Source organism: Coloeus monedula (assembly GCF_965178545.1).
Source record: "Coloeus monedula genome assembly, chromosome: 3".
Classification (NCBI taxonomy): domain Eukaryota; kingdom Metazoa; phylum Chordata; class Aves; order Passeriformes; family Corvidae; genus Coloeus; species Coloeus monedula.
This window is the reverse complement of record NC_138783.1, coordinates 28,951,188-29,022,354: the sequence shown is the minus strand read 5'-3', so window position 1 is coordinate 29,022,354 and position 71,167 is coordinate 28,951,188. Positions and strand designations below refer to the sequence as shown.

Below are 71,167 nucleotides of genomic sequence, written 5' to 3'. Positions count from 1 at the left end.
GGAGTATACTAATGACAGGTAGAGACCTGGGGTCCTCTGGAGGCGCAAGGCTGAAGTAGTGGGTCCAGCCCGACTCAGAGAGGCAACCACTCCAGGCTTCAGCTCCTAAGCATAGGATCTAAAAGCATAGGATCCATGAAGGTTGGAAGGTGCCTCTCAAGTGCAAACTTCCTTTTCAAAGCAGAGTCAGCTACGAGGTTAGATCAGATTACTCAGTGCTTTATCCAGCTTGGTCTTGAAAACCTCAATGAATGGATACTGAAAAACCCCTCTGGGAAACCCCTTACAGTGCTTGACACTTTTCACAGTCAAAAAGTTTTTTCCTGACACCCAGTGTGAGCAACTCTAGCTTCTTTTCTCCCACACTCCGAAACTACTATTAGTTTTTAATGTCTTGGAATATTTTCCCACCATCTTACGTCACATTCACAAAACATGCTTGCTGCAGCCTTCTGTGTGAAGATGTGAGAGAAATCAGAGAAATCACTGGAAAAAAAGAGAGAGCAATCTTGAGCTTAACAGGCTTCAGCTTTCTATTAATTTAAATCCATTCAAGGAATTAAGAGAAACCTTGCCACACTAATCAGAACAGCCAGTGTTAGGAGATGTCCCAGCTGCAGTCAAAGGTACACTTGTAATGAATTCAGATACCTATGCAGAGCTGAAACCCTAAACTTTGCTAACTCATTTACTGACCACAATCAAGCTGATCTTTGGCATTGAGTTGGTTGGTACTTAAATATCTACAAGTTCCTAGCTGGATTTTACAGCCTTAGCTGTCCAGCAACCTCAGTGAAAATTCTCCTGTACATTCCCTGAAACTGAGATGTGAGTCACTAGGCAGCTCTCTAGGAACAATGACAGAGTATTGCCAATATACAGACCTGACCTTGTAGCCATTACCAGAGGAAGAAGCCCCCCGTTCTCATTGTGTAATTGCTACCGTGCCATGTTACACAAAGCACATGTATGACATTGAGATGTGCCTGGGTTCAGCTGTGGAGAAGATGATTGTATATCAAGTTAGCCTTTTAAGATCACTTTTCAGCTTTTTTCATACCTTAGGAAATCATAATATGATCACTGCCATTCTGGTGTCCTCTATAAGATTTAAAGATGCTCTATGACTATTTCAAATTATCACATATGGAGCTGCTCTGTTACGACCCTCTCAATTACTTCTCCCCAGGGAGAAATAACCAGAAAACTCATATTTAGGAAAGAAAATGTAAAGTTGCACATCACTAAACATGTGCAAGCTATGACATCTAACTAGATCATAGTAAAACATCCCTGCGGGAGATGAAGAAATCATGTGGCTTGCTTAAAATTGGAATGGAAAAAGGCCCGGAGCAAGCTCAGGGCACAATCCTGCACTGGCCCTTGTGTGGTGAATAAACTAAATGTGACTGATTATGAGCTTTCTATCACTAATTAAAACCTCTCGAATTCTGAGTTCAAAATCTGCTCCATGCAAATTCCAAGGTAAAACCAATACAAGCATAGCACTCCTTTCTCTAGGACCTACCTGGTCTTGGAAAGGCAATGCAGAGCTTGTATGCTGAACTAATTCCGCAAAAATCTAACCAGATACACTTGGGAGAGAGAACATGAAGCTCTGCTCATGCTAGGGTGTTAGTTTCCAACCACATCCTAGAGCTCAGACCTAGTACTTCAAAGCACTGATTTCCCAGAATATGTCTGAAGAATCCTCTCAATAACTTCAGGAAGGCTGGAGCCAAAAATCTAGGGTGCCAGGTAAGAATTGTTCTGAACAAAATTCCTTAGGTGGAGGAGTCCAAATAAAACTCAAGGATCCCACCTTCACTAAATCCAGCCTCTAGGACTGAGAACAGAATAAGCCCCTTCTAAAGCAAAGCAGTGTAAAAGTTTCACACGAAGCAGGCATCAGGCACTACTACTACATTCATATCTGACTCCCACAGAGAGCAGAATCATAGTTGTGCAATCCCCCTGAGCACACGCCTTCAAAACATGAGGACAAGAAAAATTCCTCAGTTAACTGTACAAATAGGTCCCTAAAGTCCACCATGCTATCACCATCAAGAATGAACATATATCACGCCAACTAAAAATCACTATCATATGAGAAGTCAAATATCCCTACCATTAAGGTCTGTATTGAAGGACTGCAATTTGCAGACAAAGTGAATTTTCAGCTATCATCATCCCATCGACATTTTAATGCATAAATGCTATTTTATGTTTTCATCTATGCCCACGTAACTGTATGACATTTATAAATATATATATAAACATAAATATAATCTCTTATGAGAACGACACTTGCAACAGCTCGGTTATACAAGAGATTTTTTTGTAACACAGATTCCAAGTCACAAATCATAAAAACGCTGCCATGCCCAGGAACAAACACCTGTAGTTTGTATGACAGCTTAACCACATTTTGGAGTGGAGAGTGGATGTTACTAAATGCATATTTGTTCTTTATTTCAACTGCGTTGTGGGAAGACAGACCAAGAATTAACGCTGCCAGCTCAGACACACATCGATAAAAGGCATATTGATAATTACCCAGCTAACAGGATAATAATGTCCTCAGCAGTGTGAGTGTGTGGAGGGTAGGGGCAAGGCAGGAGATGAAGGCAATCCATGTCCTGATATGCTACAGAGACAGTGATCCAGGTGAGCTTGAAGAATCTCAGGGGAAATATTGCAGTGATCTTTGTCATGTGGACATTACAGAAGATGTAAGAGATTTCTCTAGGTCATGAGGACATTTGAGACTGCTAAGAGACATAGGCTAGATACAGGAATTAATTCCCAAAGTAGAAACTGGATTCTGTAGTTTAAAGTTTGCTGCTGCAGGAGTAGATGGTTCCCTGCAAGTGCTCACAAAGGGCTTTCCCACTGAGACTAGAAGTGTCACAACACCAGGCTTTGACAAAGTCCCTCAGATTTACTCTGGGGTGACACAGTCCCTCTGTCTGAGGCGGTGGTGCAATTCTGATGTCCTCAGAGGTCTCCTTTTTCCACAGATGCCTGTGTACTCTTGGGAGAGACAGAGTGGACCAGCCTGGGAGAGAGACGTTCCACTAAGCAAACTGTTTTGCTCTCAGAGATTCATTTGGCATATTGAATGACATACCCCATGTAACTGATAGCTGTACCTGTGGTTTGCACAGAAAAGAAAATTTCCTGAAGGGAAGAAAGTGTGCCCAGAATGCTGTGTTTACCTGTAGATACCTGTGCTTAAAGATCAAGGGACCTCTTGGTATCTGCATGTGTGTAGGAGGGGAGAGCTGGGTCACATAGCCTGAAGGCTTGGGATCCTCTGGTTAAAAATGTTCATGGCGTGGCCCAGTGGAAGGATGCGATCCCTCCCCCTGTGTCCCCTCGCAATGGCTCTGCGAGAGGGAAGGGATTCAGTTTCGTTTGCTCTTCTCCATTGAAGTCTACGCAGGGGGAAGGGGCAGAGAAGAAGACGTGCAGATCATGCAACGTTATGTATCCTCGGAAAACAATAAACCCTTACCGAGCAAAGGAGGCAGCCGCCGGCCGCCTGATCCCGCTTCGGGAGGCACGGCACGGCCCGCACCCACCCCCTTCTCCGGAGGCGCCGCACTGACCCACATGTTCCGCGACCTTTCGTCACGGGTGACACGGGCAGACGACCCCCGGCCCCGGGCACGTCCCGCCGCCCCGCTGCCAGCACCTAGGCCAGCGGCTCCGCGAAGCCCCGCACGCCGCGGGAGACCGAGGTGGGGAAGGGTCGCACGCAGCTAATGGCGCTGCATGGGCAGCGGGGAGGGGGGCTGCGAGGGGCGACCCGCCACCCGCCGTGCCGGGGGCTGCCGTGCCGGTACCGGGGCGGGGGCCGCGGCTGCCCGAGCATCCTCTGACGCCGTCCCCGCCAACGCCTTACCCACGGTGCGGGATCCGATGCAGCCCATCACTCCGGCGGGGCTCCGGGGAGAGGCGGCAGCCTCAGCAGCGAGTAGGCGGAGAAGGGAGGGAGCGGCGGAGGTCGGAAAGGAGCCGGTCCCTTCAGCGGGAAACGCCGGGGTGGCCCAGCGGGGACCGGCGCGGGGTCATGGTCAGGTAGGAGCGCGGGGTGCCCCCGCCGGGGCGAGGCGGGCGAGCGGGCGGGGAGCCTGCGGGCCAGGCTGTCATCTGCCCCCGCCGCGGTCCACGCTTTGTTCCGCGCCCCGCGCGGCTCCCCGTCCGCGGCCGCGTCCCCGCCGGTGCCGCCGCCGAGCCCCCGCGGCCCGCCCGCCCCCCGCTCCCGGCTCCCCGACGGGGGGCGGGCTGAGATTGGGTAAACAGCTCGGCCCGGCAGCGCCGCGCCGATTGGCTGCCGCCCTCCGCGGCCCGGGGAGGGGAGGCAGCGCCGGCCGGGCCGGGCCGCCCCTCTGCCCGCGGGGAGCGCGGGACGGGCCGGCGGCGGGGCGGAGGCGAGGGTCCCCCGGCGGGCGGGCGGGCGGGCAGGCGGAACGGGACAGGTGTGGGCGGCACGGGATGCGCATGGAGCGGGGGGGCGGTGCGGGGCCCCTCCCGCCCGCCGGGGGAGCGGGGCGGGGCGGGCACAGGTGAGCGGCGGGCGGTGCCGCAGGCCGGGAACGGAGGGGGGAGGCGGGTGGGCAGCGGACACGTCCCCGTAAGAGTAAAGCAAGTGGGGACGGGGAAAGGTGGGTGGGCAGCGGGCGCGTCTTCGTAAGAAGCAGTAGCAGCGAGAGGCGCTGGGGATGGATGGATGGATGGATGGATGGATGGATGGATGGATGGATGGATGGATGGATGGATGGATGGAGGGAGGGAGGGAGGGAGGGATGGAGGGAGGCGGGGCGGGCGCGGTTTCCCGGTAACTACACTTGCGGACCGACTCGGTTACCGGCAGCCCCCCAGCGGCCGCGTCGCGCCTCTCCCGGGGCGCGCCCGGCGCGCTCCCGCGCGGCTGAGCCGGCCCGGCGCGGTGCCGGTGCGGTCCCGCCGCAGCCCTGCCCGCAGGCACTGCGGAAGCTGCCGAGGGGCAGGCGGCCCGCGGAGCGGCCCCAGCAGCGATGCGGCGGGAGGACGGTGGTTCAGCCCCGTCCGATCCGCCCCCGGGGCGGTCTGCGGGGCTCCGGGCCGCGGGACTCGGGCGTGCGGCGCCGCCCGGCCTCTGCCCCTGGCCCCGCATAGCCGTGAAGGAAGCAAGCCCAGCCCTGACGATGATCGCTGAGGCCTTTCCCACGTCCTCCCCGCTAACATGGCAGTGAGGAGGGATCTCTGCAGATGGAGGTGTGGTTAGGTCAGCTCCCTTCACAGCCCAAATTCTTCTCACCTGATGGCACCAGCAACAGGCACTGTCCTCCTGGCCCGCTTCCCCAGTACCACGGAGTCTCCCCAGTCTGTTCCTTCCACCTCCACTCTCTGAAATGCTCAATTTCTTCCTGGTCCTTTGTGCTTCCTTCACCCAAAAACCCTCTTTGATCTAGCCAGCATCCTTCCACCCATCTCTAGTAATGGCAAATTGAATTTTGCTGACCCCATGTGAGCCATTTTGATCTCATCCTCGTGCCTGGAAAATTCAGTTCTTGTCAGCATTGCTGAGAAGTTGCTCAAGACAGCTGATCAGTCTTCATTAACAGCAGTACCATGGAATAGGTAAGTTCATTCATTTTTCCATTCACAATTTACAGTCAGCCTAAGGAAGGGAAAAAAAATAAAGAAAAAAAGGACTTCAGGCAACATATTTTGCCTGACCCTCTGGAACAATAAGCAGGAAGTCTACTCAGAGAAAGTCAATTTACAGAATAAAATCTCTGTAGGAAAGACAAAGGCAGAAAAAAACCCCAAAACACTGTCTGAATATATGCAGCTATTTTATCTTTTTCCTTCTTCATGATATTGAAGATATTACTATGTATGGTGAACATGACACTGCTGAAGTGTAAGAAATCATAGTCTCCTCCTCTCTGGTGCCTGAGGCCAGTCTGCTCTGGTGCTACAATGCTTATCACTGGGTACAATGCATCAGATCTCTGCTGAGGATGAAGTTTTTCCACAGTTAGAATTCTTTCTCTATTTCACTCATTCTACCTCCCCCATATATCTCCAAACCTATCAGTTTTCATCTCGTTTTTCTGAATGGCTTACTAAAGATACTTTTCCCGACATGTCTACACTCTTCTAATCTAGGTTATAAATATACTGGAAAACAATAGGCAGTATGTTAACCAGAGGTGTTCCACCATCTCTAAAAAGCAGATCTCCAGGGCTAAAAATGCAAGGAAAAGAGAAACAAAAGCAGACTGCAATGGCAAGAGTGGCATATTAAGACACGAGTCCTGTTTGGGGTAAATGTTTCGTAAGTTAGTGGCTGCCCAGCTGTTGCCATCCACAGTCTCCGGTGGACTGATGGATCAGGACAGCTGTCCTCAGCAGTTTCACCAAACCCCACCAAACAGCATTTGCATCTCACCCTGGCCTGAGAAGATGTATTCCTGACACAGCTGTGGGCAATTTCTTTTCCTCTGTTCAGAGAGTCTGATTTCATTTTAATCCCCTTCTCCCTCTCACCCACCCACCCAATCTAAATCTGTTCCTCTGTGAACCTTCTTTCTGCACTGAGTGAACTCTGCTGTGGTTTCCTTTTCAGTGAAGATTTCAGACAAGTCAAACTGACTCTTCTTACTTTATTCCCCCTGAGCTTGTCTATCACTTTATCTCAAGCTCAAAGTCATATCCCAAGTCCTAGCAAATGCACATTTGGCTTTCCTTTCATTAAGCTACAATATCATCTACATCAGCCTGCCCTGACTTCTGCCTCAGGATGTGATTCCACAGGCAAGTAAGCAAGTCCTAGCACTTACCCTGCCTGAAAAGCTGCTTTCCAGTTCTTCATGGGTTTTTCTTCTGCTGCTTTAGTGAGGTGGTAGTTTACATAGGACCTGGCAAGCACCCATGCTGCTGCCAGACATGCACAGCAGAAAAAAATAACTGGACAGAAGGATTATACCCAAGTGTCGATTCATTCATTCCACAGAACTATTGGTCTGTCTTGTGGCTTTTTCACATGTCCTGATGCCACCAGCTCCCTCATTTTTTTAATTTGAAATCAATATCACTTAGCTGCTAGAAGCAATACCTGTCTAGGCACCTACAGCCGTGCTTCATCTGTCATTTTTAATGTAGTCAGTTTAATGAAAGGATAGACTTCACCACCTTTTGGTTCTTAATCACACCTTTATTTATTATGTTTACATAATATTATGTGTTATTTATATTTACATAAATCTCCATATTTAAAGTAAATTTCATTCTCATTAGAAGTTGAGAGGACTTTGTTAAGACTCAGCTTTCACCCTGTTGCTCAGCTCTTCTGTACAGTAGGTTCTATGCAATAGGGAATTAATAATCAGTGAACAGTTTATAGTTTTTATCAAGTCAATAACAAACTTTCTAAAATCAGTTAAAATATGTTTATCATATAGTACCATAAGAAAAGTAAGTATTTTACATTTTGAAGAAATACATGGTTTAATGAGAATATGATTTCATGAGAATTATCTTGTAGGAGGGAAGTGACAAGACTAAATCTCTGAACAAGGGACTGAAACAGAGCATAAATCTAACTGTCCCCCACACTTTCTGTCCTTGCTCTTCCTGAGCAACTGCTCACTTCCCACTGCTGCTTTAAGGAACTGGAGGTAAATGACAGAACATAAATGGTTTTGTTTTCTTTGAAATACACTTTTTGACAGGCTCTGGAAATTTTCTCTGAGCATCGTGGGTACTTTCTTAAACAATGAGGCACAATTTCATGTAGGAAATTGTGTACAAAATTTGCTTGATAAGTGCTGATTTAAATGCTGGTCTGAAAGATCTTTGTAAATTTAAGTTTTCATACAGGTTTGGGAGAGGGAGGTACTTAAATATCTAGAGAGAAACATGGATAGATCTTTTACATAGCTGGGTATTTCGGAAGGAAGGAGCAGTAGGAAACAGCCCCTTGCAACCTCCTAATTTATTTGTATGATGGGTGAAATTATGTGCCCCTCTGTTTATTGCGGAGCTGAAAACCTCCCCTTCCCCAGCCCCTGTTGTGAGGGGCATGCTGGCAAAAGGGAAGGAATGTTTGACTTGTTGTGTTCTGTAGGTCACTGCTATTAGCAACCTCTGTTTGCAAAACAGAGCTTCAGTGCTGCCCAAACTAGGTCAAGGATGCTGCTGGAGGAAGTGCAACATAAAGATCCTCTGACTTTCTTCTTCCTCCATTCCTGCAGTTTTGCCGTGAATGCAACAGAGAAATTGAGATGCCGTAATCAAAAAGCATGTGGCGAGGACCCCCTCTTTCTGAGGTTTTATGCCAAGGTGAATTTGGAACAGACAAGGATCCATGCCTCCAATGGTCTCTTCCCCCCATGCCCTGCACACAGACAGAGTGGTCATTGTAAGTCTGGGCAGGGATGGGTGGGGAGGAAAACATAACTCCAGCAAAGCTAAAGATAGTCACCTTGTGACTGATAGAGTCACTAGCCTAATAGAGGGGCTGATAACAGCACATAGCAGAGCAGTTTTAGAACTAGTCTAGTTTTTAACAGCTTGTTCTAAACCCACCCTGAGGCTTCCATCATACCCCTGAAGACCAGCTTATGCTGTAAATTAACTGTTTGTGTTTTGACAGCTGTTCAACAGTGTTCATGTTTTCCATAAGTCATTGATGAATCTATTAAAGCTGTTTTACCAGATGTTCCCTATATCTCTATATAGATATAAAGATCTTATAAATTATAAATACTGGAACAGCATCTTCCAAAGAAACAGTGCTTATAAAATACAAAGCTATTGTCACTGTCTTACCTGCTGAGTAAATTTATTCTTTTCATCAATTAATTATCATGGATGCAGATGATATCACAGTAGGTAATGTGCCCCTGTCATCTGCCTTAGCTACCACTAAAACCAGCTAAAATGAAAAAAAACGCAGTATAAATCTTGCCAACTAACGTCCCACTTTCAAGTAAACATCACCAAGCACCAAATAATGCAAACTGTCTTCCTTTTGTCTATTCCTGTCCTCAGAGGTGTCACTGGCAACCATGTCTATCCTCCCACGAAAAGACTCTGGAAAATGAATGTCCACCGTCTCCTTCTCCAGTTCTTTTTAAAATCCTTACGCAATGTCTTGTGACCAGCTACTATCACAGAAAGACATGGAGAAACTTCCTACATGTTTCTTGCAAGATGTGTCTTCAGCTGTGGAAAATATGCAGAGGCCTATGAAGTTCATGAATAGGAGATGTTTACAAAAATAGTATCTGTATCAGATCTATAGAGGCAGGAATCGTCCTCCAGGGACTGTTGCTCCAATATGCTTCACTGCTGGCCTCCTGCCACTGGCAGTTTGGATTCCCCAGTAAAAGCTACTTCTGGCAGAGATCTCAGTAATTGCTTCATAGAAGTAATGTAGTAGATGCCATAAGAGTTAATTCTACATCAAGCTGTATTAGCTACTGATAGGATTTTCATGTGGACCGAAAAGGAAATGAGATAGCAAAATGACTCATGCAGTTCTTCTTTCTTCAGAGCTCCTTTGCTGCAGAAGACAAACAGAAGGGTTTTTTTATGAGGTTTTAAAGAATGAAAAAAAGCAGTGCCAATATAGTTCAGATCCTGAAAGTGGTGCAACTTATCTCACGTAAGGGAATGGCTGGGTCCTTTTAAGCTGGGAAAATATTTGAGGTTGTGTGAATCAACTGAAGGGACAACAGGTGGAGATAGGTAGGATATATTTACATTACGTATTGTGATATAAGCTCATGCTTACCTACACTCACACCCTAGCAAACTTGATCTTGTTCTGCCTTCACCCAGAGACCATAAAAAACTTCAGGGGAGCACATTAGTTCAGTGCTGAGATAGAACTAATCAATCCACAACCTGAATAGTGTGTTTATCAAAAAATCCTCCTGGGTATGTTGTACCATATTGCTGAAGAGACATCCTGGTGAGCGCCAAAATATTTTCTCCTCTTCTCCACATGGTGAATTCTCAGATTGGCCCGTGCTGCCATAGTAGAGACATGCTTGGGATATCCTGGCATCATCTATTGGAAACTGAGCATTTGATAGTGTCCCAAATAAAGGACAATCTTACTCAGAGGAATTAAATACTTTGATGTTAGCCAGATACCTTAAAAACATACTTATTTCAACAAAAGGTGAAATTTTAAAAAATATTTCTGAAACAAATTTGAATTTCTACAGTGGGGAAGTATGTGTTCCCAACACATGTAGCCCAGGCAAGCAGTGGGCCAGCTGTAATCTAACAACAAACAGGACTCCCATGCATGCTTTGCTGCAAGAGCCCTGTTATGTGACCTCACTTAACTGGGCAGTATTTTATTAAAATGCCATCAGATTTGTGTGTAACACCTGGGTTTGAAGTACTGGTACACAAATAAATGTTCAATACTCAGTGTTCACCATTCTTTTCTCACCTTACCTTGATATTTGCCTCCCATTCGTTTTTCTTAAGAATTTGTAGCTTCATGGTTTTTCAGAGCAACAGTAATGGGTTGCAGGTTTTTAGCAAGTGTAGTATTCTCTCGGCATCTTCATCCATGTTTGGTTTTTATCCAGAGTCATGCAGAAGTGTCATGCTGAGTTCTAGATATATTAGGATCTCATTTTTGTACAGTTCCCATTTCAAGACTTTACAGAAGACACAGGAAAGGAATTTACCATCTGGAACTGTGGTGGTGCAGCTTGCTCTGGTAGCATCTCCCCCACGCCTTTGTAGCACACTGACCTACTGCATGTGACCATGCATCACCTGCCACTCGAGCAGGAGACCCAGCACTCTCTGGAACTGCAGCTCAGCACCAAAGAATTAGCAAGTCTAGGCTGCCTCATCTGTCACAAACTTCACCCACTCAGCAACACCATTCTGGCAAGTATCTTTCATAAATCCATTCTGCATCCTTGTATGTCCTTACCTTGTGTCTGAGCCAGCTAAATGCCTGCTCACACAGAGTGAGACTGGAGGTAGGCTAGGCCGTGCTCTGAAATTCCAGTTTCTTCTGCCATGGCCTGGGGCTTTTCCAGCAGCAAGTGAAATGGGAAGATCAGTGAGTTCAGATAAGGCACTCTTTCCCACTCCCTCCCTGTCAGGAAGAGCTCAGCAGATGCCAACAAATGAGGAGGAAAAAATAAAGAAACTTCAAGGAGTGTAAAAAAGGAATTTGTTGAACCTCTGGCAGTCACACTGAGAATGCGAAGGTTCCTCATCATCAGGTAGGTAGTGACAAGAGGGGAGGTCTGAGGAGGTTGCTTTGGAAAATCAAAAAGGCTACTTGATATGCATTCAAAAAGGACACACCACCAATGACATAAATGTGAGATGTATATTAGGGTGCAAATATCTTTGGTGCAGTGTGAGTCTTATTTTGCCTTTTTTAAAACACTTACTTCATCCTCTACTGAATGTCTTGTTTCCCAGCAGTGAAGCATACAGCAGCTCCTTCTCCTAAATGTCAGTTGAATCTATACTAGTGGTGTTGCTCAAACTGCATTTTTAAAAATAATCTGCAAGCAGTTAATGTGCTTTTTAAATTCCCAGTGTTATGTAAAAAGGCACAATATTTTTAGCCTTACAAAATATCAGTTGTCATCTCCTCACTCTCTCCCTTTCATATATTGGAGATGGGGGCCTAGAAGCTCAGAGACACTGTGGATACTAACTGTTTTAAAAATAAGGTGGGGAGTTTTTTTCTGCAACGTGGTTCTGGAGTTTTACAGATCTTAATAAAAACATACAAAAATACCCCAAACCTTAAAAGCAAGTCTGAACGAAGAAAAGTACTTCTTATTTTAAAAGCTACTGGTTCTGTCCTCGCTGCCAAATTTTAATGTCTGGAATAATGACAGTATAATGTATCCTGAAGCAAAATATCAACTTAAACTGTTCACTCGTGCACTGACATAATGGCCCTCATATTTTTAAAAATCTCCAGAAATTACTCTCTAGCATAGAGCACACAGCTGTTGTGAGTAGGCTCTGGCAAATCAACATTGACTCAAACTATTTTTGGAATCAAGTCAGGCCCACTGCTGTTTCTGGAAGATGTGAATACATCTACCTGCTCTGCTGTGCTGCAGTCCATAAGGAATATGGTGGGATCCAGAATGCTTCCCTCTGTGCTTATTTGGAGATGACCTTTCCATTCCCATCTGTTTACAAGTCTTCTGAGGTCTGATGTTTTTACCTGCTGGCAACCACCTTGATAAGCACATTTGGGCCTTGCTGCTTTCTGTGCTCTCTACTGAAATTTGAGGAACAGGGTCTCAGAAGAGGCTGCCTCACTGCTTTTTCTTCTTGCTGTCATGCAACACTTGACATCCTGATGGCACTTCTGGCTGGGAGGCATCACCTATCAGAAGCAGCTCAGGAAAGAAGAGCCTCAGACTTGTTGGGATCATAGCTGATTCTTGAAAGAAATCCACCAATGCAATTCAAGAGATGGCTATTAGAAGATCTTGGAATAATTATGTTTATTGTTGCAGCACACGGTCTGGGCAGGTACTATATATCAATACTGGGCTAAGGCAAAGGCTCTTAGCTTTCATCTGCTCTCACAGAAGGCTGCTCTTCCTTTCTATCTCCCCAAAATTTGTTTTAATCCACAGTAGGTAAGATAACATCATATTTTCCTATTTACCACTTCTTCCTCAGTTTACTGTCAGCTGGGAGAAAGAGTTGAAATTATTGTAGATGAGGAGAGTTCTGTTCTCAAGGTCCCTGGAGTCACATAAATAATTGCTATGTTTAGGAGAGTGGAATTCTTCAGGCACCAACTATGTAACTTGAAATTCCATTCCTTGCTTGGAGGTGCAGGGATTTGGAGAACAACAATTTCTGAGTCAAAAGCAAACACAAGTGGAGACTTGGACTCTGGTATAATCTGCTAAGACAGCAAAGCAGGATGCAGCATACTGTAGGCTTCTCATCAGTGTAGACTGAAAGACAAAATGAATTCTGAGGCTAATGAGGGAGTCATTCCAGCCTCAAAACCAAGCCAGGGGCCTGAGAATATGCAACATTAAAGAGTAAAAAAGTCTACAATTTAGTGTCCCTCTAATCTTGACCGGAAGCTAAGGTCATTAAGTTGAATTTAGGCTTTTGGCACCAAAGGGCTGATATCTGTCTGCAGTGATATTATCTAAGAAGTTAGAGGCAATGTACAGTATCAACCAGACCTTCATCCATATTCTTCACAGATGAACTGTACCCTCTACCTTTCCCAGTCTCCTCCTTCAGGAAGACTCACTTGGCAGTGTGTAGTCTAGCCCCTGTGGAAAGCCTCCTTCTGAAACTTCAGAGGGAGTGGATACAGACAGTATCCCATATGTGTATTTAAATTTGGACCTCTTGGCAGATTTCCTCTTTCTTGGATCAGGAGAAAATAGGAGCTGTTTTTTACTGCATTGGAGAAATGCTGTCCAGTGTGTCCATAGCAAGTGACGAGTGGAACTAAGGCAGCTCATTCCCTTTTCAGGGTGTTACATCTGAGGTTGCACTGCTTGTCTGTACTTTGGATGTAATATGTGTCTTTTGCACAGTTTCAAATTTGACACACCCTTACACAGATCCACAATATTTTCTGGTTTAGTTCAAAACCAAATATAGCCCTCCTTTTTTACCAGACCTCTTTTTTTTTTAATGTATTCTTAAGATAGAGGCTTGATGACCACCTTGGGAGGAGAGAGTTTTGGAAAGTGTGGCCACAAAAGCTAAATAAACAGGAAGCAAAAGGATAAGTGCTGGTAGGACACAGTAATCCTTCTCATGGCATTGAACACTATGTACCAAGGTGTTGGGAAGAAGGCTGTTGGTGGGAAGCCCAGGAAAAGCAACACTGAAATAGCTTTCTAAACATCCCGTTCATTTCCTTTGGCAGCAGCAAGTCTAACACTCTCTGAAACCATCAGTCACTCTGTAGAAAATGGTTTAATAAGGCTTTCCTCATAACCTGAGCCTATTTTCATTAGCAACTTGATGAGATTCTGCTGGCTTAGTTTCCAGGCATCTTTCACTACCTGCTGCTCCCAACTTCTAGCCAGCACTGTCACAGACATTACCTGGGACTCAAGAATCCCAGGGAAGAAGTACATTTGCATATTAAGCCTAAACACAGATGACCTTCACGTAGATTGCAGCTGGCCAAATGCATATCTAAAGTGGTTTACATGGAAACTGAAGTATTTTGGGTAAGGTTAAAGGCTCCAAATGACTTTTTTCATGAGCCATGAAAGCAAAGGGTCAGGAGGTTTGCCAAGTACTGTGGTCATCATGTTGACCTTAATCAAGGCAACTGAAGAATGCCTTGGTTGAAGGGAATACATGTCCAGAAATGTGCAGATAGTCATTGACATACTAATACAAGATGGAACACTTTTTGAGGACCTCTCCTGTGTTTTGAGCGATAGCTGTGGCTACTGATCTCTCAATATCACTTGGACTAGCTACAAAGCACTGGCAGTGGTGGCCTGTAACCACTACTACCCTGTTCTCCAGTCAGTGGCTTTCATACAGTGCTCAATAACTTTGCTGGATACAAAAGGAACTTAGCACAGATCTTTAGTAAGGCCTGTTACACCTTATATTTTCAACCTACTGGAAATCATACTCTGCTTGAAAACCAGCTCTCTCCCATAAGCTGTCACTTGTCACGGACTCCTAGCTGTCACTGGAAGGACAGTATCTCCACTGCAAGGCCCTGCTAATTTTCCTGAAAACCCCATGAAACAGTCAAAGATTTTTGTCTGGCCATTCTTTTATCAATACCATCAGTAAATTAACTAGCAAAGGTACTAGTAGCCACATGTACTAAACCTGGGAACTGCAGGATACTTCATATAGCCCCATACCTTTTGCTTTTGGATAACTGGAAAGCAAGGGCTTGGGGGGCTGCACCTCTTAAAGCTGTACTCAAATGGTGTTTTACTGTGCAGCTTGTGGATAACATTTGGCCTTTTTTGGGGGGGGGAGGAAGCAGAGTGTTGGACCATATGCCTGTATTGTCTGGTTGGTTGGTTTGTTGCTTTGCTCCAGGGCCTTGCTTCCACGATCATCTACACTGTGTACATACTAGGTTTTGCCAGGACTCCAGTCTGGAGTTAAATAATTACTTGGTTTTATGAGAGGCTGGTTTGCTGCAGGATCCACACCCTGTAGATAATGCAGGCATGGACTACACCAGGCTTCACTCTTCCTGACCAGAGCGATGTGCTTGCGTATTCCTAATGTGCTCACAAGTCCAGCATGCCCTGGCATATGCACAGCACACCTTTGTAGGCACACTACAAAACATGGAGTTAGCAGTTTACAAAGCCTGTCCCTGCTTATTTGGCTACCTCAGTTTTTCTGCAAGAAAATAGTAGCACTGGGGCAGACAGGTGCCATGTAGAGACTGGAGTGACCAGGATCCTGTCCCAGGTTAATGCTACTGAGACTGTAGCTTGGCATCTCTCTCCCTCCAGTTCCAAGCAGCTGCACCAGGTACTTCCCTGGGAAGCCACAACAGAACTTCTACTGTACGACATGGGAGGAGGCTCAGTATGAGATCAAGGGATTTGAGAACCTGCTTTTGTCTCTCAGCTTTGTTACAGGGAGGATGGGGGGGAAGAACCCTTTTCCCAGGAAACAACACCCTGCCCCCAACACATACACACACTGGAATTATTCCTGGGACTTTTTGTCTTAATTGCCGTGGATGGAGCACCCAGAAGTACCTATGTCTGATTACACTCGTTTGTAGGAAGGAGCATGGCTTGTTTGTGCCATGCTTACAACTCTACGTAAGTGAAGAAAGGAGACTTCTACCATGGGAGCGTGGTACTTGGGTGGAAAGAAGCTTGCAGCACACACAGGAACTCTTTAATTAGCAGCCTGACAGATGTGTTTCTTTGACAGTTCTGACAAGCAGTAGTATTTGCCACAGAACAGCCAAATAGGTCACCACTTGTCTTGCTGGTGGCAAGGGGTGGGGCATACAGTTGGGGAAGTGGTAAGGATGCCTTGGAATGTGGAAATGGCAGCTTTCCGAGCAGAATGGGCTCTGGCGGCCATCCATACTCAGCCACACACATGGGCATGCCCCAGGAGCCATCTCAGTTTTCCAGAGTTGCAGAACAGGTCATACAGCACCTGAGGGAAGAGATATCCACTGGGACAACCTGCTTGCATCCCTTGTTCTTTGGGCACAGAGCCCAGCAGCAGAGAGCAGGAGGTGTGGGAGGGCTGTGTGAGGGGAAAGAAGCCTGCCAGTGAGCCAGCCCCAGGAGCCATGGAATTGCAGGCCACTGCCTGCTGAGAAGCAGCAGGAAATTTTGGTGGAAGGAGATAAGGAAACAGCAGTGGTAACTCATCTGGGAGCTGCACCTCCTGCCCCAGAGCCCCTGTCATGGCTCTATCTAGGAGAGACCTGCCAGCATTGCTGGAAATGGAGCTTTTCCCTGGACAGACACCACCCCAGTGCCCTGTTCTCCTGGCTGCTCTGGTGGCCAGTCATATCCTGGCATGACCAAGGTCATACCCCAGAGATACTTTGCTCCCTCTTATTTGTATATGACTGATTTGCCCCACTAAAAAAAGTGTTTCATGACACAGCAAGGTTTTGGGATTTTTTTGGGGATGTTTAAGCCTTTGGCCTATTCCAGTGTTTTAGTCAGGACAATCTGACTGTACGTGTGTGGGTGGAACGCCTTTTGAAGTATGTACATACATGTGTGTGTACCATGCAGTACCTCCACAGTGGGATTTGAGCACCCACAGTGGCCCTTTGCAGAGATCACAGCTCTCCATAGCTGCTGAACAGCTCCCCTTCTTGGGGAGGGACACTTCTGATGTGTGCTTTGCACAGCAGACTCAGTTCTCTTCAAAACACTCTAGCTGTATGTCCTGGGTAGCCCTGGTCATTCAGGGACGTCTCCAGAACTCATGACCTTTGCAAATAGCGTTCCTGACTGCGTGCCAGTTGCACAGAGGCAGGGAGATGATGAGGCTTGTAAGGACTGCTGTCTCATGAGGCTCTGCTGTCCCCAGCACAGCTCTGTGTGTGGCACCCAGCTGTCAACACGCGTCCCACAATGGCGCTAAGGCACTCCAACTTGAAACTGCTGTTTGGTCAGGAAAAAAGACAGCTCTGCACACGTCATGGCCTCCACAAGGGGTGTGAGCAGCAGCCTGGCAGAGGACAATCTGTTCCAGATGTTGTCTTTCACATGGAGAACACCCTGCCCAAGGGAGGGAGCGAGGAGCACACCAGGAGAGGCTGTGCTGTGGGAGCACAACAGATCCTAGGAGACCTCTTACCAGGGTGAATTACATAGACTCATAGAATTGTTCAGCTTGGAGAAGAACTCTAAGATCATTGAGTCCAACTGTAACATCTGTTGGCCCATGTGGATGCAGGCGATTTGCTGCAGGTGGCCCTGCCCTGGACAGGAGAGGAGACCAAAGCAGATCCATTATATATTCCCAACCCTTCCAGTCGGCCCAGACGTAGCTTTTAATGCAGCATGGGGAAAGCTGATTAAGTAGCAATTTAACATTAATCAATAAAACGTGGTTAGACTGAACAGAAGTTATGTGACTAAAGAAGCATCAGAGATTCAACACAGATACGAGTCAGAACTTTTCATTGCTTAGGAAAAACATGGGATCCTGCATGGTGTCACTAATTGTTAACTAACTCACGCTGAGATAAAATGGCACTAATTGATCTGTTGATATGGATGGAAATTATACAGATGCAGACATTTTGCATTATTAACGCAAGTAAAGCACCCTGTCCAGATTCCAGATTGCTTTCCTCTGACCTTAAACACGTATTTAACACAAAGATTCCCATCTGCAGCTACCTAAATCATACTTGGCTATCAAAAAAGATTTTCTGCCCGACAAGTTTAATTCCCTGACAGTGTTCTTACAAATAATTCTTCCTTTTGTATTCAAGGACTTGTTTTTTCTTCTTACATCTATTTTTATTTTCATTTTATAGGCACCTAACCAGTGCTAGCACACACCTCATCCCAGTGCAGTACATGAATTTGCCACACCACTTCCGCGTGGTCTTATTCTTTATTTACTCATTGTATTACGCAACTGAATTGCCAGCAAAGATTCTCTGTAACTGTCTCCATTAAAACTTAGATTAAACTCCATTAAAACATCTTTCTGAGATGGCTGCCTTGAATTCTAAGCATTTCTAAGCTTTGATTTGATGGCCAGTAGCAGGCCTTGCTTCCGGTCACTTGCCTCAAAAGAAGCACCCAGCTAGAACTGCATATTCTAAATCCCTGCAGCACCTGCTTTGTAGTGGGCTGTCACTTCACCCATGGTGACAGTAGCATTCTCACCACACTATACTCCAAAATACCAGGTCACTTTTATTCATGGCACGGAACAGCCGAAGTGATTTATGCAGAGGACTGCTGCTAATTCCAGAAATAACAATGTCTGGCACAAGCTAAGTATACCTGCTGATCCATCCCCGTACCCAGATAGATAAATGCCTCTTCAGGACTAATATTTTGCTTCAGCTAATGAGTGTGACTACAACTGTGTGCATCTCAAGGCTCTAATTTTCATGTGCAGCAGAAAAATGCCTACTCTTTCAAGCCAATAATTGCATGAAGGACGATTGTTAGCATAAGGAGATTGTTATTTTCTTTCTGGAGGAATCAGAACTAACAGGGAAGTTAGTTAATCTCCATTTCCAATTACAAAAGCACAAACTTTAAATTCACTACGTGGCAAGCACAAAATCAGATTAGTTTGCTCCTGTGTATTCTGATGTATTCTGATTTGAGAATTTTAGCTTTCACACGTGCAACCTGCAAAACATTTGTTTTGTATTTGTTTCCTCATAGTGAGGAGTTAATACAAAATGTCTAAGAGGGCTGCTTTTCTTTTTCTTATTCCCGCTTTCCTTGATCTGCTTTCATGAGCTTTTAACATCAACACACTGGTGAGAAAATCAAACCTGCAAGCATCTGGATTTATGGGGATGTGACCAGAAAATATGAAAGCGTAGATTTTTTTTCATATTCACTCAGCACTTTTTTGATCTTGGTCTGAGGCATTCTTTGTTTTCTCTGAAGTCAGAGCTAGCACAGGGAACAGTGGCAGAGTTCTCTGACGTCAGGCTCATTGTGTAAGGTGCGTTGTGATGTTCCAGAATTTGGTTCGCAATTATGCACTGAATTCTTTTTAGCTCTGTACTGACATCTTTACCTGAACAAGAGGGAAGATGATTTTCTGCACTAGAAAAGTGACAGTGTAAGAAGACCCATCACAGAGACACATTCTTTATCCTATATAATTACTTCGTGTGTTAATTATGGGAGGTGACAGAGCTGATGCCATGCCTACAAAAGCAACAGTAAACAGGATTATTTAGCACCCACAGAAGAGCTATATATCTCAAAGAAATTCAGAGCTATAGTAGTGGTTGCAGCTGTGTAAGGAGTGAGATGCTCAGTGCTGTGCATTGCTATGGGTGGCATTTTCATATGGCATGTACAGTGAAAAACCTCAGACATTTTTCCAGCCGTATCATCTGGTTAAATAAAAGATACAATCCCTTTGTACAAACTTTACGTGTCAAATTAAAGATTTGTTTACACTGGATTTAAACCTTGGATGAATCTCTTTGCATAGCTCTCTAATGTGAGCGTTTTGCAGTAGTGCAGACTGGGAGTGTCACTGGTGTGGTTCGTGGCTTACCCACCCACAAGTAAATTATCAGTACTGAAAGGTACCTGTGTTGATAGGTCAGTCTTTGTAGCAGACAAGCCCCAAGTCCCCTGGGGATTACCAAATACAGTAATTCTCCAGGGAACTTGCAACAGTAGGGGTATTAACCCCAATATTAAGGCCAGATTCCAAAGTCAAATACAACGATTGCACAAAGCACAGGAAGTGTGTTTATTGGTGCTCCTCCTCCCTGAGAGCCTCTGAAGCAAGGAGAAGCAGCAAAAGCTGGGGTTGAAAATTACGTTCACTTGGGCTGGGTCAGGCTGCCCCTGTTCTACAGCGGGCCGAGCCCCCAGCGAGCACTGGGATAAAAATAAAACCGATGTGCAGCACTCAGAATCCAACAAAGCAATTCATGTGGATAGCGTTTGATATAAACCAGCTAATAGTGCTCGCCTTGCAGCCAGTACAAGGAGAACAAGTCGCTTTTCTGCACGGTGGAGTCATCTGATGTTTGCTTTAATTTCTGGCAGATCGGGGCAGCGTGAGTCAGATGCTCTCACAGCTGGCTCGGGCGGGGAGGAGGCCAGCAGGGACCCTGACTCACCCGAGCCGCCGCATTCCTTCCGAAAACCCAGCTCAGCGACTGGAAGTGAAATCACGGGCTGGGGGCAGCTCCAGGGTTAGGGAAGGCGGGAGGAGCAGGGCTCTCCGTGCGGGTGGCAGGCAGCGAGCCCGGCCCAGGGTGGGCGCCGAGGGGGCCGGGAAAACCCCGACAGACGCGTCTCGTTGGCGACCGCCGGCGGGCAGAGCGCTCGCCCCCTCCCCGGCCGGCAAGGCCCGGGGCTGCTGCCCCGGCAAGCCCCGGCCCCCGTTACCTCATTGCCACATTCCCCAGCGAGTGAGCTCAGCTGTGCCGCGGCCTCGCGCCTTTTATGGTCAAACAACTTTGCCTGGGCGAGGCTTTTTTCGCGAGTTGGGAGGAAGCGCCGGGGCTTGGTGCTCCTCCGCCTCTCGCTGCTGTTGCTGCTCCCGGCGGGCGGGCCGGGGCAGCCGAGGAGTCCGGCCCCGACAGCCCCAGCGCCGGGGGTGGCATTTCCCACTCTCCCAGAGGTGAGTCTCCTCGCTCGGCTTGGCGACACAGCCTTTGTCCTTCGCCCCGGGGATGGCGCGGGGCGCGGAGGAGTGCGGGTTTCCTGCCGCTCCCTCCGGCACGGCTCTTCGCCTCGGACACAGCCCTTCGCTCTCGGCGAGGCTGACTACGGTCGTGGCTAGTGGGGGTGCTTGACCGTCCACAAAAGAAAAAAAAAAGAAAAAAAAAAAGAAAAAAAAGAAAAAGGCAGGTTCGCGTGTCCGTGTGGTGAGTTTTGTTCCCTCCCGGCGGAATGGAGGCGACTCGGCGCTCCCGCACAGCCCCAGCGGCGGGAGGGAGGGAGGGGGTGCTGCCGGGCTCTGCTCGGGACAAGCTCTCTTTTGTGTGCGCATGGATGAGCGAGACACCTCGGGAGCCTTTTTCCAGATGTGCTTGAGAGAGGAATCTGGGGCCCTTTGTGCATGAAATTTGCCTAATGTATGAGTTTCTGTCTCCCTGGGAGTGCCCTGAGAAAGTGCTTGCAAAGTCGTAAAATTTTCTGACGTTTTAAATATGTTTGCATAGCTTTTTGGAGTTTTCTTCGGGTTTTTTTCCCCTTTCTTGCATAGAGAGGAGGCAAGCCCAGCATCTGCGAGAGAACTTTGTAGCTCCGAATAACCCCCTCCCCCCAGCCCGGTTGCTTTAAGGCTTTTCGTTGCAGCTTGCATAGCTGATAGACTTTGCTGTCTTTGAAGCTTTGTAGCTTTGAGGCAGGCTGGAAGAACTTTCTGGATGGAAAGCAGCATAACTCCTGAATCCATTTAATCTGTTCTTAATATTCTTGTTTGTTTGTTTGTGGGTTTTTTTTTTTTTTGTTTTGGTGGGTTTGTTTTTTGGTTGTTGGTTTTTTTGTTTTTTTTTTTTTTTTTTTTGTTCTCCTCTGACTCCGTTCAGTTGGGAGGAAGTTGGCCGATGGGGGAAGTACAGATATGATGTGTGGAGCTACAGTGTTGGGCTGGCTTTTACATGGGCTCCCAGTGTGACTGCTGCCAAACTGCTTTACCAACAGAAGTGAAAAATGTCACTCGGCTCTCTGCTTCTTCAGGTTCCTCCTGCTTTTATTACCCCGGGAAAGAAGCAGAGCTGGTCAAAGTGGTGTCATGGGATCAAAGAAGTGAAAGCTGTCTGGATGCATAACAGGTGGCAGACGCACCATGGGACCTTCTGGGAGGTGACCCTCTTGCTGAAGGAGGTGTCCCTTGGTTCTGTCCTCCTACTTCTTGCTCTCAGAAGGAAACAGTGTATGAGGCAACTAGGTATCCCGACTGTGTCCTTTGGGGACATCTTTCTTCATAGCTCCACTTGAGTCATAAATGCTGTTACAGAAGGTAGAAAAATCTCTCCCCTCGGGGAAAATGTGAGGATGAGAAAGATTTGAGATTAGTTCTGTTGGCGTGACACTCCCTCTCCCACAGCTCTCACAAACTGCGCCACAGGAGCCGTGTGAGCTGCCAGTTTCTGGTAAGGCTTAGATGGCATTGGCAAGGCCCCAGGGCTGGGGGGGTGACTCTCTGCGAGGCCAAGCTTTCTCAGCCGGTTTGGTCTGTGTGTGGGTGGACTGATAACCAGAAGTGAGGATGGGCAGGGGCAGCTGCTGGATGGAGACAGTCCTGAGCAGAAAGTGCCCTAAGTGCGGTGCAGCATACCGGGAAATGGGCTGCTTTGGGTTAAGGGAGATAGCAGCTGCTGGTTGCAAAGACAATGGTTTTTTCTGCAAAGCAGCCGATGTCCCCAGACTGTGTGTTGACTAACCCCTGATTAGAAGTGACATTGTCACTGTAGTGTTCTGCTCATAATGCTGTCAAATCTGGTAGAACTACTGCCAAGTGGTTCATTACACCCTAGTGAAATAGTGGAGCATGAGGCAAAAGTCTGTAAAGAAAGGCTGGAGGCCTTCTTAACAGCTTCTGAAGGTTGGTAGGAACTGCAGAATGGAGGGAGTTCGTCAGTCCCTTCTGACTTGCAAGTCTGTTGACCCCTAAAAGTTTGGGGGAGTGAGGACAGACCTTGCTAATTACTCTTCTGCCTTGGCCCTTTCCCATTCTGAATCCAGGGGAAATGCTCAGCACAGCTCTTTGGCTCCTGCTTATTGTTGTGGCCTCATTCTCCTTTTGAAAATCCCAGAAGGGTTTGTCCAAGTGTATGCATCTTATCAGCACTGCACAAAGGGAAGGAAAAGTTCAGCAGCATGGACTTTGTTTGTTTGTGTTGCCACACGCTTGTGACCTGGGGAAGCTGTGACAGGTTTCTGCTCTCTATCGCACGCTGCACTGACTCATGGGACTCAGTAGAATGGGGCATGCAGGTCTTATCAGCAGCCAGGGGTTAATCATGGGTGGGCGGATGTTTGTGGCACCAGGGCTGTCTGTGGCAGCAGCTGTTATTGTCCGTGTGAGAGGCCGGCAGTGTGGAGGGGCACTGATTGGGACGTGCCAACGTGAAATGCTGGCACGGAGCCCCTGTGCTGACGGCAGCCCTATTGTGCTGGGGTGTTAGGAGGGCTATGGGCATGCCAGGCTTTACAACAAAGCGTCTGGCTCCGTGGAGGCTTCTAGCACGGGTGAGATTGCTGGCCTGGATCGCAGGAGCGGGGGAACCCTAGGGATGCGCCTCTCCTCGGGAGCCCTGCCGTTCCCCGGACAGCCGGCCCGGCGGGGTATCCTGCGGCTGCCGGAGCCGAGCGAGCGGGGCCGGTGCGGGGGTCAGGCCGGCGGCCGGGGCTGCCCGCGGGGGGCGGCGGTGGGGCGGCATCCGGGGAGCGCTTCCTGGCGGGGGCGGAGCGGAGCGGGCGGCGGAGCCCGGCCAGGGCACGAAGGAGACACCGGCTGGCATCGCCCAGCACCGGGAGACCCTCTGCCGCCCTGCCGTGCGGGCTCCGGCAGCATGGAGGGGCCTGGAGGTAAAGGGTGGGGGTGCCGGGGGAGAGGGGGCATTGCTGGCGCTGTCACAAGCTGAGCTCGAGAGGAACCGGCTGGCGTTATCGGGTAGAGGGGGAGAGGAAATGCTCACTCCATTTCCAGGGGCTTCCTTTGGGGTGCGGGGGATCACCCTCCTTCTGGTCACCACAGGTGCAGGGCTCCAGTGCAGTGGAAATCTGGGTTTTCTCCATGGCGAGAACCCATTTGTGGTTATTGCCATCCTTAGTTGAAATGGTGAAGTGTGATGGCTCATTTGAGCTGTCTGCAGTTTCTGTTCCTCCTTTTTCCTGTGCTGGTCTTGTAAGTGCGCTGCTTAGGCACCTCAGCTTCTGGCCTGACTTAAATTCCTGTATCCCTTTGTTTCACATATTCTTCTCCATTAATTTCCACTCTGGCTCAAGGATGACTTCATACAGGTTTCCTCCCTCTTCTCTCCTGGTAGGTGCTGAGAAGATGGCCTCCCCAGGTCCTCCAGGGACCCGCATGACGTCCACAGTCAGCATCAACATTTCTACCCCTTCCTTCTACAACCCACAGAAGAAGTTTGCACCCGTGGTTGCCCCTAAACCCAAGGTGAACCCCTTCAAGGCTGGGGGTGCGTCAGAGTCATCGCTGCCCCCACCTCCTGGACCTGGTGCCCAGCGTGCTCAGATAGGGAAGGTGGGGGAGATTCCAGTACCACCCATGTCCCTGCTGGCAGAAGGTAGGTGAAGGCTGCTATGGCAGATGTGAATATGCATTTCTGTATTCTTAGGGTGGGAGGTTTGTGACTGGGCTGAATATGAGAACCAGGGTCATAACTGCTGTAAGTGATGGATATTCTTGCTGTAGAGACTGGCAGGTTCCATAACAAGATAAATGGATTGGAAAGGGATCTCAGTCTAGGTAGTATCTCCATTAGGAAAGGAGGGGAGAGGCCGTCCTGCACTGCACTGAGGCTGGAGGAACGCAGTGGATTTTTCACAGTATTCCCTGGGTGCACAGTTGTGTAATTGCAGTCTGTTTCTGGCCAGCGTGTCTGAGAGCAAGTATGTTGCAGAAAAGTTGACCCTGATAGTGATGAATCACGCTGTTGTCCTTCGTGTTGACTGGTCCCAGCTTAAGTTGGTGATCTCTGACTGTCCTTCTTGCGGACTCTGCAACTGCCATCGTTGGTGCTGGAAAAGAGAAGGGAGAAATAATTGGGTGAAAAAATAGTGGCAGCGGTGATAAACAGGAAGTGAGACTTAGAGTTTAGTTTGTATGGCTTGTACAGTTTTGTACTTTTTCCTAGTGGGTTGGGTTGGGTTTTCCTGTGTAGAGTGACTTCTTGTTTCACTGTGGTTTTCTTATTTCTTTCTTTCTTTTTTTGTGTGGCCTTTTTTTCATTTCCTGCAGTGCTGGAGTGGTTTTTTTGTTCCATGTTTTCTTGCTTGGTTGGTTTTGTGTCCTTCAAGATGCAGGTTACTGGTTGTATGACTCTGTAGTTTGAACTCATGATCAGCATGGGGCCACCAGAAATTTTGGTAGGGACCCTTTGCTAATGGTTGATGCTGCCTATTTCCCCAAGGCTCTGTCAAGGAAAGAGTGTGCCTCAGTCAGGACACACGTGTTTGGAGAATGCCAACTGTTGGTTTAAATGCCTTTTCTTTCACTGTTTAGCACAGACTGCAACACTGATGTTTTCTAGGTTAGCAGGCTAAGTTGCTGGGCAGATGACCTGATGGTAGGAGGAGTGGTCCTGGGCTTAGAGGAGAGAAATGATTAAGCCGTTTTTCCCATTTCTCAAGTCACAAGGACATGCTGGTGCTTCTGCCTCCTGAAATTATACCAGCTAACTCTGGTGACCTATTTCTTGTATGTTGTTGGCTGGAATTTTATATCTGTGGAAACTATGGTCCCATCTTAGGATTTATCATTTTCTGCTATAGTTGTCTGGATTAGGGATGTGTCTGTCAGAAGGCCTCAGACTGACACAGATATTACCTGAAGTAGACAGGTGGATGTTAAAAATTATTTTTCGATGTACAGTGTGTGTGTTGGGTGTTGCTTGCTCTGCTTCCCCTATCCTTAAAGTGGGTATTATGGAGTAACTAGACAGAAAAACTAGCAAAAGAACCATTTGTCATAAGCTGCTGTGTCATCGTTGGGTAAGGGCTGCCAGCAAGACAGCTGAGGTACAGATGAGCCACCAAAACTCAGTCATGAGAGAAATGCATCTGATTTGATCCTTCTCTGGTGCATATCTTCAGTCCTTCTGTGCCTTCCTTATACACTCCCCAAACAAAACTTATGATACAAAGCTATAGCAGTTGGTCTCTTTGTCTTAAATGACAGGATGGCTAAGTTAGTACTCCTGTAGGAATGTTACATGTAGTATTGATCATTCTGTAAATCTGGTATAACAAGTTTGTGAGGAACTTTCTTGTCCTGTGAATAATTCATAAAACAGGCTTTTAGTGCATCTGAAACAAGGTGACAACAGATGAGGATTTTGTTTCTTATGGTTTCAATAAACCAAAAGGCAAGCATGTACAAGCTTGATCCCAAACTGTAATTTCAAAGAAAAAAAAATACATAGTATTACTCCCTCCCCCCAGCAGAATTTCTGCAGCACAAGAAGGCTTGGAAGAGGTGTTGCATACCAGGGCAGTTTACGCATTCCACAGGCTAATAAGATTTTGGCTTTAATCTTCTAAAGGGGCAGTATTGTCTCCCTTAGGTTACAGATGAGAAGTCCTTATAAAGCCTGTTGACCACAGCTGGATATGAAGATGAGACAATTCAATTACTCCTGTTAAAAGTTGCACTTGGAATAGCTGGAGTGAAAAGCTTGGTGTTATACCCTACTGCTCATTGGGGCTAGCTGGGAAGAGGGGTGGGTGTCTAGAAGAAGGCACGTGGAAGTTACACCTCCTCATCTTTGATGTTCTTTGCTGTGTGGTTGATAGGAGGACAGTTCCTCCCCTACATGGTGAAGGGAGAAGGATTCACATTTGTTTGTCTGTGTTGTAGTAGAAAATGGTTGGTTTTGCTTGTTCTGCATCTTGGGCAGATACAAATAGGTGGAAGCAATGGGGTTTTCTAGAAAACTCTGAGGCACTGTGGTGCTTTCCAGCCTGCTTAAAAGGGTTTTGGAAAATTTCTTGTGTCCTAATGTATATTGGTGTGAAGACACATTAGCCTCTAAAATCAGAGCTGGTTTTATGCCCCAGAAAAACAAAGCCATTTCAAAGATTCTTCATACACTTAAGGGGTAATTGGTCCAGCTTGCTTTTTTTCCCCCCCACTTGTTTCTTGTAGTGCTTACTATCCTGCTGTGAGATACCAGCTTATTTTTGTGTAAAAATACAGGCTCTCCAAGGTCCTGGGTTGTCCACTGGTGTTCCATCTATGCTACCCTGTGTTCAATAATCTGAGCCAGTTACTGGCAAGAGAAGGGTATGCTGGGGACCAAAGAATGGGACAAGGAGCGGGAAAGAGCATAGCAAGACCTGTTCCCCAATTATACAAGAGCTCTGCTCAGGGACTAACAGCAGCAGCTACTGAGGAAAGATGACGTGATTATGAAAAGCTTTGGACAAAGTGAAAAACAGCCTGTGGAGTTCAGTCATCCTTGTTGGGTGCAGAGGTCCTGTGGATACAGGGGAACCAGTGTGCCCTCACTGCCCAGAAAGTCGATGGCATCCTGGGCTGCATCGGAAGGGGTGTGACCAGCAGATGGGGATGGGATTCTGCCTCTCTGCTCCACTCTTGTGAGACCCCACCTGGAATGCTGCATCTGGCTCCGGGGTCCTCAGCACAAGAAAGATGTGGACCTGTTGCAGTGAATCCAGAGGAGACCATGAAGATGATCTGAGGGTGGGAGCACCTCTCCTAGGAAAACAGGCTGAGAGACATGGGGTTGTTCAGCCTGGGGAAGGGAGGGCTCTGGGGAGAGCTCATTGTGGCTGCCTTCTACCTTAAGGGGTTATAAAAAAGAGGGAGATGGAGATTTTGTGTGCAGATAGTATAAGGACTACTGAAAGAGGGCAGGTTTAGATTAGATTAGAATTTCAGGAGGAAATTCTCTACTCAGAGTGGTGAGGCACTGGAACAGGTTGCCCAGAGAGGTGGATGCCCCATTTCTGGAAGTGTTCAAGGTCTCACTGGATGGGGCCCTGAGCAACCTGATCTAGTGAGTGGCATCCCTGCCCATGGCAGTGAGGATCGAACTAGATATTCTTGAAGGTCTCTTCCCTCCCAAAACACTCTGTGATTCCGTGATCCTGCTTCCTGCAATATCTTCAAGAACCCTTCTGGTTAGGAGTAAGAAATGATCCAAAGTTGCTTTTATTCTCGTTCTTCCCCATAGACCTGCCTCTGCCACCTCCTCCTCCACCTGGGGAGGATGCAAGCTTCTCCTCGAATTGTGCATTTCCACCACCCCCACCGCCCTTTGAAGAACCTTTCCCACCAGCCCCAGATGAAGCTTTTCCTTCACCTCCTTCTCCACCTCCTCCTCCTCCACCAGTGTTCGATGAAGGACCTGTGAACAAGGTTCCTGCCCCACAGGTAAGTGAGGTCCAAGGAAGTGTGGTTTCTGTGATGCTCTGTGAGTTGGGACAGCTTCTCGCTATTGTCCGAGCTCAGCAGCGGGAAGTCCTGAGATCCGGGAAAGCAGGGAATGCTACCAGCCCGTGGCCCAGCACGGGTTAGGGTCAGCTGGCTGGGCTGCAGCTCTGCGGGGCAGGACCTGGGGTTCCCGGTGGACAGTGAGGTGCATGCGAGCCAGCAATGCGCCCTTGCGGCAATAAAGGCCAACCACACGCTGGGCTGCGCTTGTGAGAAGGACAAGGACGGTGATTACTCCTCCCTTCTGTGCTAGCGAGGCTGCATCTTGGAGGGCTATATCCAGTCAGGCTTTCCATTGGAATAATCCCTGTGGAATACTGAACGAGATGCAATCCAGTGAAAGGCCATAGCAGCCTTTGGGGGTTGGAACAGAAGAGGCTGCCAAGGCAGGGTTCTGACTGAGTCTGCAATGCCTAAAGGAGGGCTGGAGAGAAGACAGATTCTTCTTACTCGGGTGCACCAAGAGACAATGGACAGAAGTTGTGGCAAGGGAAATTCCTCTTGGACAGAAGAAAACCCTGTTCCACTCCAAGGGTGGCTCACTGCTGGCATGGGTGCCTAGAAAGACTGGGGAATCTGCATCATTGGGAATGTTGTGAAATCACCTGGATGGGGCCCTGAGCAACCTGGTGTTGCTTGGGAATTAGCTCTGCTGTGAGCAGTGTTGGACTACAGACGTCCAGATGTCTTTTCCCACCTAAATCTGTGTGAGCTTCCTTGGGCTGTCGATTTTCCCACTGTTTGTAGACCTTTGAGACTGTATCCTGTTCATCCTCACCAACTTGTTATCCATTCAAAGCAAGGAGCAGATCTGTACCACAGTGCAAAGTACCAAAGGCTGCTATTGTAAGGGAATGATACACCCATTTCTCTGGCTGTTCCTGTAACATGCTCTGCTCCCTTTCTCCTCATGGATGGCGATGTAGGTACGTGGCAAGATGAGCAGCGTTGATCTTGAGATTGACTCACTGTCTGTAATGTTGGATGACATGGAGAAGAATGACCCCTTCAAATCCCGGGTGAGCTGTCCAGACTGTTGCAGGTGGAAGAAGAGATGACTGGTTTGCTGAACAGAGGTAGTGAGAAGGGTGCTACTGAAGATTAAAATGTCTGGATAAACCATAGCATGGAAGTGTTGGTGAAGGACCGGAAAGCATGGATCTTGCAACCTGTCTGTACCGCTAAATATGTCACAGTGTGGAAACTCTTAGGATGCTGGGTCTGGGGTAGCTGCTGACTGACTCACTGCTATAGATGGCATATTTTCTCTTCCACCTTTCTGCTAACTGCCTGTGTTCTCTCTGCTGTTTCTCTTTACAGATCACTGCAGGATCCACAGGTTCTCTGGAGAAACCACTGGCCGCAAAATCCCCTGTGGAAATACCATCTGCACCCAAAGATACTCCTCATTCCTTTCCTTCCAAGTTCACACCAAAGCCAAGTGGAAGCTCATCTTTCAAGCCCCCTGGGGTGGATTTGAACCCCACCCCAACCCCATGGGCAGCCCCACAGCAACGCAAGGAGCCCCAGGCACCAGTCCCTCCACCCCCCTCTCTCCCTTCTGCTCAGCCTACCCCTAAATTCACCCCATCTCCTGTTGCTGGCTCTCCTAAGTCTGTGTCCAAATCAGGTGACAGTGTTCCAGTGGCTCCCTCAAATTCTACAAGACACCCTACTTCCCTTCAGACTCAGTTCACAGCCCCTTCACCTTCAGGCCCCTCCTCTCGACCACAGCCCCCTAATTTCACCTATGCCCAGCAGAGGGAGAGACCCCAAGTGCAGGAGAAGCCACGTCCAACAGAAAAACCTGCTGCTGCAAAAGACACGGTAAGGGAAAGAGCCATGGGACTGGTGTCTTTGGACAGGCACATGGGGAGTAAAGTTGGGAGGATGAGGGGGGCATCTGCCCCAGGCTATGGGAGGCTGTTACCCATGTGAAAGAGAGATGTAACTATAGAGATAGTGGTGGAGAGGGGTAGGACTTCATGTGGAGGTGAAAAGGATCAAGCACAGTGCATGGAAGACTGTTCCTAGAGATGAACAGAGGGAACCTTTAAAGGCAAGAGAATTAGGTTTATTAGGGACTAAGTGGGAAGGAGTCTGTATGTATCTTTTGGGATTGAATGTTTCCTCTTCCTGCAGCATAGACCCACAGGTTCCAGTGCAGATCCACCTAGGGGGAATTCCTGTCTGACAATGAAGGAGGTAGAAGAGCTGGAGAAGTTGACCCAGAAACTAATGAAGGATATGGAGCATCCACCCCCAGCAGAGGCTGCAACTTCTGGTGCGTTCCCTCAATAGCAGCGGTAAGATTAAGACAGTGGTGGGTTTTAATCTCTCCTGACCCCTTTCTTCTGCCATTGACAGAGCTCTGTGGCTTCTGCCGGAAGCCCCTGTCACGAACCCAGCCAGCTGTGAGGGCCCTGGACCGCCTCTTCCACGTGGAATGCTTCACCTGCTTCAAATGTGAGAAACAGCTGCAGGGGCAGCAGTTCTACAATGTGGATGAGAAGCCCTTCTGTGAGGACTGCTATGCTGTGAGTCACTGGGGTGAAAGCTGCTGGAGAGAGCTGAACTCGCTGTGGTGGTTCTCTCTTGCTTTCTCTTCCTCCTTCTATCCTTGCTTTCTGTGGTGAAGCCTCACAGGGGTGGGAGATTGGATTCATGTGTCTTATTTGTTTTCTTTGGGCTCAGAGCACCCTGGAAAAGTGCAGCGTCTGCAAGCAGACCATCACAGACCGGATGCTGAAGGCCACTGGTAACTCATACCATCCCCAGTGCTTCACCTGTGTGATGTGCCATACCCCCCTGGAGGGGACCTCTTTTATTGTGGACCAGTCCAACCAGCCTCACTGTGTGGATGACTACCACAGGTATGGAGGGAGACGTGTGTATGTGGTGGCTGAGAAAAGGCAGAGTCCCTCACACCTGCTTCTTTTTTCTGCAGTACAGGGTTGGGTTGCCCATGTCCTCTGTTGGGCATGAAGTTAAAAATGAACCAGCAAAGTATTAAGATGTCTTTCCATCTAAACATTTATTATCCCTCTGGTGCTAATGCCATTGAACAGCACTGAGAAGCCTGCCTTGAATGTCACCACAGTGGTCATGGTCTCCTCCATGGTTTTGTGTTGCAGGAAGTATGCTCCACGATGCTCAGTGTGTAGTGAACCTATCATGCCAGAGCCTGGAAAGGATGAGACAGTGCGTGTTGTTGCACTGGAGAAAAATTTCCACATGAAATGTTACAAGTGTGAGGTAAGACTGGTGGCCCCACTCCTCCCATGTCTCCCATGCCCATCACCAGCAACTGGGCACCTTTGTTGTCTATGCTGACCAAACACCAAAGTTGTTCTGAATGAATGTGGAGCGTTTCTGAAGTACGTTCAGAAAAATATCAGACATTCCCAGACCATGGGTTCATGAACAGGGACTATGCAGGGTTGTTATATTCTCTAACACCCCTAATATAGCAGCTGTATGTAAGGATATGTATGTATGTAAGTGCTGGGATTGCTCTCCCCTCAAAACAGTGTCTCCCATTAGCACCATCAGGGACAGAGCACTGGGCTGTGAGCAGTTAACCTGACACAGTGGGGCCTTTCTGCATCCTCGAATGCCTTTACCCTGTTCTTGGCCATCATTGAGCTCCCTACCTCTTCTTTTCCTGTTTAGGACTGTGGGAAGCCCTTGTCCATTGAAGCAGATGAGAATGGGTGCTTTCCTCTGGATGGGCACGTGCTGTGTATCAAGTGTCACACTGCCCGTGCCAAAACAGCGCGCTGAGGAGCTCCGAGGAGGCATTCCCTTGAGTCCCCCACTCTCAGTACTCCTTCCCTCCCTGCCATTGTCCTACCCCTCTGCCTGACAAGGCAGACTGCAACCAATGGAGACTATGCCAGCACAGTTCTTTACTCACGTAGGATTCACTGCTCCTAGACTTCACTCTGCACACCCACCAAGAAAGGATCTCTTCTCCTGTCACTGCTTCCTGGCCACAGTGTATTCCAGGCTGGGGGCTGTGATCAAGGTTAGTGCACAATTGCTGTTCCCTCGAGACTCTGGAGGATAAAGATCAGACCTCCACCACCGCCTGGTGGAAGAAGCAAGAAAGACCTGGTGGCAGGTGCTGGGAAGGGCTGAGAGCATTCTTCAGTTTCGTGGAGCCAAGAACAATGACTTGACTTGAGAAGGTGGAAGCCTGCATCGTGGCACCACTTCTGTCTTTTATTTTATATCTTGTGACACCTCGTTATCAGGATGCCTTCCTCTGCCTGCTCCCTTACCTGGATTAGAGTGTGGAGGCAGAAAGTAGTGGGAATCTGTTACTGTTGCTGGAAAAAGCTAACCTGCTATAGCTTTTCTGTCTCTAAAGGATTTTACTGATTAACTGTCTTGTCATTTTTTTCCTTAGCCAGATTAAACTGGCAGTGTTTGAAATACTACTCTGAGTTTGGAAACTTTTTTTTTTTTTTAAATCTTTTTCCCCTTCCCAAAATGATTTGTTTCCCAGTGCGGTTTCTGGACAGCCAGGCTGGGCACCAGAGTAGCAAAGCAGTCCAAAGAATGCATGTTTACAAATAAAGACCGTCGTAAGGACGGGCAGCACATGGTGAGGAGGCGTCTCAGTGCATGGATGAGGATTCAGCAGACTGAGGAATGTCTCCTGTTCCAGTAGGGTTCCTTTCACTGCTGTCAGTGAAAGCTGCAGTGTAATTGCAATGTACTGTCTGGCTCTAAGTGTTACTGCACCGAGCCCCATTTCCTGGACTAGAAACTGTCTCAAACTGAACAAACCTTTTGAATAACAACACTGTCCAACCACTGTTTGCATTCAATAAAATGTGTGGTTTTTTTTCCATTAACCTGTGTCTGCTGTATTTGTTCAGCCACCCATGAGAGTTGCTGTCTTTGGCAGTAGAACTGCCATTGTAGAGCTTTTTTACACATTGCCTAATGTATAGCTGCTGTTCTACCCAGCCTCCAGAGATCAGGAGTCTGAACATGGCCTTTCTCTCTCCACCTCTTGGTCTGCTTTCCAGGCTTCTATTTTTCTGTGCCTGAAGAGTAGCTCTCATTTAAAGGAGTGGAAGACTGCAGTTCAGTACAGCAATACAGTAGTCTGCTTCATGGATCACTCAGAGGTGGGTATTCCAGTGAGATGCAAGTGGATTGGAGTAAAAGTGGACACTTTGTTTGCTTTGCCCTAGCTATTGCTCCTCAGTGTTTGTGCTTGCTGTTTACTGTTCTAAGCGTGGTACTGTCATGGTCACTGCAGGTGAAACTCCTTTTTGTGGTGAGCACCAGTGTTTCTACACTTCAAAGACATGAAACCTACTCTTGATCTTTTGCCAGTTTGGGGCAAATCTTTAATGACTCCTTGCAAATTGATCCAGTAAATGTCTTGAGGTTTTCTATAGGATGAGTAGAGAATAAACAAATTGTACAATTATTTTTCTTACCCTAGTTGTTGCTAGTTTGTTGGCATTGTTTGAGAGGTTGTTTCTAGGCCATGCTATTAAAAGCTTGTGCCCACAAACACCAAGGAGTGCAGAGGAGAGGAACAATGCTGGGGCAGAGAAGCACTAGCTCTGCTCCTCCCAGAGGACTGTAGCCTTGGTGTCTGGGTAGGAGACCTATCCCATGGAGTCAATGGGAGGGGATCACCTTGTTGGTTAAAGGGAGGCTAGTCCCTCTGAGGGGCATGGGGTGCATGGAAAGAGCATTTGGGGACTGTACAACACTTGTTGTGGGATGTGTAGGGAAGAGATCAAAGGCAGGAAAAGTGAGTGATCAAGGATGGGAAGCACCATGGGAAAAACTGATGGGAAAAGGGCGCAGGAGGTGGCTGCACGTACACAGTACGCTTGTCTGGCCATGCCCTGTGTGTCATCAGTGTGGTCTGTCCTGTCTTCATAATAGTTTTTTTTTTTTTCCTGTTCTGTGTGCATGAAGTCTGTTCTGTGCGAGTGGATCTAAATGCCAGCAACTGGACAGACCTGAGTGCATGCATATTGTGGTGGTGTGTGTTATCACCAGCAAAATCAAGTCAGAGTAGCTGGTGAGTAGGGCAAGAGCTTTGAGAGCTGGCACATGGCATGGCTGCGGGTCTGGCTAAATGCTGTAAAGGCACGAGAGTCAGCTGCTCACGTTCCCAGGAGCTACTCTTGGGTCTGGAGACCAGCTGAAAGAGAAGAGTGTGCATCTGTGTGTGAGGACACCGGGGGACCAGGGGATCCTGGAGCCAGCTGCTGAGTAGAGCCAATGTCTTAGGCTAACTCTTGGAGGGCTCCGGGGTGTGTGTGCATGTCTGCATGCTCACCGTGCAGCATGGCTGCAGGCCTGGAGGATTTGCCAGCAACTGAGGAGACCAGCTCAGGCTCCAGGGTGTGGAGCCAGCTGCAGGATGGCTGGTCTCAGGCACTAGAGGGATCCATCCTATAGATGTATGTTTCCCTCTAACAGGTTCATCCTGATCAGCCAGAGCCAGGAAGAGGATTAGGCTGTTTGTGCTGTGCTTGCATGTCTGCTGTGCTCTCTGCCTCAGGCCAGTCATGTGCAGTGTGTGTGCGTTTATATACATGCATGCATTATATACTTGGAGATTTTCTGTGCATGAGTGCCTATTGGGAATACATGCTCAGGCTTGCTGCTGGCTGTGCCCTGAGGACATGGAACTGAACAGCCTCTTCTCTATCAGGCCAGCTGATTCAGCAGCTCCTAACACTTGAAGTTGAAAGGGACCTCCCTACTCAGAGCCGGGTCAACCAGAGCAGGTTGCTTTTTAATACCTTAAAGGATGAGACTTGGATAATCTGTTCCAGTGTTAACAACTCTCACAGTAAGTTTTTTTCTCACCTTCCATTTACTGCATTTTGGTGTGTTCTCACTGCTACTTCTTTCACTGGATACCACTGAGGAGTGTCTGGCTCCTTTTTCACTCCTATCAGGTATTTATACAGAATGATAAAAGCCATCCAAACATTCTCCTCTTGAGGCTGAACAGCCCCTAAGCTCTCTCAGCCTCTCCTTGTATGTCAGATGCTCTAATCCCTTCAAAACCAGTGGCCTTTCACTGGACTTGCTCCACTGTCCATGTCGTCCTTTGTGCTAGGGACCCCAAGATTGGACGCAACACTTTAGGTGTCTGACCAATGTTGGAATAAAGAGAAAGAATGGCCTCCTTCCAGTTACTGGTGATGCATTTGCTGAAATGCAGCCCAGGTACTGTTGTGTTTCTTTGTTAAAGGGTTCAGGTGCAACTTGCTGTTCACAATGACCTGCAAGTCCTTTCCTGAAAAGCTACCTTCCAGTCCCCAGCTTGTACTGATGCGTGAGGTTATTCCTCCCCAGTGGTGAGGTTCTGCATTTCCCTTGGTTCAACTTCCTGAATCTCCCCTCTTCTCATTTCTCTCCCCTATTAAGGTCCCTCTGCATGGCAGTGCAACCATCTGATGTATCAACCACTCCCACTTCTCTATCATCTGCAGTGATAGGCCAAAGTTTACATGTGCATGGCACAAGCTCATACTCTTGTGTCGGCTTCATCAGGGCTTATCTGCTAGCTTGGGTATCTGCCAGGTAGCAAATTTACTGGTTACCTATACTTCACGTTAAAAAAAGCTATTACTAAGACAGATGCAGTAAAAACTCACAGTAAGAGCTTTGCTTGTCAGCTCTCCCTCTTGCTATAGCTGCAGTGACTTGAGTAGCCATGGTCTGTGTCGAATAGAAACCAGCCTTCTTGCTTCAGGTTGCAGTTCTTTAGATCTCTGCTTCTTAGCCCTTCTTTTATGATTAAGGAAGACCTTCCCAGGCACAGCAGTGTTAATTTATAGCCTTAAGACTTTAGAGCATTATACAGTTATGGAGATACTGTTACCCCTAGCAAGTCACATTGCTGAATGTATGTGTAGCACTCAATTTCACCAACCCAGACTTCAAAAATAAATCTTGAGGTAGCTACTCTTCCCAGGTGGGAGAAAGTCTCAGGAACATCAGTGAGAATCTTTCTTTCTCCTGGACAGTCTAGTCTGCAGGAGAAAGAAGTACTACTCACATGTATTTCATCAAACACAGCAGTAGCTGCTAATATTTCTTATGATTTAGGAATAATCACAGGATCTGTAAAAAGATGGACTTGGATGTTGGATAGATAAGCCTGTAACTGGGTGAAAGAAAAAAATCTGAAGTGACCAGCTGCAAAGGTATCCTTTAATCCTAATGCAATTGCACTTCCATGTTACATCTGCAGTTAAATGGACAAAGACTGTTGGCTGAAACAACTAAAGGTGGATGTAAGAACCCTGCTGGAACTTATGATAGGTATGCTAAAGGTCTCAATCACATTTGAATTAAGCCAAAGAATTCCAACACAGCCTGCTCTGCCACAGGTTTATTTACAAAATATTATTTACAGACTATAACTGTCTTGAGATCTGATAAATAATAACATTTCCTCCACAGAGAAGGAGTAAGACAGACCACCTACACATTTTTCTGTTACAAATACCCTATTCCAGCCAAACAAGACTATTGTCTCTTTTAAAAAGGGGCAGAGAAAAATGGATACGTAAAGGGTTTTCTGTCCATGGCATATGAGAAGGTATTAAGCAGTTTGGAGAGATGTAAATCTCCCCTCTGAAGTGTGCATGTGCAAAACAGCACATTCTGAGGTGCTGTGATCACACAAGTTACAGTGGGGTGTGCTTCTATTCCCAGTTTTCCTCCAAAGAAAGAAGTACACCACAGGTTGGTGTTCAAGGCAAGAATAGCTGCATTAAAAATATATATGCCTTACCAGCAGCCTCATGAAGAACTGAATAGTTTGTTCCTGATGCAAAATAAGAAAGACAGAAGGGTGCTGAAGTGAGAAGGAATGTATGCCAAGGAGTGAATGAGCCCTGTCTCTACCTGTCTGTATTCTTGTGCGTGCTCCCTGAATGTCCCAGTCTATCCTGAACCCTCATCTCCAATCTTAAAACATTATCCACCACCTTCCACCCACTTTGTACTCCATCTGATATACTGAGGGTCTGAAACTCCAGTTTGTGGACTACAAGGCCTACTTAGTGCTGCACAAAGTAGACTGCAGAAGACAGGGCTGAGAACAGTTTCTAAGACCACTGCTCTGAAACGTACTGATGGCTGCTGTAGAGCTAAAGCAAGGGGGAACAGAAATGAGAGCAGGTGGTGTTGCCTCATGAGCTTTTTCAGTTCTGGTTGTTTTGCTTTGCTTGTCCAGTCACTCATTTGGAAGCAATTGCCATAGGAATGATTCCAAGTGATATCTGGTAAGGATGGGCATTTTTCAAGCTTAGGAATGCAACAACTGATCACTCCTTAAAGCCTTGGATGCTGCACAAGATCCTCTTCTGGTGGCCTGGAAGTGATACTCCCATTTGTTTCAAGTCCCTGAAGGAAATGGGAAAAGAAAGGAAAAAATGAATTGCTGTTCTTGTTCCTTAGGGACAAGGGTGTGGGTAAGGGCAGAAACAGTTACCAAGCATGAGTTCAGAAAGCTTCCTTTCCCTCAGTGCCTCCTAATACACCTGCCTTTCCTCTAGAGGGAAGAAACTCCTAGATATTCCTGCCCTTCCCTGGCTACCTCTGCCCACCCAGTCAACTGACCTCTCCCACTTTGTGACTAGGCCTATGCTCCCAGTAAATCAGGATTTGTGATTAAATCAGCTTGTGATAGGGGCCATGTCTCAACCCTTCAGCAGGTCTGTGCTTGCACATTTGTTTCATGTAACTGCTCTGGTTGGAGGTGACTGTACATCCCCGACAAAATAACACAGCTGTGTCCTGAATCCTTCTGAAGAGCCCAGAAAGATATGCTCTATGACACAACAGTGCCTGGCTGATGGAGTGGGGGGGATATCACTAGTCCATATGGAATTAGTGGCAAGGAAATTATCTTACAAAGTCCTACAAGGGTAGGGAGACAGGTTAGAGAACTGTTTGCCATCTATTCTTTCCCATTGCTGTTTGTGTCTGATGTGAGTTCAGAGCAGCTGAAGACCCCTGAAGAGCCTCAAGTTAGGAAATTAGTCTCACAGTTTGGGCTGATTCTTCCCTTTTAGGTGAAGAAGCCAGTCCACTTCCATTTAACTGCATGGAGAAGGATGGAGAGAAGCCTTCCAAGTAAATATCAGTGCTTGTTCAGATCACACAAGGACAAGCACAGCTCCTTGTAGCACAGCCTGAGGGGCCCTGTGGGAGCCTGGCCTGCACTTACTCAGCAGTGAGCTCCAGAATGGACTCCATGGTGTCCAGGCCGGCAGTGCGGAAGTTGGAGATGTAGCGCTTCATGCGAATGGATTCCAGCCACTCAGGGATGGATCGGTAGGGGATCCCATCGGATCCACTGCAGCTGGGGAGACGGAGTGTTACCCTAGAGACACATAAACACTTCATTAGCCAGGCAACCACCTGAAATGGACAGCACTAGGAGACAGTAGCCGAAGGGCAAGCAAGCACCCTCTGCCAGGGCAGGGCCAACTAATCTGCTCTCTGAAAAGTGAGGTCAGAGCAGGCCAGTGGCTCTGCCCTCTGTCACCAGGAGACAGAGACAACCACTATCTTCTGCACACAGAGCACTCACGGTGCATCTTTCCAGTCTGCATTGTTCGCACTGCCTCTCCTCCTGCTGGGGACTGGGAGGTGAAGCATCCCAGTTAACCCCTCCTCCTCTGGTGACAGCCTGCTTACCTGGGGTCAAAGTCTGCAACAGGCCGGAGGAGTTGGGGACTTGAGATGAAATGTTGCAGCTGTGCCCGGATTTCCTGAAAATGAGGCCTCCTCATCCGATCGTGTGACCAGCAATTCTTCATGAGTTCGTAGAGGATAGATGGGCAATCCACAGGCGGGGGGAGCCGGTACCCATCCTCTAAGCTTTTCATCACCTGCACAGAGGACAGAGAGAAATCTGGCCAAGAGCAAAGAGTGCAGAATAGAAGCCAGAGACCTCTGGGAGGAGCCATTCACCACTTTACAGTGTGCAGCCAGGGAGGGGTTGATGCAGATTACATATGTACGACACAGGGTTTGGGCAGCACAGCACAGGATCAAGACACCTAAGGGATGCCAAAAACTGAAGTGGCATATGCATGTATTTTCAGTCCTTTACTAGTTTAGCTCCCATTTGCCACTCAGGACATGTTCATGAGAAGTGAGGACAAGTGAGGACCAAATGGTTCTGGCACAGTGAGAGAAGGGGAACCAGACTCTGAGGAATAATTTCAACAGCATGTTCTGAGCCTAGAATGAGATGACACATAATGCACCAGGGCCAGAGGAATGAGAAAACAAAACCAGTGGAGAATATCTCCAGATCCAAATGCCATGGCTGATTTAACTACTCTTAATTTGGCTTATTGCTGTTGACACCTCAATACTTATTGTCCTTGACTTGGTTGCACTGATTTTTAGCAGGGAGGGAAACATAGTAGTTATGGGTTCAAAAGAAAGTCAAGACTGCAGGCTGAGGGGGATCTACAAAAGTTGGGCCCACATGCCTTGTTTATTTTTTAAATCAGCCCTTGAACCCAGTATCTGTTACCTCTTGATTGGTCATGTGTCCATATGGCTTGTCACCAAATGACAGCACCTCCCACATGACAATTCCAAAGCTCCAGACATCACTGGCTGAGGTGAAAATCCGATGAGCAATGGCCTCTGGGGCTGTCCATCGGATAGGAATCTTACCACCCTGTAAAAGAGCAGAAACATAGTGTATCCAGCATGTATCATTGAATTGTATTTCTCCAGTGTTTTCATGCAAGGACCTTACAAAGTGGTTCAGAGATTGAGCCCACTTCATTTGAAGTGACATGGGAAATTTCTCAAAAGGAGAGAAATATTCTTGGAAAGTAAATGAGTTTAAGCCCTCTGTTCAGTTGAATGCTACACAAAATCTCTGCTGTGGGAGTGAAGAGCCTGACACCAGTCACAGCCCTGCTTTGAAGGACACCACCCATTAGAATTACTGGAACTTTCATTGAAAGAGACATGGAGATAACCCTAGTCCAAAACTGATCACAGCAAGGCTATCTTCTAAGCTAGATTCAGTAACTGAGTCCAAGAGATGAGACCTCTTATTTTTCTTCTCATTTTAACACCACAGTCCCTCTGAATTTGTTAGCAAACTAAATCAACCTGGACTCCAGAGACAAAAGTACCACCTTCTGAACCATCCACACCATGACTTGTAATTTTACTACAGGCTTTCCTCAGAGACTACAGTTAATTTACACAGCTGATAGACTGGGTTTGCCTCACCTTGGTTTCATAGGTTCCCTCTGCATCATTCTCCAAAATTCGTGAGAGACCGAAGTCAGACACCTTGCACTGGAGACTGCGTGTTACCAGGATGTTACGAGCAGCCAGATCCCGGTGCACATAATTGTGTTCTGAAAGGTAGGTCATGCCAGAGGCTATTCCCTGCAGCATGCTCACAAGCTGCACAGGGCTAAATTTTTCCTCATTCTCCTGCATGGAAGAAGAAGTGAGAGAAGTGACATTGATTCGCTTGGCTTCTAGTCACTGACCTTATTAACTTACAAAAACGGGCAGTGGTGAACAAGCAAAAAGGCAATGCTGCAGCCCAAAGACCCCAACAGGTTCTCACTAGGGGACTGGTGGTGGTCTCCAGAGTCATCATTAGGCAACTGCATTTCCAGACACCACTCTGGTCACTGAACAAACTGGACGGCATCAAGCTTCTGCTGCTGACACTGGAAATGTCAGTAAGCAGAAAGTAAGTGGATATCTGGATCTTATTTCTAGTTTTATTTTAGGGCCCTAAATCCAGGTCAAGTGCAAGTTCTGGCAGTACACAAGCTGATTACAGATTGGAGTTTCTCACCCGGAGGAAGGTATCCAGTGCTCCATTTTCCATATACTCAGTGATGATCATCATTGGCCTCCCTTGAGGAAGACAAGAGGGTTTAAGCCTTTTCAAATTCTCCTACTCAAGCCTTTCAATGCTCTCCACATTCCCCAACACAGAGAACCACGTCCAACCCCAGCTAACACCCCCACTCCACTGGCACAGCTGGCTGCCCCTTCTCCTTTGACATCTCCCAATGATCTTGTACTCCTCCTGGTGTCACACATATAACCCTGTAGCATCCCTTACACTATCCTGACTCGTCATCTACTCACCAGCCCTAGAAGATCTCTCCTAACACTGCCTCAGGACTCTGTTGGAAATCCATACCTCTCCTCCCTTCCTCGTTCTCTGACATGACAATGCCTGTCTTCTCCCAGAACAGCCTCTCTGACAGCAAACTCACTAAGAAAGGCCTGAGAAATGTGCCAGTTTCTGCTCTCATTCCAGGACTCTCTCACACACACACTTACTTTTGGTGACAACTCCCTCCAGACGCACAATGTTCGGGTGATTGAACTGCCCCATAATTGTTGCTTCACGCAGAAAGTTCCACCACTGTGAGTCTGAGTATGTTGACTTCAGAGTCTTGATGGCAACCACAATACGTTCTTTCCCTGGGAGTCTCAGGGACCCACGATAGACCTCCCCAAACTCCCCTGAAGACAACCAGAGGCAAAATGTCACAGATGAACTCAAGGATGGGTAGCAAAACAACAGTGTGGGCAAACTGAAAGACGGGGAGAGCAATAAGTAACTCACCCTCTCCAATCACGTTCTCCATAGTGACACAAGAGACGTCCAGTTCCTTAGTGAATTCCAGGACTCCTCTGCTGGGGTCATCATATGGTTGCAGGTCTACATAGGGTTTCAACCAGACCTTCTCTATGGTAAAGGGAAACAAAAGAGCAAATTAACCTGTCAGCTCTTTGGACAACCTTTTTAAAGAATAGCTACAAAAGCAGAAGTGAATCCATGGGCTTCTAACAATGGCAGTAAAAAAATCTACCAAACCTACATTGAAGAGTAGAATTTGTGGGAAGAGGCAAATTACATCGGAAAAGCCATGCCAGTGTCTGGTTTGAAACCAATATTTCTTTTCATCCCTTCCAACACATTCCAGGCTTCCCCCTGGTTTTATCATCCCTTTGAAGCTCACCTCGCTCAAAGCCCGAAGTATTGTAATCTGGCCGTGCATGTCTCCAACGAGCCCTCCTGGAACATCAGAAAGAGTCGTGAAAATAAAATGGTCAGCAGATAGCAAAGGGAAAAGCAAGACTTTCAGCATGCCTTCGCTAGCTGGTTAGGGACAGAGTTCAGGGTAGCACAGAGCAAAGTGGAACCAGACACTGCACCTACTTGGAAAAGTACGGCTGGCAATAAAATGTGATGGCTCATTAACATTTAGAAATTGAGCTTTGTTTTCATATAGGGAGTTTTGTGCTGAGTTACAGATGAATTTCTGTTTATTTTATGTTTTCTGTATGCTTCCAGTAGAGTATCTGATCTTCTTAAAACCAAGCAATAGCAGCCTTATAGACATTGAGAAGGAAAGTAGAATTCTGTATATGGGTAGAGGACCCCAGCAGTAATGGTATGTGGAAAATGGTTTGAAATGACTGCATACATGCATTACCACTCAACTGGTCAGCAGCTATAGAAATGATTGTACCCTAACAACATTTTTATTCCTCTGTCATGATAACAATATGATGCTGCTGGATTATAACAAAACTGAGAAATCACCACATTTTCCTCTGTTTCCAACAGCAAATATTATCTTAAAATATCAATCCCTCCAATCCTGATAATCAAAATTACTTACTGAGACCCTTCCCATCTTGCTGCAGCACACTGGTGTTTTTCTTCTCTAACTATACAATATATATATATATACACCTATACAATACCCTGTGAGAAAACAGGGCCTCTCTTTCTCAAGCTCCCATAGCTCAGCTATTCCTACATCTATACCTTTTTTAATACCAAAAACCAATACTTACTTTCGCCGAAACATGACAAATCCCAGAATTAGCCCAATAAATAGGAGAACTCCAAAGATAATAGAGACTATGACTCCACCAGACAGAGCTCCCGTGTCTGCAGAAGCAAAGAGAGAGGCCACATCACTTAGAAGACCAGTATCTGTTTGTCTGGAACATAACAACCAGCTTCTACCAGTTAATGGCATTAGGCAAGTTACAGCCATTTTGCCTTCAGGCAGCAGAGCCACCAGATGGGAGTCCTATCATACTGTTACTCATGTGCGTGGAGCACCTTCTGGTGGTTATCTGGTTGACTCTTATCTACAGTCTTGGTCTTCTAGTTGAGTAATTTATCCCTATGTCTGATTTCCTACTTAAATTCCATGACACTTTCAAAAATGAAGAACAGATGTTCCTTCCCTCCCACTCCTCTCCAACAATCCTTTCAGATCAGGCCCTTCTTCCTGTTCAGTACCTGATTTAAACTATGGAAAAGCAAAGACATGATTTTCCCCAACAGTCTAAAGTGACTCTCTTCTTGTTTATGAAATTAATTACATGCTCCCCTCCCATCAACATCTGGGGCTGCTCCTTTGCCTGATTACCCTGACAAAAGGCCCTGTCTGCATAGGACTCCTGAAACAAGTACTGACTTACAAACTTGCAGTCTAGCATCATATTCCTGTTTTCTCAAAACTGAGCATCAGGTGGTTTCATTGTGAGGTTGGATAGCTTTCAGATAGTGTTCACATAACACAGGCTGTCTCCTTCCATTTAGATTCTCAAGTTAAAGCTAGGCATTTCCACAAATATATTTGAATTCATCAGAGAAAATGCTAAATTACCTCTCTTAGTGTTTTTAAAACTTATTTCCCACAACTTAAAAAATGTTTTTAAAATTTAAAATGCATTAATGAAAAAGTAATGAGAATCTACATATTTTTAATATTTTCCCAAGAGAGATTTAGGAAAACATCCAGAAGAAAGAAAATCCCCAAATAATTTTTTTTTCATAAATGAGCAGATTTAAAAGCAAGGAACAGATGATACAGAGAACTGTGTGGGGAAGTGTTTCCTAACATCTAGTCCAATGCTCAGCATCCATAAAGCTTAATTAACACTAGTTATTCTTCCTCTGATGCTGACTCATCCCACTAAAATTACTAAAAATCACCAGCTTAGTTAAGCAGAAATCAAGAGGCAGAGTTAAAGTCCTTGTTTTGTTAAAATCAAAAAGCTAAGATGTGGAGGGTGAAATAGTATCTTTTATCAATAAAATGGACAAGCTTTTAGGTACATAGGACTTCTGCAGGAATTAAAGGGATCTAAATTATCAAACTCAGATTTAAATATATAATTGCCACTCCTTGCAGATCCTGCTACACTAATATTCCTAAACTATAAAGCTAAACAATGCTTCTAGTATGATCAAACAAGAACACTCATTAAATGAAACCTTGCTGGCACTTCCTTTTAATCCCTTTCATATTCAAAATACCTTTGTCTTGGCATGATGAGGTGATCAACTTTTATTTGAAATGAAGCATAATCTTGATGAAAGCATTTTCTAATCTACTCTTTCTTAATCAAAACAATTGTGCATGCTAATATCCATCTTTTTCACAGGGCCTTTGCAGTACTTTATTTAATTGGTTAAACATCATTTTTGGTATGATCATTTGTCACTGTGACTTCATGAAGATTTTACCAAAAGCTCCAGGTGCCAAAAAGGGCCCAACCTTTATATTCCAGTAATGGTATCCCAATGCCTTATCAGCTTTTACACTGTTAATTTAACTATTTAGTTACATTAAGGTATGCCTTAGCTTTCTTCCATGTCCTTATTTCATTACAATAAAACTTTCAAATGCAGCACTTCAATGCATGTATTTCTAAAGTTATCCATTGGGTCAGCAGGAGTCTGTGGAATGAAGAGGGAGCAAACTCCATTACAGAAAACTTTAGACTAAGGGGAAATTTCTGGGTGACCCAGGGAAAGAGGAGGTTGGATATCAGGCCTATAGAAGATGTTCTTTGACACAGGAGAAAGATCTTTTTGTAGCTCTGACAGCCTGGCCTTCTACACATTGTGCTTTGGTGAAGAACATTTTTCAGTGGTACACCATCTCTTTGGGCAGAGCTACATTCAGGAGCTGGACTACATACAGTGGAACTGATAAAGCTGGAAAAAGTAGTGCTGAGGTCCTCTGAGTTCTCCTTTTCCCTAGTAACTGGCACATAAAAGGAGGCATATGGTAATCATTTGACCAGCATTCAAACTTAGAAACATTAGCCAAAATCAAAATGTCTTTGAAGAACTAAATGAAGGTCTGGTTAACTCTTGTACCAGTACAACACACTAAACTGAGACTGATCAGGTCTGAATGGGAACGTATAAGTGAATTTTATAAGACAGCAAGGAAACAGGAAAAATGTCTTTTGTCTTTACAAAGCATCAGGCTTGGCTCTGGTGACAAGGCACTCAGGAGTGTGCCTTACAGCCAGCAGAACACGAAAAGAGATCCATGTACCATGTGAATATACAGTCTGATGGGGAAGTGGCTTTCTCCCAGATGAGATACCAGTGCTTGTCCTTTACCTGGTGGAAGGGTGCGAAATTCCTGCTCTGCGGAGTAGGGCCCAGGCCCAAGGGGTGTGATGGATCTCACACGGAGCAGGTAGGCTGTGTCTGGCTGCAGGTCTCTCAGAGTGACATTTGGCTCAAGAAGGTGCTTCACTGTGTAACGTGCCTCCTCTCCCTGCAGGAACCAAACAGGATCAAGTAACAAATGCATGCTGAACAAGAGGACACTTCCACCCCTTTGGGTGAAAGGGGGAAGAGCAAATCAGGCAAGCCTTACCTTCTCAAAGAACATGACCTCATACTCCACCGAGGTCCGGCTGCGTTGCCGTGGGGCAAGCCAAGAAACAGAAAGACTACTGTCATCTCTCTGTGTCAGGATAAACTGGGATACTGTCACTGGAGCTGCAGGGGAGAGAACACAGACCATGAGGGAGAAATACAAACATAATGAAAATCAGGTCCTCTCTCCACCAGAAGCTCTGGTCACACCATGCAACTGAGTCTCTTTGCCACTGCCACTCCCTCATCTTTCTCCTGTGTGGTGGAAGGGAAATGAGGTCTCCAGTTGTAATTAATTGCTTTCCATGCACAGTGTGCTTCTGCCCCCCAATAGTGAAGCATAACTTTTTTCGGCCCTCAAAACAAAATCAGTGCTCCAAGAAATTACATTTATTCCAGGACTGCACTGAAAGTGTCCATTTTGAAATAAAAATGTTAGGATTTTCTGCTCCTACAGAAGCAGTAGCACAGCTATCCTATGTAATGATTTATGAATGCAGCTGCATTGCGTAAGGGTACAGTGAAACTCAATGCTCAAAATCTCTCAGCTGACTGCAAATGCATGCTGTTCATGAATAAAAAGATAATTCTCAAGAGTCTGCAAGGACTGAGAAGTTAAGCCTGGTTCTCTCCTTGTCCTTCATCATCATCAGGAAATGATGAGGCAAGCCAAAAGTAGCTCTGCTTTTCTAGCTCAGGGTTGTGCTGCCCCCGCATAGCATCAGGAAGAAAAGTCATATTTTGTTACTAAATTAGAAGCCGGGGAATGCACCAAGGGCTGTTGAGCACTGTGATGTCACTTTTCTATAATCACATTTCACGGTGCTCTGGAAAGTATTTACAGGACAGCCAAGCTAGCCAGACTGAAGCTAACCTACAGAAATGTGTCAAGATGTAACATCTTCATCTCTCCATGCTTCCAAAACCTTTTCTTTTCCAGTTACACCAGGGTTTCTGTTGTGTTTGGTGTTTTGCAATATCTGAGTCACAGGAAATATTTCGTGACACAGCCCTCGTTCTTCCTGTCACACAGGTAACAATACTTAGGCTGTGTGACAGGGACGGCTTCATCCTCCTCACCTCTGTTAAGTTCTTGGTGGATTCATAGTTCTTGGTGGATAATGATTACTGCTACTTTGATTTACAAGGAATATGACTAATGGACTTTACATGCCAGAGGCAGAGGTACTTTAGAATCCTTGTCATACCATACCCACACATGTGTCAGGCAGAAGGAGAAGATGGAGAAAGCTTAAATATTCAGAGATTCCTCTTCCTTTTCATGATGAGCAGGAAGAAATTTTCTCTGCTTCTGCTAACCTGCATGTCCAACTGAGACCCAGACAGCTGGAGCAGTTCTCTGTGGAGCAGGTCCCATTCCTGAGACACCATTATGGGCTTCCACAGTGAATGTGTAGTTGGTGTAAGCTTCTAGGCCATCCACATCCACTGCAGGTTTCGTGAGACCAGAGGCACTGGGGGAGAACACCACGCCAGCCTCACAGGGCTCACAGGACAGCAAATGGCAGCGCTGACAGAAGACTGTGTAAGTCAGGTCCTTCCTCCCACCGTGGTCGCTGGGCGGCTGCCACCACAGACTCAGCTGGGTGCCAATGAGGGAGAAGCTGACATTGCGGGGAGCTGAGGGTGGGCCTAAAAAGAGCATGAAAGAAAGTGTTAGATTCAGTTGTTAATTCCCAAAGTTCTGTGGCAGCTTCCCATCTGCTCATGCATTTCAAATGGAGCTCTCTGTCCACCCCAGCCTCTCCTTCTCTCATTCCTGTTTCCCAAACTTGTTTCCTCACCCATATCCTTGTTTGTGGAATCATAGAATGGTTTGGGTTGGAAGAGACCTTAAAGATCTTGTGTTCCAACCCCTTCTATTCCAACACCTTCCACTAGACCAGGTTCCTCCAAGCCCCATCCAACCTGACCTTGAACACTTCCAGGGATAGGGCACCCACAATTTCTCTGGGCAAACTGTTTCCGTGTCTCATCACCCTCATCAAAATAATTTCTTCCCATCTAAATCCATGTCCCATCTAAATCTACCCTCTTTCAGTTTAAAACCATTGCCCCTTGTGCTGTCACTACAGGCCTTGGTATAAAACCCCTTTCTTCATGTTTCTTGCAGGCCCCACTAAGTATTGAAAGGCACAAGATGATCTCCCCAAAAGTTTCTCTTCTCAGGCTGAAGAACCCCAAGTCTCTCAACCTTTCCTCATAAGACAGGTGTTCCATCCCTACAATCATTTTTAGGGCCCTCCTCTGCACCTGATCCAACAGGTTGATGTCCCTCTTGTCCTAGGGGCCCCAGACCTGGATGCAGCCCGCCAGATGAGGTCTCACAAGAGGAGAGTGGAGGAAGAGATTCCCCTCCCTCGCCCTGCTGGCCACATGCTTTTGATGCAGTCCAGGATACACTTGGCTTTGTGGGCTGCAAGCTCACACTGCCAGCTCACGGCCAATTTTTCACCCACCAGTACCCCAAGTTCCTCTCTGTGGTGTGCTCTCAGTAAGTTCATCCCCCTGCCTGCGTGGATATTGTTCTTTCTTTCAATGTGCAACTCACGGGTGCAGGCAACGTTCTGGCCCTCCGAAGGTGCTCGGTAGAAGCCTGCATTGCAGGAACAAGACGTGGCCCCTGACTCGTTGGACAAGCTGTTGGGGGGGCACTTCAGGCAGCGCTTAGCATCTAGAGAGTGGCGGTAGAACCCTCGCTGGCAGGCTGTGGAAGGACAAACAGGCCAACATATGATAATCAATAAACCCAGACAAACAAAAAAATCACCTGGCAGTTCTGTTCAGCTTCTTGAACACGCCTTCATCTTCCTCCATTTTCTTAGTTCACAGAAATATTTAGGTTGGAAGGAACACCTGGCAGTCACCTAGATCAATCACCTCAGAGCAGATAGAGAGAAGATGCAAACTCAAGGTAGCATCAGTATTATGACAGGACTTGTAGACTGAAGAAGGGGGATCTCATTCCTCACAGATGCTGTATGAATACGGAATCCAGTCAGCCTCAGAAACTGCTTCCAATGTAAACACAGACTGGTCCCCACCTTGCCTTTCAAGCTTTCCACACCATAAATAAGAGCCATAAACAGTAGCTACAAGTCCTTGCACTCCTCAGAGTCTTCTGCTTGCTGACTTCATATGGGGTAGCCAGTAGGCTTTTTAGTAGAAGCATCTTTGCTGCTTTCAAGTGTTGTACCAGAGCATCACCTAGCAGGGCCCTGGGGAATACCTAGGAAACTATCAGCATTGATGTAACTGGCTATGGAGCCAACACAGACTGCAAGAGAATAGGTGTCACGTGTTTTCTACTTCCAGTCCTGCAAAAATGAGCAGCCACATTCTCCAAGTATAACATCTGACAACCTGTTTTTGCTGTTACCATGAGCTCAATCTACAGAAGCTCTGGTCAGCTTACCAGTTATCTCAAGGCCAGTGCTTCACCCCTACAGTTGTATAGCAGGGAGGAGAAAATGAGTGAGGGAGCTTAAGGCAACCTGTGAATTTAATGGTTTGCCAGCCTGTGCTAAATGAATCAAATGTTCTTTAGCTAAAGAAACAACCAACCTATTGCTAATCAGATGGTTGAGAAATGCATACACTAATTTTTCTGCCAGAGCTACAACTTTGCATTTAACTTGCACATTGAGGGAATGACCCTTTTCATATTGCACTATAAAAGCAACAATATCCTGTGTAATCCCTCAGGAGATCCCAATGGAGAAAAACATCTGTTCAGATGCCTCACACAAATGGCTTACTGTGGTGGAGCACAGCATAGGAAATTATTCTTTATCCAGAAGACAAAAAACCAACCCAGCCATTCCTACTGTGTGACACAGAGGAGCACCTGAGGGACCTTGAAAACTTCCCACTAACACAGGCCAAACAAGACTACTCATCATCAGTCTGCAGGAGGGATGCTTAAAGAGCCCAGAAAAGAGAAATAATCACAAGTAGGAGCAACCAGCACCTTCTGATTCTGGGAAATGACAGAACCACTCTGGAAAGTCTATCATTCTGAGATACAATCATGCAACTATGTGATTAATTACAGCAAAGGCCATTGAAAGTAATTGAAAGGCTCAAGTATTGATTTTCACAGCCCAAAGAGAGTCCATTTACATTCCCGATTAAATCATCTCTTTGAGAAACAGGCAGTAAAAGTTACTTTGGTCTTCAGGCTGCTCACAACCAGAACACTTCTACAAGCAAGACTGAAGATGAAAGTTTTGAGGCCTCCTGCCACTTTGCTCCAGCATAAGATTTAAGAGTACCTGATATTGGATCAGTTTGAGTCAGGAGAGCTTTCACATGAAAAACAAAGGAAGTGCATAGCCTCATTCTTGTATAACACAGAGGTTCTGATGCCACCTGTATAATACTCCCTGTCACAAATATGAGACAATATACACACATTCCTATCAGGCTGAGACTGTCTGCAAACAAATTGCAGACAATGGAAATTTGGGGTTGAGGACCTTTACAGGAATCAGAGACTCAATTAGGTTGGAAAAGATCTCTGAGATCATTGAGTCCAACCTCTGATCAAACACCACCATGTCAACTAGACCATGGCTCTGAGTGCATGTTCAGTCTTTCCTTACACAACTCCAGGAATGGTGACTCCACCACCTCCATGGGCAGCCCATTCCAATGTTTAATCGCCCTTTCTGTGAAGAAATTCTTCCTAATGTCCAACCTAAACTTGCTAAAGACTATGTCCTCTTGTCCTGTCACTAGTTCTGGGAGATGAGACTGATCCCCACCTGGCTACGCCCTCCTTTCAAGTGTTTGTAGAGAGAGATAAGGTCTCCCCTGAGCCTCCTTTTCTCCAGGCTGAACACCCCCAGCTTCTCCAGCTGCTCCTCATAAGACTTATGCTCCAGAACAGGTTAACTCCTACCCCAGGAGAGACACTGTTCCTCCAGTTCTGAGCTCCAGTGCCACTCTAGCCCACCGCCCACATCTGCTGTGCCCACCGGCGGTGCCGAGCCCCTCCGCGCAGGAGATGCCTTGCATCACCCTGGCAGAGAGACAGCAGGGCGGGAGCGGCACGGGACACTCCGGCCGACGGGACAAAGCCGGGAGGCGCGGGCAGGACCGGCAACACCGGCGGCGGCCGGCAGGGGGCGGGAGCGGCCCGCGGAGCCCGGCCCGGCCCCGCCCCGCCCCGCACGGCGCGGCCCCGGGGCCGGCGGCAAGGAGGGGCCGGCGGTAAGGACGGGCCGGCGGTAAGGACGGGCCTGCGGGGGCTCCCGGCTCCCCCCGCCCTGCCTGCGGGTGCGGAGGTGGAGGGGCGGCTGCCCGCGGCTGCCCCCGGGGCGGGGGAGGCGGGCGCACGGCCAGCAGCCTCGGCCCCCGCCCAGCCCCGCTGGCCCCCGGGTTCCGCGGGCCTTGGGCACCCGCTCCGGGCGGCGTGATGGGAAAAACAAGCTTGGGAAAGGGCCCGCTCACCGAGCACCAGAGGGCAGAGAGGATGGCTGGAGCGCTTCCTTCATTCCTCATTCCTACAGGTGCTCCTCGTGAGTCTGACTGCCGGCCAGGCCGGGCAGGCTGCAGGCACCAGACCGGGGCTGGCGGGGAGCTCGGCTCACCTGCCGCCCTGCAGAGCCCAGCAAGCAGCCAGGGCACAGCCAGCCTCCGTGGGCACAGCAAGTTACATACTGGAGAAAGTTCATCACGACCTCTGGGTTTATGGGCAGCAAAGGCTGAATGCTCTGGGGCAGGCAGAGCTTTTCTGGGGCTGTGGGGTGGCTGAGCCATTCTGCACTCAACAGAGTTTTATACAGCTGAGAATTCACTGAGAGGTTGAGGGAACTAGTTAAGAACCCGAACCTCGGGCTTTCTCTTGTTTCCTGTCCTGTAACAGAGGTCAGGTTCTTTTCCCTGTTAAAAGGCAAAGGTCCAGCAGCTTTTGCCTTTTTTTGCTCCCTACTCCAGGCAAAACTCAGAATCAGATGACACTGCCAGGTCTTCCATCCTGTCCCACTTTACATGTGCGAAGGAGAAGTCCTCCCGTGTTCTGAGTACAAAGTAAAAGCTGTGATTTCAGTCTTTATCCTGACCTGAATTGCTCCCAGTCCATTGCACAGTCTGGTCTTTTCTGCTGAGGGAGAGGATCCTAAGATATTGCCCTGTATTTATCTTCTCCCCTGATGCTCCAATAAGACGTTGTTCTGGTCATGAAGTATCTCTCCCTACTCCTGCTAGGTTCTCCCCTCTTCCCTTCCTCTCCTGGGAGACCTCCCCAGTCCCTACAAATCCTACAAAAGATACTTCTGGCTGCAGCTGTGCTTGGGCGGAGTGGGATGAAAGCACAGATGTAGAATGAACCTGTGCTGCGATAGCAGTCGTGGCTTGTCCAGACATGACAGCTTCCCTGCCCCTTCCCAGAGGAGTGCTCTCAGGAGGGCGGGGAGAGCTCTGTAGCACCTAAGTGGAAAAACTGGCTGGGCTGTGCAAGGAGAGGGGATTGCTGGAGGAGGGCAAGGATCTTGTGCTTCAACCTTCTCCAGCTCCCCAAGCAAAACAAGCAGCAAGAAGCAGGGATTCATAGAGACACTAGATCACTGTAGCAGAGCAAAGCAGAGACATGGGGCACCTGCTGAATCTGACAACACTGTGTGGATACCTACAGCCTTAGTCTTGTGCCATACAGCTCTGGCAACAAGAGCAGAGATGTGCTGTCTTCTACCTCCCTCCCTGCAGTAACACATATCCCCCAAATCACCTCACATGTCCTCTCCCATGACAAACTAAGTTGCCTTAAGGAGCTGAATCTTGTCCCCTCTGCAGCTGAGGGAGAGCCCTGCGTTTCTTATTCCAACAACCCTTGCTCGCTCTGACTCCAGCACCCTGGTGACTCTTGCTTGCTAATTGCTCTTCTTCAGAAGAGCAGGCACCACGGTATTGTGCAATATGCTTTACATGGTTTCCTGTGGCAGAAGAGCCATCCCAGTCCAAGAAGAACGGGGGACAGACCTGTCCCCTCTGCCTCTCTGCTTTCTAGTCACGGGGCAAATACCCTGCTCTGTGTGTCTGACCCATCTGCCCTGGGAGAACAAGGCTGCTGTTTAAAGGTTGAGAACCAGTTGTTGAGTGAGTCAGTGTCAATCACGTAGTTACAGCTCGCAGAAACTAGCTCCAGAGCTGAAAGCTCCTGGATGAAGCCCAAGAGGGAGTGGAGAGGTGTGTGCAGGTCTTACACCTGACACATGAGGAGAAAAATCACAGCTGAAAAAGAGAAGCTTAGGAGAAGGTAAGGAGAAGGAAAGATACAAGATACAGGGGGTAGGCAAGAGAGAAGTAGACCACACTAACTCTCCTAATCCCACTTTCTGCTTACAGATACTCTGATCTCCAGCTCTCTGGAACCTCTCCCATGGCCTACAGCTAGTGTCTGCATACTCACCTACGCAGCTCCCATCGACTTCCTCAAACCCCACAGCACAAAGGCATCGGCCCACTGGTACCAGCCACTCCCCGTCAGTGCTGCAGTGCATCCTGGGGGGAGAGCCCACTTCTTCAGCCGCGTACTCCACACAGACCCCAGGCACTTCTGTCAGCCCCTCGGACCCTGCCAGCGTCTCTGGAAAGCGGGCCAGGCCGCGTACCGCCTCCGGGCAAGTCTTGTAATACACTCGGACAGACACCATGGCCACACAAGCCCCAGAGTTCTGGAAGGCCAGGTAGAAGCCCCGGCGAGAGAGTTTCCCAATGGAGCACACTTCTGTGTTCAGCTGCATGGCCCCCGACTCGATGTCTCTGCTTGTGAAGCTTCGGTCTGCTGCCACCGTGTTCAGCTACATGAAAAAGAGAAGGACAACAGTTTTATCATCTGAGCAGGCCACAGCAGCTGAGATATCCATGCCTCTCAAGCCTCTTTTACATTAAGGCCTGTTGGGGGCTGTCTGGTCAAGTGCTTCTAATGCCACTGCACTGCATGCTTTCTTTGTACTTGGAAGAGGTGTTAAAAATGGGGCGGGCATCTTTTCCTGCCTCTGTACCTTTCATCGTCTCCTTCAACTGCTGTGTAGTGATTCACTGGTCTTCTACAGTACCCGGTGTTCTGAGTCTCTGATTTCAGAGCAAATCTCTTTTCTGAGCTAATTTTCTTTGTTTGAAAATTGCACGCAGTGAATTCACAACACCACTCAAGAGCTGTGCTTTGAAACCAACCAGGGAATTACAGCCACCTGTTTTTAGGCTGTCAGGTGCTCACTCACTTGTGCAGCACTCAGTATATTTCAGCACTGTAGGTACTTGGGTGAAAAATGCTCCCATGCTTTTGCATTCCCACTCCCTCTGCAAACAAAGGATGAGAGTGAGTGAATGACTGAGGATACTTTCCATGCTTGAGCAAATGGGAAAGGCCTCTGTGACACCCTGTGACATGGAAGAGCTGGACTGCAGGTGGGGTGGCCTTTCTTCTTGGTGGGAGAGCCTGATCACTGATCCTCTCCTCTGCAGGCCCCTTCCCATTGTATGATACCACCCACTCCTTGTAGTTGGATGGGAGATGAAAGGCTCTTTATAGCAGCTACATTTGGCAGTAGGATCATAAAGCATGTTTAGGAGTTGTGGAGGTATCACACAAATTCATGCTGTAGGCTGCAGAGGAGGTGGAGGAGCACTGGGGAGGGAGGGGAATCAGTTACCACAGTTCTGGTCTGCCTGTGGTGGCCTTTACAACTCTTTGCTTTCATCACATCCCATTTAAACTGCAAAGGAAAGGGCAGTCAAATAATTTCGGTCTGTGGCTTCTATTAAGACAGAACTGGCTTATAGAATTTCCTCTGAAAACAAAAGCAGAGGTTGTTTATTCTACGATTCCAATGTTTCCATGGCAAGAGGGCACAACGTTGAGGAAAACAGCAGGTAAAATATAGCAGTGCTAATCACACCAGGGAGAATTTCACTGTAGCAAGCCATCACCTCCAGGTTTATAAAATAAGACCCTGTATCTCATGGCAATCAGAGTAAATGATCAGGACCACTGAGACCTGAATTAGATTCTGTTCTTTGCTTGGTCTAATCTTGTTTTATTACCTAAGGCACGTAAAATTCCTTTGGTCTCTGCCCTACTATTTCTAAAAATTGGTGTAACCATTCAGCCCTGTCACAACCCTTTAGAATCCTTACCTACGTGGTGTCTGGTTAAATAAGAGGTTACACAGAACACAGGTCTGATCTCATTTGAAACCTTCTGTACCTCCTGTGGCAAAGACTGCTCTGAGCATCACAGAGGGCACTGGGGGTAAAGTTTACTCTAAGGACATCTATTATCCATGCCCTTCCCCAGATGCTGGTTCTCCTGGCCTGTCCAAGCCATCAGGACACACCTAGCTTAAACTGAAAGATATGACAAGTTTAAGCTGAAAGATATGACTCAGTCTTCACCCCCAGCAATACAGACCTTGATGAACAGCGGGCGGCGGAACTGGATCCCAACATCTTGCTCAGACTCCATGTAATAGAGGTTGAAGGTTTCTTTGCAGGTCACCACTTCACCTTTGAAGCTCTTGCAGTCCCTCACAGTAAACTTTAGCTCCACATAAATGCGAGAGGCTGCCTCACCCCGATAAATCCAGTTGGTGCGAAGCCAGTGATCGGTGTCACCCTCGGAAAGCACACTGCAGTCCTGGTACATATAGATCGGGGTACCGTTTATCATCTGCTGCACTTCACTCCACTGCTCCCGGGGAGAAGAAAACACGTACTGTTAGACAGATGTGAGAAACAAGTTTCACTTCAAATATGACAAAATCTTGCCTAAGAATCAATTCTTACGTAGGATTCAGGGCTCAAAGCCTGGCCAGCTAAAAGGTCTCTTACACTCAGCAAAAGCTGCATCTGGTCTAGAGCCCCATGACTGCCTAAACTCGGTACATAGGGAGCAAAGAGGATCCTGCAATTAGGAGCTGACTTACATAAACCTTTGTACATCCCCTTCATCCTACCTTGGTTCCAGTTTACTTTTTTCATGCACTGCCTTATCTTGGAGATTGAGAAAAAGACCCACTACTCCCATGTATTGGCCACTTCTCTCTGCCGCAATTTACATTCAGAGTGTACAGTAGGACCTGCCAGACCAGGACTATTATCTGCCCCTGGAAATAATGCCCAGCATTTGGGAGTAAGAGAAAAGATGGCCTGGCATAATAGGAAGGTAAATTGCAGAAGGACTGTTCTAGAGCAAGCACTCATTAACTTGGAGTTCATGCTTCTTTAAGTGGGATATTTTGCAAAACCTAATTTAACTATTAAAACTCAGTTGATTTTCCTGACTTCATATTTCATTTAGGTTCTGTATCTTCCCCAGGCAAGTAATGGCTGAGAGGAGGACATGGGCCCAGCTGGTTATATGGCCTCACTAATACTATTTGCATTAATCCAATAAAGTTTGGTACTGATTTCAACGTATACTTTTGTCAAATTTTAGGTGGTTCTAGTTTTTTTTTTCCTTACCACGTGTCAGATACAAAATGAAAAGAGCATTCTCTTTTGAGTAACTCACATATGAGAACTGAAAGTTTGGAAAGCAAGGTTTTGTCCACAGGGAAAATAACTTAGATCCTTTTTCCCCCGATGCTGACTGCCTTTCTCATTATGCTTTGAATGTTTAATCAAATTAAATTGAAACAAGTGCCCACATAGGTATTGGCACAAGTTTAAGCATCTTGGTTTTAAATCACACCCCAGGTTAAGATGCAATTTAAACAAGGCCTCAGTCTCTGTGTTACTCCAGACTTGTCAAATCTCATGGGTTGAGCATGAGATTCACACATTTCTTCAGCACCACCAGCTCATGTGCTCACAGCACAACAGCTCACCTCCCCACAGACCAGGCCACTCTGCTAGTGGAATATGAGAGATGGACCCACAGAGTGCCAAAGAGGCTCTGCTTTTATGCCATGACTTAGAGCATACCTCCTACACAGCCCCACTCTGAAAAGTGTTGGAGAGCTTTCTCCAAGCCAGCAAGCCCTGCTGATAGCATAAGCTCCTCTCTGGATGATTTCTACCTAAGTGCATACTAGCAGTCTCCTCCCAGGAAGTTCTGTGGATGGTATCTATGTGTCCCTTCTTGTTCCCTCTTTTCTCTACATAATTAATCTCCAGTGTTACCCCACCCTCTTAATCTGATCCAGCTGGCATAGACCTGCAGCACACAGGATTTACACTTATTTCACTAACTGGAGGTCAAAGGATTTATGATAGTAAAACAAAGAAAGAGACTGACGGATCAATCCCAATTGATCAACCAGATGAGACAATCACTTAATGACCTCTTGCAGCCTTTAACTGAAAGCCTTCTGGAAAATGTTACAGAACTGAATTTACAACACATCCTGAAGTATACTGAGGTAGAAGAAAAGAAGTTAGAAAGGGGAATAAGAGCAAAGTAGCTTTCATACACTGCCAATGTTAGGACTGGCTTTTAGAAGCGTTTTTCAATGTGCGTCTGCCTCCACAGAGCTGATGGGAAAAGCATAATTGCATTTGGAGGCTGAGAGTTAGACAACTTTCCATTAGCAGTTTATCCCAAGGCAGTACCACAGACAAGTGTCACCAGAAAGTGGTTTTTGCATGTCTCACCGAAAGACATGAGCTGCTGTGGTGCATGTCCTGAAAATACATTTTCAAAACTTAGATGATACAGGACCAAAGTTTCATTTTCAGTGGTGACAACTCTAGCAAAAAAAAATTCCTTTAAACTCTACTGCTGGAAAAAAAATCCAACTGCTAACCCCTGTATTTCTTAACTCATCTCAGCACAGCTTCTTCCAGACTCAGCTCTTCAGGGCAAAGATGCTTGGCACTGACTATTGCACAGTTTCATATGCAGTGTGGTGCAAAGAAATAACAAGGGAGTCAGACATGTTTTTTCTAGACTCTACTGCTGATGGGTAAAGGAAGTAAAATGAGGATATTATTTATGCTAACAATACAGAACTATTGTTAAATATACTTCTGAGTTCTTTTCATTATTCAGTGAAGCTTTTAAATTCAAAGTAGTAGAGGAAAACTGTTACATACAACATTTAATGAAAGGGTGATGAGACCAGAAGTTGCCAGGCAACTGTCTCCCATCCTCAAAGAATCTGCTGCAAAATCAAAATGTATGCCTCTGATTTTTAATGTAATGTTCTTAATAAACATGTGTGGTAAAGTCTGGCTCAATCAATATTAATTACTTGGCTCTCCAGTTTGTCTGCCAATGACATTGAATCAACCTCCTTTGATAATACAACTTTTTACCCACTTAATTCCAGACACTGTTGCCTTACTCCAGTCATTAGTTTGGCCATAGGATGGGCAACATTCTTCTAGGAGAAGTGGGGAACAGTGTTAGTCAGCTTCCTCATTTTAGCAGTGAGTGAACTTGTGTTTTTTTGATGTGAGAGAAAACTCTCTATGAGATTCAGAATAATAGAAAGATTTCAATTGGAAAGGACCCTTTGGAGATCATCTAGTCCAATTCCCTGCTCCAAGCAAGTAAAGAGTTCTTAAACTCTTTGCGTGTTATTCTTTGAAATGCCTTTTAAACGCTCTTTTTTTTTAAGTTAAAGTCTAAACTAGTCTCCAAACTCTTGAAATCTTTTAGAGTTCTTTAAAACTTGCTAAGAAAACAAATGCCAATGCATTCGGGAGAGCACCGTAACTCAGTAGCTTGGCTTCCTAAGAATTCTAAGGCTGTAGCGATTGGATTTGAGAACAAGTGAGTATTCTGTACTTCTCAGAAGCCCACATACTAACACAGGCACCTAGTTCCAGAGGTTTGTTCTTGAAAACCTTGGTGTGGTGGTGTAATACAGAGCAAAATAATTCCAGCACAGCAATTAGAGTTAAGTGAAAACCTCAAAGCAAAGGTACTGTGTCAATAACATCAAAATACTGCAAGTTCAGGAAAAGGGAAAAAAGGAAAGCAACTTTCCTCACATTTGTTTGGCTCCATATAAAGAAAGTTGTCTTTATAAAAGCCATTCAGAATGATTTCAATGACAACCTGGAAGGGCACCAATAGATATTTGTAGTAAACAGTATTGGTTTGGTCTGCCACGTGAGTAAAAATCCAAAGATAAGATAAGGTATATGCCTTTTAATAGCTGCCTTTATTGACTCTGAATTTTACAGTTTGAAGCTCTGAAGTGTACAGAAGGCTTACTTTGTTTTTTCTATATAATGAGCCTTCTCTAGATTAGGTCTGTGTCAAGGATCCTATCTAGGACAAACTGTGATTCCTTCATCCATCTGTGGGCTACTCTTCCTAGGATCTACCATCAGGGATAAGAAACAAACTGAGACAGTTTGCACACCTTGGAGCCACTGTGTCAGGCTTTGCAGGCATCAATGAAGTGGTCTCTTTCGGTTTTAGCCTTTTTTAGGTGGGGAAGAAAAAGAAGCAAACAAGCTTTTTATGTTGACAAATACAAATTTCATCCCTGCTAATGAGGAGGTAGGCTACCAGAGACAGAGGCAGCAGACTGTGACAGTATTGCAAATTGTAGGCTCAGACTGGAGTCAGAAGAACTTGTGACTCGCAATAAGAATACTGTCTCAATCTCCAGCTTGCCAGGGACTTGCCCTGTCTCCTTTCAGATAAGAGCCTGCCTGCTGTGACCTCTATCTCATTTGCTTTCACATTACCTTAGCACAGCGTCTTCCAATTTGTGGTCTACAGAAAGGTACAGCAATACTTTTAAGAGACTTTCAGAAGCAAAAGCAAGGCAAGCATCTTGCCAGTAGGCTTAAAGTTACTAAACTAAGATGCATGTCTCCACTGGAAAAGTTAATAAGAGTTCCTACTGGAAAAGTTAAAGAGTTCATATGCTGAAATCCAAAAACTTGTTTAACTTTGGGTAAGAAAATTTCACTAAGATGAAAAGACAGCTAAGTTAGCAAAGCCAGCTATGGTGTACCTGTGCATAGCAAGTGTATCTCAACCTCATATAATTTTCAACAGAATTGAGAAGCCATTAAATCTCTTCCTGAAGAAAAATTGCAAGGCCCCAAACCAGCAAGCTTTTCCTCAACAATACATCTCCTGTATACCAAGCCTGAAACACCTAGGAGAACATGTGCCACTGAACAGTTTTTATCCCCTTTCCCTGCCTGTGAAGTGTCTTGACTTTGGTATAGTAGCATTTACATGCCAACATGACCAAAAAACCTACCTGGAACAGATTCAGCATTGAAGGTAATTACAGCTGTGCTACAATCATAGCATAGTTTCCTCAGAGGAAAGCCAGAGACAAGAGAGGCACCTTGTTGGCACCTGTCTTGATGCAGTGAAGAGCTTCTCTGCAGTTAAAATACATCTGACAAAAATTTGTCAGGAGGTAAGCTGGACCAGCCGACCAAAAATAGCATCACCACAGTGGTGTATTCCAGAATTGAAGTTTCTGTGACCCTTTACTAAATGTTTCTCAATACTCTTTGAAGTTCTTTTGCTGCTGTGGAAGACAATTTAGATGACGATGATGAAAGAAGTGTGGTGACATCTAGACACTCCATGAGTCCTATAACTTTAAATCTGAGAACAGCTGAGGCTGCTCTTATTTCTTTGATCATTTGGCTATGGTCGGGCAATTTTAATTTCATCACATCATCATGGAGCCTTTGACACAACTGAACACAGACGAGATGTTTACTTATCTACAGTATCTTTATGGGTGGGATGATACATTTTTTCCCCACAATGATCCATTGGTTATTTTCAGGGAGGAGCAACTCCATTATGTAATTACTCGTTCTTTAGGGCACTAGCACATAGGTCTCCATCCCACCCATGTCCTTTCAATTTAACTGGTACTCAAGCTCTTATGGGAAGATGAGGTGTTAATGTGAGACACGGAGCACCAGTGCATTGATTACAGAACCTGTTTATCAAACCCAGGTTCTGCTGTCTGCTCATTCTCTGAACTGCCTGACCACATTGAGGTCTTGCATGAAAACAGTTCTGGTCACAACAGATGCTGCTAGCTGAGGGATAATGATACTCTAGTGCAACATTTCACCTAGCTGGTTTGGAACACTTGTTTTGTATATACCTGCTTTGCTAACACTCACTAACAATACCAATAACTACAAAAAAGACAGGAGTGGAAAATCAGATTGTGCATCTTAAGAGTTCAGAATTCATGGCTAAAGCCATGTTACCAATAAAGCAAATGTTAGTTCTCATGTTATTTTTGCATTGCATCGCGGAAGACCAATTGTAAATGGAAGTGATTTTTTTTTTCATTTTTTCAAGGCAAAGGGCTTTATATTGCCGTGGTTTTGTATGGTGTGTCAAGTGTACTTCTAGTGTTTACAGAGAACCTGGAAATTAATCTGATGGCGATGGGCAATACTTGTTCTGTTTGTATAAGTTCCTTTTAAAGATGGACCAGGTGGAATCCCACACAAGGATGGCGTAATTGTGTCTTGATGATGATCAAACCTGCCTGGAGAAAAGAAGCTGCAGGAGATGGCAGCCTGAAAGTCATGTGAGGAGCTGGCAATATTCAAGTCAAGCAAACAGAAGCCAGAAACTAGGCCTTAAAAACAATGGAAATAACCTTCCAAGAAATAAATCGTGGGAATATTTTTCTGCAGATCTGCCTCTGAGATGATGAGAATCACTGTTCAAAGCATAGGTTCATCCTTCAAGGACACAGCAGGCAACAAAAGATGTAAAGCCTTTTCTTTCTAATTGCTTGCCTGCAAACTCACCAGTATTTTAGTTGGTATTATAACAGAAGTTGTTTTGTTTGGGTTTTCTGGTTGGTTGGTTGGTTTTTACTAGTATTATTATTTTAAATAGCCTGTTAGTCTTCTTGGAAGACCATGCTGTAGGCAGGTTAATCTCCAAGCTCCAGCTGACTTGTGCTCTTTTTGTGTTGACATGACAAAGTTCAGTGAACCTTGTCCACTCATTCAGCAGCTATAAAAGAGTGAAGCAGCTTTCTGAAGCTGCTAGGCAACAGTTCTGTCACCACCATAGTGCCTGAGCAGCCGTGGTGATGAATGTTATGGCTGTACAGCATCTTCACTTTGGCTCATAACGTGCTCTTTTCTGCCCTTCAGGTCACAACACTGAGTGCACTGGCCAAGACTGTTACTTGGGTCTATGGTAGTGACTCCATCCTAGGCTGCCTAGTTGGTGGCTCATGCAATCTGGCCTTCCCTACAGCTATTAATTTACACTTCACTTGCTCTCATCTCAGTGGTTTGTATTCCCCTTTCTCACAATTCTGAGTAAAAAATATCTGGATATGCATAACAATTTTTTTCTTTCTCTCCCAAATTGACACAAAATAATTAATTTTCAATTAACAGGACATCATCAACAGTCCACAGATCAACAGCAGCAGGTCATGTCAGGACACAACCCTGAAGCCAGAGCTGTTCCCATTTCCAGGTAGCTATTGGCTTTACTAAGCATTTGTCCCTTATTTCTATGCAGATCCTGTTCACTCAGAGGAGCTAATCCCCTGTGCCTGATACTTAAACTGAGAGCAGTGAGGTGTACACTGCTACTCTGCTCCAGCTTCAGAGCTGATGGCACTCGTCTGAGTTAGCTCCTAAAGGACATGTATGGCCAACAGTTGTGGGAGGAGGTGCACAGAACAGCTTTTCTGATGGCTGTTTTTCACACCACCTTCTGATGCTACAGAAAGCTGACTGGCTGAGACTCTTCCAGGTGAGACTGAGTAAGAGATCACCGAGTCTGACTAAGTGAACTGCCCAGGTTTAATGAGATAGGAGTGCTGTGCTGGAATTACATGCAGGTTAAAGGCTGTGTGCCCCACAGCACTATTTCCTTCATGACCAGGCCTATCTGTCTGACCAGAAGTGGTGGAAACAGAAACCAGCCATCAGCTGATACCAAAATCTGGGACCTCTGAGTCTGGTGGAACACAACCTCACCTTGCTAGAGCCTGAAGGCATGTAAATGTTATGGTGTGGTCAGTGATATATAAGTTGCTGACAGGGCCACAGGTACTTGGTCTAGTCTATTACCTAAAAATTTATCAGTGTAGAATTTGAACTATGCCTGGGCTTTAATAGAACAACCACAGCATAAAATATGTATCTGACTTTTGGCCTAATCAAATTGTATTCACATAGCTTTGGCAGTGGCTATGGTCATAATTACACCTTCCATGGACCATGAGGTGCAGAACCGAACAAGAATCACATAATTTCCAAAGTTTTCAAGTGTTTTTGGAGCTACAGTTGTTGTAGTTGGTGGTTATTCATTGATAGCCTTTGGGATACTTTAGGCCACTGGTATTAAATGCCCATCTTTAGTCCTGTTTGAAAGTATACTTTGGAAAAGATGAGCAGATCAAGTGCCATGCACACTCAGAAACCTGGTAGAAAGCTTGAAACTGATATCAATGCTTTGAAGTATGTGTGGAAGCAAGAAAGAGTATGGAATAGGCAGAAAAATAATTATGTCCTCCTCCTTACCATTAATAAAAGGCTGAGAACAATGGCAGCCTGGAAAGGAGACTAAGAAAATCATTTGGAAGCTTTAATAATGCTATGATCCATGCAGGAATGTAAGATGGGAAAAGTAAGCTCCACAAACCAGCTACCAGTTGAGAACTGAGCCTTGCCAAACTTTTAATAGCTAATAAATATGGCACAATTTGGCAGCAGTAGAGCTCACGTGATTCCTGAGATAATATACATCCAATTCAAAAAGAAAGTCACCATGAAAAAGGACCCTTTTACATGCAAAGACAGCTGTAGAACTGGTGAAAGCACATCTCCCAAGAAAATGTAGCAGCTAAAAAAGAATGAAGTGTGTTTAGTTTCCAGTTCATTCAACAATATAGAGAGAGAAAGTCATATTGAGAAGCCCAGTGTGCAGCATTCTCCAGCACAAATGGCTTGGACCCTAAGTAGTCACATGTACTCATGGAAGTGTGACTGGATTATGCAAATACTCTTCACATAAACAAAAACTGGAAAGTGTGGATAAAAGGAAAATTTCAATATAGGCCCACAAGCTGGGGGTGAGATAATCACAGCATTAAAGACAAATAGTGGATTGCTCAGTATGTTGTATCGTAGGCCTACATAAACTGATACAGAAAATCCATAGGAATAGATATTACATAAAATCATGAAAAAAAAATTTAAAAATCAGGAGGACCTTTTGTGCCTGGGCTAAAAATTCAAGCTCAGAATTCTAATGAACAAACAATTCTAAATTATCACACAAACGCAAAGATTTAGGCAGGAAAGGACCTTTGGTTCTCTACTCCAATCCCCTGCTCAGAACAAGGCTGACTTCAAAGCCAGGCTGGGTGGCTTAGGGCCTTGTCTATTAAAAGCCAAATGCAAGAGGAAAACATGATTCCTCATCACAATCTGTTCACAGCTGATGCAATTATATTTGAAAGCAAATTAGTGATTGATAACTTTTTATATGAAAAATATATAGCTTGTTATTTTACAAGCTGCCAAGGAGCAATGCTACTATGCCTGATAGCTGAATTTGTTCATGATTGCCTTCGAGAGGTCCTTTTTTGAACAGTTTCAGTGATTTCTGAAACCATTTCAGGTAGCTTGGCTGTTTGTGCAGCATGAAGAGTTTTAAAGAAATGTGAGAGCAAGTAAATTCTATACTCCTGACACCTTCAAGGTGGCCATCACAGGCTGTCTAATATATGTGAAAAGGTGGAAATCTACTAGTAGTACTGTGATACACCTCTCTGTGCCCACCTGGTGTTGCTGTGGCAAAACTTCAAAGCCAAAAAAGAATTATCAAGGAATATGTTAGGTGATGGAGGAGGGGGGTGGTGGGTGGTAAGGTAGATAAAAAAGGATTATAGGAACTACAGTCTGCCTTTTTAAAAGCCTAGTCTCCAATAGTAGCCTAAAATGAATGAAACCCTTTCTAAGTAGCTACTGCAAATCAGGCTAGCACGAACCTTTCAACAAACAAAACTCTGCAGACACTTCACCTGAAGTACAGAGACTTTCACTCAAAGACTACCTTTAGGCTTAGGCAAGATGCTGGCTGATGTAGTGCAGAAGCTCTGAACTACCGAAGTGCTGTCCAAAACTGAGCGGTGTTCTCAGGCTGAGCCCGTGTGTTAACAGGAGCATTGTCTACACTGGATACAGCCACGGTCTGACCATGAAACAGCCACACCTGGCAAGCCACTTCATCCTCTGCCATTGGCTAGAAGTGAGGAGAAAACTAAGGTGTAGTTCTGCCTCCACAGACTTAGCCAGCCTCTTCTGGGCTCTGCCTTGGGGGCCTTGTCCATATAAAGCCTGAGAATTCCCCAGGGCAAATTCCTCCTCTGTGCGATAAGTATATTGACACAAATCCAGCTCACTGATGGGAGATCTCTGGCATCTGAGGTTAGCTACAAGTAGCAGTGTTACATGAAGTACACCCTTCAGCTCTGTGTGCAGTACAGCTCACATGTTTCCAGCCTGTTACTAATCAACCTCGTCAGATTACTCAGTACTAATCTTGGCTCTTTTTCGTCAAAAAGTGTTCTGAGCTAATTTCCGTTCTTTTTTGAACATATTTAAATTCTTCATTTTGGGGGAATGGTTTCAGAAGCACCTGTTCAAAGTTCTGATTACAAGAGAATCAGCCATTGTTCCCTTTTTGCTTGTGGCAATTTGTCGGACTTCCACCTAACAGTTATTGGGAAATGATGTAATTAGACAAATCTCCTCAAAAAAGTTGCTTATAAGAAGTCAATGAATCTGTTCTTCATCCTCTCTTGTTTTATCAGTCATCCATATCCTGATTTGATGGTTTTGATTTCTCTCAGGCCATGTTCCCCATAATGTTCAACAATTCTTAGTTACAATTGTATTTTGAATATACATATTTTAAAAAGCAAATGTATCACAAGCAGAAGGATTTGCCAACTCTTCACACTGCTGTGAACCTACTGTGCAACACTCAGATCTTCTGTAATAAAGGTTTTATTTTCTTTCTATCAGACTTTTTTTTAGAATGCACTTTTCAGTAGTTTTTTCCAATCTTTTCAAGAGGCAATCTTCATTCTGAACATGCCTGGAGCCTAGAACTGGGGTAAAATTACCACACAGACAGTTGATGAGACAACAGAGGGAACAATGGGCTAAACATGATCTACATGTATGTCTCACTAGGGCACCTGTTTTGAGCAGGGTATAATAATACTACTAATAATAACCAAAACAGCTTTACTAATGAAACAAATGCAGTTATGCCAGTACAGGAGAACCTCACTGTCTGGCTCTACTTCACCCAGCAAGGCTACCGGGAGGAGGAGGAGGCTGGGGCGGCTTTAAACCAGCCACAGCTCATTACAGAGGAAAGTTATGAAAATGAGTTAGGAACAGGCTGAATCCGGGTCTGCTTTAGAACAGGAAGGGTGAAGACTCTCCATTGGAAAGCTTGGGACTTGCTACAAAGACAAGAGCATGGATGAGGAACTGAAACTATGTATTAACATATGTCCTAACTACCGCAGGTAGTCCCTAAATTCCCTTTTCTTTGTGCCCTCCTTCCACCACTCCCACAGTACTGCTGCTACAAAGGAAACCACCTTCACTAATGTAGGTTGTGACACCAGAGGGACTGCCCAACTACACTTCATACAAAATAGCTGTACTTGTACAAAAATACAAGTACAGCTGTCTTTCGGGGTCCAATTTTGCAGTGGTTTCAGGAGTACATTTTGAAGCACTTCCATCAACTCAATTTTACAGTCACAAAACGAAGGGAAATTCCTCTCTCATTGTCAGCTGTGTGGAACAAACACCACGGCTTGGTGTAAAGTCCTAGAATCTTGCAGCCCACCCACAAGGGCAGATTGCTGCCCCATGAGTTAATAGTTATTTCTTCAGTCAGCTGCTGAATTAAAAAACCTATAATGTGTTTCTAATTTCTTGAGACTCTGAAACAGAGAGCTTCTGAAACAGAAATACTTTTGCTCTGCCTATTTTCCGGGAAAAAAAAATGCCTGAGATCTATGTGCAGCATGACAGAATGAAAAACTGGGTGATGATTTGATTTCTTCCTTTTTCTTCATTGCTTTATTACTTCATAGAAACAGTATATTTCAAGGATATGTTTAATCATATTGGAAGTCAAGAGGCATCAGTCCTTAAAAAGCTGGCTAGGGGTGAGTCTGCACAGGTGAAGGGAGAGAGACTTATAAAGCATAAAATGTCCAGGAGGAGGTGGAGCTTCCAGAACCTTGGTTTCCAGAGGGAGGGTGCAATTTCAACATGGATTATATTTTTCCATCATTCAGTACTGCCAGTGGCTCCCCTTACTCGAATGTGTGTACTCACCCCTACTTCCGGAGGGTCTGGAAGCCAGCCCAGTTCACCCTGTGCAGTGCTTGTGTCAAGTAGATCCACTGAAAACCAGAAGAGAGGGAAAAAATAAATCAGTGACCCAACTCATATGGCTCACAGAATGGTTTCATCCTTGTTTTGTCAAAGAAGGTAAAGCCTGCATTTCGTCTCTCACCCCCATCTTTTGAAGCCTTTCACCTTCAAAAAGCATGACTAGAGGAAGGATGGAAAGATACAAGACAGGGCACCTAGTCAGGAGTTAAAAGTTTTTACTACTATATGAGACCCCCTCCTACACACATCCAAAAAATGCATCCGTGACAAATTTTATCACTTCCTAAAAGTGCCCCCAAAAAGGAAGAAGGAGGTGGAAGCCTATTCAAATGGGAACCCGGCATTAGCAGCTGAACACGTCTTTCCTAGGAACAGGAAGGCAGCAGACTAGATGGCTGAAGAGGAAGGCAATCAAATAAATTACCAACACAAAAGATCAATCAGTGTCGCCTGGAGGGACTATTCAGTACTTGAAACACAGTGGGAAAGTACTGAGGCAGTGTGAAGTTGTAGAAGGGACTTTCCATTGTCACAGTACCCAAAAGCCATGAGATGCGTCAGCTGTGCAAACTGATGAGCCCCCTACTTCTGATTCAGACCGTCCCCCAGCTGACGGTGACCTAGAAATCGTTTAACTCTCTCTCCGACTTTTTTGCTCGGGACATCAAGAGAGTTATGGCTCCAGCCGTAGCACGGCCACCTCCTGCGGAATTGCACGGCTGCGTTAAGCCTTGCTGCTGGAGTCGTGTGACAAAGGAGAAAATCATTGGTATGTTCATTTTTAGCCCTCAAAGGAATTTGAAAATGCGATCACAGTTTGGCCTAAAGTCTTGATCTGAAGACACGTTAAAAATGTGCCACTTTGTCGGCAAACATTGAGAAAGCAGAGGAGCTGGAATAAGATGTACTGTGGGATGTGCAGCTTTGTGCCTGCCTTTGGGTCTGCCGGTGCTGCCAGAACAGACTAGTGGTTTCTGCACACCTACTTGAAGTCCCAGCTTGGGAACATAGGAAACAGGAAAATTCTTTGGATTCCCTTTTAGATTCCTGTGGGTGTATTCAGAGGGGTCGTTTCTAAACATCTTAGAAAAGAATTTGGGGGTGAAAGGTAGGAGTGGGGAGATTTTTAAATGGCATTTAAATAACCAGGTTTCCTCCCCCTCATCTGACTGTTTTACAAATACTCCCTGCCAACTATAAGTAATAGTGTAAAGTGCAGATCAGCAAGAGTCCTGTGGAATGAGGAAGCAGGCTGTGGGCCCAGAATCAGAGATAAGAGGGATTGCGCTGCTGTTCTCACCTCTGAAACACCCTTTCAGGAGTGGGAGAAGGGAAAAGCAGGAATCCAGGTTTTGCAAGTTCACAGTGCTCACAGTATGGTCATATGGAAAAACCTTCCTAGCCACAGACTCCCTGTCCAGACAAGGCTCCTCATTCACTTACCCTCTACTCTCAAGCTCTTTATTTGAGATAGTATTCCTCTGTGGTTAGCTCCAAAAACTCCAAGGGTGAGGTAGCCTGTCCTGCCAGAACCATCACCCAGATAACATCTATGCCATCCCATCCTCTTCAGGACTGAAGCAGCAATGTGGAAGTGAGAGGGGCTGCATGGCAAGCTCTAGCAGAGCAAGGGAAAAGGAACTTGGAAGCGGCCAGGACAGGAACCTGGCAGAGCCCATGTGCCAAGCTCCGCACTGTCAGCAATGGCAGGTCCTTCAGCTGCTGAGTGCCCACTGGAGGGACGAAGTCCATTGCCAAGAAGTACTTCTCCAAGTGAATCCCGCAGCAGGGATTCCCCACGGAAAGGAAGATTGCACCAGTAAGACTGCAGAAGCAGAGGAATACAAGTACTCAGGGACTACGAGCTCTCTGGTCCACAGCCTTGCTGCTAGGAATCTCACGTGGCTGTCCAGCCACAGGGGCGGAGGTGTCCCCCAAAATAAGAAAGGCTTCAGATAAGAGAGGACGCCGGGAAAATGAGCTGTTTCCCTGACAGACAAGTTAAGGAAGAGTGGATCACAGACACAGCCCAAATGAGATGGCTGAGATAGGGGAGAAGCTGGCAGACAGGTCCCTGACTGCTACTGCCAGCTACTGGTTACACGCTTCTGGAAACCAAAGCCTGCGTGGTGTCACCCGATATTACTTCTTACTCAGGCTGGCCTTCTACACAATGTCTGCCAGCTGCATCCGCGTAGCTGTATCGTTAATAGAAACGTGCTTGTCAAGGACGCTTTAAAAGATCACTCAGCACTCGCAGAATCTGAGATGAGCCCATGGCTGAACTGCCAGTTATGACAAAGTCCCCTCAATCGAGAGCCTGAAGAAGCGAAGGACTGTCCTTGGGATGGAAAAGCCCCAACACCTCTTGCTGTACAAAACAGAAGTCCCTGACAGGGATTGACTGCAGGAGGAGGTAGGGAACAGAGCAGAGATTTACACTTCCCTCACCTCTCTATTAAAAGTTACCATGTTTCATAACCACTCTGCAACTACCAAGATGGAAGGGAAAAAAAATCACAACATCTAATAAAAGCGAGTAAGTGGTACAGAGAAGGGAAACATGGAAGCCTGAAGAGGTGGAAGAGGAAATTTTAAAGCCAGCTCCGTCTTCTAGGGCTAGGGTAGGTAAAAGAGTCTCTGATAAAATGACTGTCCGCTTGCTCACAAGGGTTAACTCCTAAGAGGGCTTCCTGAGGAAACTGCGGGGGTGTTGCCAGAGGAGAGGAGAAACTTTCTGAATTTGTGTTTAAACTTGTTATCTGCAAGGCCCGTGTTTGAAGGAAACAGGGGCAGAATTCTCTTGGATCCCTGGATATGCCGAGGCATTTGTGCTTCAGCCAGGAGGAGGTGAAGGAGGGGGAGAACATACCTGGGCTCGTTCACTGAGCCACCGAGATTCGGATGGGATTTGCCAGGCTGTGGTCCCCCCCACACCCGGCTGCCCTTCCCTGACACCCCAGTGGCTCTGAGGTGTCCCTGGAGCCGCAGGCGCGTGGGCCAGGTCCCATTCCCTGCCCCTCAGCGAGGTCGCTCTCCCTGCGCGCCCCAGCCCAGCCCTCCAGGCAGAGGGACCGGCGGCGGGTCCCACGCTTACCTTCTTTCCCGTGCGCCTCGGGAGGAAGGAGAGCCCAGAGGAGAAGGAGCCCGAGGGAGAGCTCCATCCCGCCGCTGCAGGTGCTCAGCCCCGGGCTGGCCGGAGAGGGGGCCCGGCTCGCAGCCCCCGCCGGCTCAGGCCTCCGTGCCCGGGCTGCTGCGGGCAGCGCATGGGCCTCTCCCGCAGCCTCCCGAGCGCGGCGCGCACGTTGCACAAGCGCCCGCCTGGCCCACGGTGGTGATGAAAGATCAAGGCGAGTGGGTGGAGAAGCCTTACTGCCTTTACCTGTTCTAAGGGGCTGGTCACAGACTTCCCATCTGGCAGGCAAATAAACCCACCTTAAAGGCAGCCACCTCTTTCCTGGGAGCCTCCCTCCACCTTTGCTCCACTCCCGTAAGAGGCTCCCGATTGCCACCTCCTGGGCAGCCCTCGCCATCCTTCTCGGTCCCGCCGGCCCCGGCAATGGCTTTAAACTGAGATTTTCGGAAGAAATTCTTCAGGTTGGTGAAGCACTGGAACAGGTTGCCCAGGGAGGTTGTGGCTATTCCATCCCTAGAAGTGTTCAAGGCCAG

General features: G+C 46.5%; 2 protein-coding genes across 4 annotated transcripts; one reads left to right on the top strand and one right to left on the bottom strand.

Annotated features, from left to right (window-relative positions):
* Positions 1-20,706: 20,706 nt before the first annotated feature.
* ZYX (zyxin) lies at positions 20,707-33,216 on the top strand. 3 transcript variants are annotated; one of them, XM_082278085.1, is made up of 10 exons: positions 20,707-20,838; positions 24,218-24,478; positions 28,109-28,308; positions 29,295-29,387; positions 29,689-30,195; positions 30,511-30,652; positions 30,736-30,905; positions 31,063-31,241; positions 31,503-31,623; positions 32,041-33,216. In XM_082278085.1, exons 2-10 carry the CDS (start codon positions 24,229-24,231, stop codon positions 32,149-32,151), a joined length of 1,773 nt encoding a protein of 590 aa, XP_082134211.1. In that variant the 5' UTR covers positions 20,707-20,838; positions 24,218-24,228; the 3' UTR covers positions 32,152-33,216. The 3 variants fall into 3 exon arrangements, with proteins under 3 accessions (XP_082134211.1, XP_082134213.1, XP_082134212.1); XM_082278086.1 differs by lacking the exon at positions 20,707-20,838 and adding an exon at positions 20,866-21,085; XM_082278087.1 differs by lacking the exon at positions 29,295-29,387.
* Positions 33,217-37,700: 4,484 nt separating this feature from the next.
* EPHA1 (EPH receptor A1) lies at positions 37,701-70,662 on the bottom strand (the record flags this gene model as incomplete). The annotated part of the gene is made up of 18 exons (XM_082278946.1): positions 37,701-37,779; positions 38,606-38,761; positions 39,079-39,272; positions 39,929-40,078; positions 40,648-40,857; positions 41,234-41,295; positions 41,731-41,916; positions 42,020-42,142; positions 42,417-42,472; positions 43,261-43,357; positions 45,842-46,001; positions 46,104-46,228; positions 47,426-47,758; positions 48,678-48,833; positions 53,538-53,928; positions 55,542-55,817; positions 67,439-67,506; positions 70,596-70,662. The coding sequence occupies 18 exons, from the start codon at positions 70,660-70,662 to the stop codon at positions 37,701-37,703; spliced, it is 2,889 nt and encodes a 962-aa protein (XP_082135072.1).
* Positions 70,663-71,167: the final 505 nt, after the last annotated feature.

Bases quoted from the DNA above. Each gene is read 5' to 3' on its own strand.
- ZYX (XM_082278085.1), top strand. From the start codon at position 24,229: ATGGCCTCCCCAGGTCCTCCAGGGACCCGCATGACGTCCACAGTCAGC. The intron at 29,388-29,688 runs GTGAGCTGTCCA...TTCTCTTTACAG, and splicing joins ATGACCCCTTCAAATCCCGG to ATCACTGCAGGATCCACAGG. The intron at 30,653-30,735 runs GTGCGTTCCCTC...TGCCATTGACAG, and splicing joins AGCAGAGGCTGCAACTTCTG to AGCTCTGTGGCTTCTGCCGG.